Below are 59,810 nucleotides of genomic sequence, written 5' to 3' on the forward strand. Positions count from 1 at the left end.
CACAGTACGATATGTAGTGAAATGCTTGGACAACTGCTCGTGACCTAAAGAAAACAAAAAAGGAAAGGCTATGAATAAGATAGGAAATAAATATGAAAAATTAAAAAGGGTAAATTTAACTAGGAAGGAATAAAATATAAATTAAGGTTAAAAATGAAATAACTGTACAACACAAATTAGAATGAAGGGTAAATTTAACTGGGAAGAATAAGATAAAATATATAAATTAAAGTTGAAAATAAAATAACTGTACAACAAAATACACAATACACAATATAGAACTATATAAGAATGTATGAAGAAATATAAATATAAATATAAATAATTACAAATAATTAACAGTGTTATTTCATGCTCAGTACGGTGGCCCCTAGAGACAAAGCACGTACAAAATACATGTATGGTTGGTTAACAGCATTATGGCAATGATAGGATTGCCAGCTGAAGATGAACTGATATTGAATCTATCATTGTTTTATTTCAAATTCATTTGCAGCAATGGAAAAGTGTCATTTTGGGGAGTTAAAACATTTTTTAAAATGAGGGAAGGACAGAAGTAGAAGACTTTAGGCATGTTTACAAACCTGTGTGGTGCATATTTTCTAAGCATGTGCTGTATGAAGGCCTGTTGCCTATTATATTGGACTTTTGTGGATGCAATATTATCATTATTTATGTAGCGAGATAAAAAGTGAAACACAGAATAGATGCAGAGCTATATCAATGTGGCTACAAAGCTCTGCTGAGACCATTCAGATCTATCACTGCAGTTAAACACACAAATGTTGAAGCAGCAAGGTTTAAATACAGATCTGGAGCGCCCTCCAGAGGGCAAATCTTTAAATGTACCTCTACCAGTATATACAATAAGACACTGTTTTTCCAGAAAAAGGGAAAAAATAAAAGTTATTTGTGAAATATTGAGTTCCAGCATTGTGGGGGGGAAACAACGCGGGTGCTGTATATGATGGGGAATGTAAATACTCAAGGTTTATATTTACCTGAAAACTGCCATAAATGTACAGCTCTTATTACTTATTTATCACAGTATCTCACACACAGTGAAGTAGCCCAACTATATTTTGCGCTATTACCTCATTTAAATTATAATAATGTGTATTTACAGCAATAACCAGTTAAATTATAGCAACGGTCCCTGCATCATTCTGGGAAATTACCAACAATCAAACAATCCCCTATGAGCAAGCACTTTGAGACAGTGGGAAGGAAAAACTTCCTTTTATCAGGAAAGAAATTCCAGGCTCATGGGTCATGGTTAGCCGTCTGCGCCGTCTGTGAACAGCTGGGGGCTGAGGGGAAAATGAAAAGAAGAAAGAGAAAAGAAAAAAGGAAAAAAGAGCACAAGGCGACAGGACAAAAGACAGAGTAAGGAAGCGAGTATAAAAAATTTAATGACATGCTGCAGTGATATATAAACACAGACAAAAGCAGCATGCAGAGAAGTGCTCAGCGCATCACATAAAGTCCTGCATGAGTTTGAACCTTTATAACTAAGGGATGCTACAGGGATGTTTCATTCTTAATTATAAGCTTTATGAAAAATGAACGTTTTCCTAATCTTAAATGTAGAGAGGGCGTCGGTCTCTCTTATCCAAACTGAGAGCTGGTTCCATAGAAGAAGGCCCTGAAGGCTGAAACCTCTGCCTCCATTGCCCGGTACTCTATTAGGCGATGATATTACTAGGTCTTTAAGATATGATGGGCCGGATTATACAAGAGGCAAAAAATGTTAAATTCAATTCTGGGTTTAACAGGGAGCCAATGAAGAGATGCCAGTGTTGAAGAAAAATGATCTCTCCTTCTTCCCCATGTTAGTACTTGTTATAGTATTTTTTGACTAATAGGATGATTTCCAGGGAACTTTCAGAAAAAAAAACGTAAAATATTAACACAAAGACTGTCAGTTAAATCGCTATGTTACACACCATGTAATAACACTATTTAACACAATATTTGTCCATGTCTATTAAGGGTTATATCCTGACTGCCTTAAAGGCAGAAAAATTACTTATTTTTTTTACTTTACTTTACTTTACTTTAGTGATAAGAACAATAGTATCTACAAATTTAACTAAAATTAATTATTTTTATGAACGGATCAAAGCAAAAAGCAGCTTGATGGAAATTGTGTTTTTTGTTTGTTTTTTTTAAATGGAACTGCTCATGATCCAAACGATTGCACACACAGGACCTGTCAAACATGGCAGTGGTACTTTTATGGTTCATGTGCACTCGAGTTTACCAGTGGTTTCATTGCTGATAATGAACTGAGGAGGTACACAAGAGGGTGTCTGTGTCTTACACTTAGTCATACATCAACATTCCAGCATTCAGTGGGGTACCAATATGTGAACATTTTTTAGTAGGGTATGTTATTATCAGTGAAGCTTGAATAAAATATAAGATGATACATCCAATAATCCAGAATCCTGAGGCAAAAACAAGGAGAAAGCAGTGATTACAGCACCATGTTATCTGAAAACAGTAGCCCAGTGGTGGCTCGCAGCAAGAAGGTTCTGGGTTTGAACCAAATCGGCTGGATTTGGCCTGTTCTCCACGTGCCTGTATGGGTTTCTTCCAGGTAGTCAAGCTTCATACAATCCGAACACTTGCACATTTGGTGATTCTAAATTGTGTGTAGGTGTATATTTTGATTGTTGCTCACACAGTTTTATCCTTGTTATGGCAACCTTTCCATAATGCACCCTGGTTCTCACTTTACTCAGTATAAAAGCTGTGGGCATGCACTGTCTTGGATTACAACCTGTTGTTCCAGTTTTCCCTTAGTTTCAGGTATTCAAGGAGTGCAGGTGTGTTCTGTTTTATCAGCTAAATAGAAGGCGCATTGTGAAGTGGTGTTACCTAACACCTCCAAAAATTTTGTCGCTTTTTCTTTTTACATGTTTGACACATCTATTTTTTTTAATTATTATTTATCATGTATGTTTGGAGTAAGTATGTCCTCACTCTAATATTTAACATAGTAGAATTTATAAATGAAGTCAGAATACAAGAAAAGAAACCAAATGTAAAATTTAAGAATTGTTACCACCAAAACTTTTATGTTTTTCCTCTTTTTCCTTCATCTTGAGCTTACTGAGCACAGTAAATAATACAACACGCTGAAACAGCTACACAAAGGTACTATAAATGTACAACAAACAGTTCAAACTACATTTTCAGTTTAACAATGAAACATTAAAAAAATCTGTTATCTTCTACAGAGAAAAAGGTCTTTTACTGAGACATATCTGATTGATGATCGGTTCCAGTGATCGATCAGTGTTGCTTGAGAGGCTGTTTTTCAGCCTTAAGCAGTGTTTCCAGCTTTTTTTCCCCCACAGGTACCCTAAATAAAAAGACAGGGCAGCTTGAAATGATAAGTCCAGGGCAGAGTTTCAGAAGATCATTATGTTTACTCAGAGAGTCTCCCTCATCTGGTTTTGGTAGCTGGACACTGACCAGATGATGTTTAGAGTTGTTTGCCTAATGGACTTAGAATATAACTGTATGTGACATGTATTCTTCGCTGCTGTAGTTGTACTTTTAACCTTTTTTTTTTGTTCAGTTTAAATAATATATGATCCCTGTATTTGTTCATCTCTATCATCTGGACTTTTTGTCTTGCGCAGTGTGTGCAAGTCTGTGAAAGTTTGAAATGCTTCATAGTTTGATGCTTTCTTTGATGTTGCAGAAGGCAAGTCCTTTGCTGGCGTGCACAGAAGCTTCAGTCTCTGGGTGGCAAAAGAGAAGCGTAGTTTTTGATTATTCTGCTGAATGATCATATCATTATATTTGTAACATTACGTAACTGCCATCAAGGGCAAGGTTTAAGGCTCAAAATCAATAAAAGGTACACTGCAGTTTCACTGGGGTTTGTATTTCACTGTGACCACAAATGACCTTACTTCCACAAGGTATACACTTTAATTTAAACAGTTAAGAGAGAAACAGGAACTCCTGACCTCAAATTCCTCATGTTACCCTAAATACAATTTACAGTGAGCTGCCTAAGATGCATCCAGTGGAAGGATCAGAAGCTGTTTTTAGACTTTTAAGATTTTGTGACCATTCAAACTCACCTTTTTTTTTTGGATTTACCTGTCTCAGTGTTCCTGGAGTAATGCACACAGCATACAACATCCACAAAGGAACCATGAGTGTTGAGGAGAGTGTAAACAATCCTCCAATAGCGTATCCCCACCAGGGATATTCATAGGTGTTGTTGAATTTGAGTGGGGTATATTTGATCAGGGAGAAGAGAAATGTGCACTGAAAACATAAGACAGGAGCAGGTATAAACTAAAAGCCTGATTTGTATTCAAGAAGAGAAAATTCATATTCATGGGGGATTAATTTTGACATTATATGATGTAAAACAAACACTTGTAAATAAGATTTAAAATTATATTCATTCAAATTTACAGCCTTTGCTTTTGTAGTGCCATTTGTTTCCAAACACTCCTGTCAGTCATGTCAAAACTTTAGGTACAGGTAACTGTGATTATATCCAATGTCTATGTATGCTTTTCTCTCTGGTCTATTTGATATAAATTGGTTTTAACTAGACATAATTTTATAACTACTTAAAACATACATGTATTTTTGATCCATCCGCAGCGGAATTTAATTTTTTTTCAAAGCTTTTTATTAAATCAACTGAAGTCACATTAGACATGTACACAAAATAATATTTCACCAATTGTGTGAAGCTAAAAATTGACTTCTTCTGTCACATTTATGCTGTCACAGTGGAAAATACTCCTCTGAAATAAGGTCAACATTTCAAATTTGAGGTCAGTGTACAGCATGTGCAAGTAATGTCAATGAGCCCAAACAGTAGGCTTTTAATGGATCTGAGAGTTGATATCCTTAATATGTTCATTTACAGTACAGCAGCCCTACTCACATCTTGTTTAAACTCTATAAGTTAACTTAAATAGAGGGTGGCCTGAAAGAGAGAGGCTCCAAAATGGTTTGTTTCAGAAAAAGTAGTAAGGGGCTGTATTAGGAAGCAGTAAATCCTAAAACAAAAGTTTATTTTGAACTGTGAATCATGCAAAGCTACTCCAGAGTAGCCCAAAACTAAACTATGGCACTAAAACTAAACTATGGAGCATAAAAGATCCACTTTATAAATGCATTAAATGTCTTTGAGTTGCTATGCAGTGTCAAAGTGGAATTGTTTTCCATCTGGTTAAGACATAGACTAGTCTTAGAATAGAAGATTCTGACAGGTTTCACGTACACTCACTTAACAGCATTTCACAACATTTCTAATACACTGTAAAACCCAACAGTGCATCTTACTAAAAGAAGTAAGTTGTTCTTACTCAGTTCTGAAAAATAGTTAAAGTAACTTTCATGAAGTGTGTTAGGTAGACCCAAAAGTATACATATGTTATAATAACTTTATTGTAATAAGTACACATGATGTTTTTGTAATGTTTTAAGTACTGTTGCTTTAAACTGTTTAAGTAGTGTTAATTCATTTGTATTAGTCATCATCCACGGCCCCGCCCCCAGCGTTTGCCTGGACTTGTCGGCCATGAGACACAAGTCTCGTCAAGAGAAATTTTGCAAGAGTGGAAAGTACAAGATAAACGTTATTTTTATGTTTTTTTTGTTAATGCTTACTTCTAGCGTACATTTATCATACTGCTTTGTTTTAGTTGTACTTTGTTGTAATTTATCAGACTACTTTGTTGTAGTAGCTCGTAACTTAGCTTGCCAGCACACAATTCCCGCCTAGCGCTGTATGGAGTCTGCCTTCACAATTTAAAAAATTAACGGTTGGTGGCTTGTTTCAATCAAATAGTTGGTAAGTAGTCTAATTTTTGCAAACTGCATGCCACAAAACCTTTGGTAAAATCAGTGTTTAGGCTTTTCTGACTCTGAACTTTATCAAGTTCAAATGTAGCCTACTTTTGACACAGTGAAAATGGTAGAAGATTTATTTAGTGTTCATTTTAAGAGTTTACTGGACAAGTTCACCTTCACAAATTTAAAATATGATGCTTAGTGGCATTTTAGTCGTGAAATAATTTACCTTTTCAAAGCTGCACTGCACCAAACCTAAACGTTTCTGACTCTGTACTTTCCAAGGGTTAGCCTATTGTGTACTTCACTTATGTAAAATTGCTTTATTATTTCATAACATTTAGAGTAGTTGACCAACCTGAATTGAAAATGAACTGTAGTTACTGTTTTCAAAGCTTGTGTTATCCAGGTTGACTGTTTTTAAGTGAAGTAAAAGTCTAAAAGTAAAAACTGTTCTGCTAGCTTTCTGTCCTCATGGCTTTGTGTTATTACAGTCTGACGATTGAAGGAGCAGTAGCATGCCGAGAGATCATCCAGCACTGCACTAAAGACAGCCAGTAAAGGTGATTTTAAAACGATTTGGCATCAAAATGTGGAATTGCAAGTTGTGTAGTTTTTCTACTGCCATAAAAGTCATGTTGTTGAAGCATTATCGGCTCAACCATGGTCAGTACTCCACAATTTCACCCTTACCCTGTCTCTACAACACATGCATGTGTACATTTAGTACATTTAATTCATTAAAGATACACATGTCAAGAATGCACACTCCCACACAAAGAAAAGACGGTTCTTATCTAGATTTGAATAAATATGGATTTTGTTGCCCTGTGTGTAATTTTAAGCAGCCATTTATTGAAAGCCAAATGTTTATCCATCTGAGGGGGCATTTAAAACGAAAAGAAACTGTTCCATGTCCTTTCAAGAACTGCAATTTTAAAACCAATGTATACTCAACCTTCAATGCCCACAAATGCAGAGACCACCAAAATTCAACAAGTTACAATGAAGGCATTGTGCAAAGTGTTATAAATGTAGAACAAAAAGATGACATGCAGCTTGATTCAATAGAGTCATCAGATGACAATCAAGTGGCATCCACCAGTGAAATCAGTGGAATTGAGGGTTTAGAAGAGCAGTTGCAATACAATCTGGCTGGATTTTTCTTGAAAATGCAGACCATTCTCCATGTGTCTCAGAGAGCAACACAGGAGATTATTGAGCATATTGATCAGTTGTTTTTGTTATCAGTACCTCTGGTTAGAAAATCAGTTGTAGATATACTGAAAAAGCACAACTGTACATATACGGACAAACTGGTGGATGAGATTTGTCAGGCAGTTTCTGATAGTAATGTTTTACATAAATGTGTCACATCTGAAGGACCACTATCTACAGCAAAGAGGAGGAAATCATATTACGAAGCAAATTTTCCATATGTCAAACCTGTGGAGTATTTAATTGAATCGTCAAAGCACACTTATATGTATGTGCCTATTCTCACATCTTTGCAATTGTTGTTGAAAAAAAATGATGTGCTTGAAGAAATTAAACAAGCACCCACACAGATTCCTGGACATTTCATGTCATTTTGTGATGGATCCTACTACCAGGAAAATGTTCTACTGTCACAAGAGGGACAGAAATTGTCAATAATACTTTACGTGGATGATTTTGAAATCGCAAACCCACTTGGTACCTCAAAGAAAATACATAAAGTTTTTGCAGTTTATTGGACACTGGCAAACTTTCCAGTTAAATCTCGTTCTGCTCTACACTGCACTCAGCTTGCTCTGCTGTGCAATTCCAATGATGTACGCCAGTTTGAGTATAAGGAAATGTTGTCACCACTCTTAAATGATCTGAAAACTCTTGAAGAAGTAGGTGTCTACATTGAGACTCTTGGTGAATGTCTTAAAGGCACTGTCTACTCTGTTGTGGCAGACAACCTTGCTGCCCATGGACTTGCTGGTTTCAATGAGTTTCAGGTCTACATATTTCTGTAGGTTTTGTCATGCCACCCAAACAGAAATGCAAACTGAAAATGCTGTTACAGGGAATTATGTAATGAGAACAAAAGATGCTCATGATAATCTTGTGCAAGAGCTTCAGAATGATGACATTGAGGAAAACTATGGTGTTAAAAACCCCTGTGTTCTTTCTGACCATCTCTCTTTCTTCCATCCTGTCACAGGCTTCCCACCTGACCTCCTACACGACCTGTTTGAAGGTGTCGTTCCAGTGGAGTTGGCACATTGTTTAAAAGGTTTGATTTCTAAGAGATATTTTACCTTAGAAGACTTAAACAGAGCAATTCTGCGCTTTCCCTACCAACATTCTGACAAAGTTGATCGCCCTCATCCAATACCCTCAAATTTTGCCAGGCGAGGGACCATTGGTGGGAACGGGCATGAAAATCATGCCCTTCTTAGACTGTTGCCTCTTCTCATTGGCTCCAAAGTTCCAGAAAGAGACACTTTTTGGGAAGTGCTAATGGATTTAAAGGACGTAGTTCAGCTTGCCATGTCTCATACTTTTAGTGACGAGACCATTCAGTACATGGCCTGTAAAATATTAGATCACAGACAACTCTTTCAGGAAGTGTTTCCTAATGTTCGATTCAGGCCAAAGCATCATTACATCGAGCATTACCCACACTTAATAAAGTGCTTTGGTCCCTTAGTTCATCTTTGGACAATGAGATTTGAGGGAAAGCATAAGGTTTTCAAAAAAATAGTTCATGACACTCACAACTACAAAAATGTACTAAAAACTTTGGCAGAGAGACATCAAAGCATGATGGCATTTTATTTGTCCTCATCAACGTTTTTCAAACCACCTGTGCAAACATCCAAAATGGAGTCTTTGTACATTTCATCATTACCTGCAGATACACAATTATTTATTTCAGGTATTGCTGACAGTGACACAATATATGCAACAAAAAAGGTTACAATTAATGGCACAAACTTTGCAATTGGCATGTTTGTATGCACAGGTGCTTATGCTGCATTGCCAGAGTTCAAAGAGATTCTTAATGTACTGCTCATCAGAAACAACATTTATTTTCTCTTGAAAGACTATGACACTTATTACGTTGAGCACTTGCGTTCATATGAAGTAGCAGAGAATCAACAGAGGGGTCTCCGTCACAGTGTAAAATCTCTGTGCCAACTGTCTGACCACATGCCGCATGTTGCTTACAAGATAGCAAATGAACTCATTCTAACAACAAACCATTTCATTCCAGTGTCTGACTAAAGAAACAGAACTGAGACATCAGCTAATTCCACCAATTTCTGAACCAATGCAAAGGTAATTCATCTATTCAGTTTTTTTGTATTCACATAAATGTTTTTATATTTTTGCACAATTAATATTTTGCAAATAACTGTAAACACAAACATGTATTAAAATGCCACTATAATATGTGAAACCTGTCTGTTACAGAAATAACAAATTCAGATGGAGGCAACAGGAATATTGAAGCTAAGGGTCATCCTTGATAAGGATAACGCTGAAAAACTTATTTTGCCATCTCGTCCAAACAGTGTGCAAGCCCTCATAGATGCGATCAAATCTAGGCTAAATTTTACTTTTGACTTTCGGCTTCAGTTTCATGACCCAGATTTTGATAATGCCTTGTGTAATTTGGTTAAAATAGAAGACCTGCCAGCTATAGCATCTGTTAAAGTTGTCAGGTTAGTTGAGCTTGACCAGATTTCAACGAGCACTGATGACACAATCCTTCAGACTGATAGCACTGATACCATAGATTCACCAGAGCGTATTAGTAGATGGCCAGAAGTTTTTATTGTTCCGCCATTTTCTTATGAAGTGGAACATGTATTAAGAGAGGGTAATGCAGCATTTGATAAAAATGGGAAAGTAATTACGCTGACACGAGATCAAAAACACAACATACTTGAGACAATGGGGGAAGAAATCTACAAACTAAAAGCATACCCTAGTACAACACAAATTGGCAAGGCTGCAGAAGCTTTAGTTAGAAAACATCCCTGTCTGAAAGAGAGGAATTCTGACACTGGGTGGGAAGGGTGGAAGAATAGCCTGAGATATAAAATGGGAAACCAAAGAAAGAAGTTGGCTAAAGCTGGCATCATGGATGTTGCTGTGAATGCTGGAAAGCGCAGCAGAACAAACCCAGATGGAGCTTCACCAAGGGCCAATATTAAAAGACCTAGGAGAGGTGAGGTCAACTTCCTTCCTTCTTATCCTTCTGGAGAAACAAGGGAGTCTCTGGAAACCAGAAGACTTGAGATGGTAGAGGAGTTCAAGAAGACCTCAGCAGAAAGAGACATCCCTCTCATTCATCAGCATATGATGCCCACTTTTGCCCTCCGGCGTGAAGAGATTGTCACCACTTCTCCTCCTGTATCAGAGCTCAAGGACAGATGGCCAGCACTCTTTCATGAGACACAGGTAAGTACAACTACATATATAACATTTGCTGTTCATATAGTATGCTGTGTTTTGCTTATAATATTTTTGGAATTCTCCTCAGCTCTACTTTGAATTTCATCGGATCACCAATCAGAATCTGCCACATGTGTTTTATGCTGCACTGGATGATTATGCTCCTCAGCTGATTGGACTTTACAAAAAGAGGAAAACTGGACGGGTCGGTGAAAGGATGGAGCAGCTTTTGTTGGCATATGGAAAACAGGTATTTAAAAATACTAATTATTATTCTGCTTGCTTGGCAGTTGCCATTGCTATGTTTATATATATATATATATATATATATATATATTTTTTTTTTTTTTTTTTTTTTTTTTTTTAGGACAAAAACGACATCTATGCAACTAGAACAGCAGCTCTGGCCGGCCTACCAATGTACCTCAAGGAGGATTCTTCAGAGATTTTCAAAACATGCAAGGTACTTGGGTATTACAATAATTTGCACATTTGAATTTAAAAAAGGTTGAAAGGAGTTTATAAGTCATCTGGACTTGGGTTGAAAGTTGAAGACATGAAGTTGAATGACTTATAAACTTCTTTCATCCTTGATTTGACTGGATGAATGAAAAATGAACCTTCACTGTCAATTTAAAACATGTTATGATATATAGAATTTGAAAAACTGAAGAAAGGTGCCTGACCATTTGTATTTATACTTTTAACAGAGGTATTACAGATGAATAATTGTGCACTGTGTATTATAGGAGGAAATTGAGTTCTATGAAGCCACAATTGCTCTGGTTGCTGATGTCGATGAAGAGGAGGTGCCTGGAGGAGTTCCTTTCTCACCACGCCAAGTGTTCATAGTACTTGAAGATCAGGTTGTTATGACTCATCACTCATGGACTGATGCCCTGGTGTGTTTGTTTGGGCTAATCTATGCTCTGCATCTGAGCTATCCTGAGAAGTGTACTGGCTTTTTTGAGTTCATTCAAGTAGTGTTGCTGAAGCTAGACGATGAGAGAAAGCAACTAAAACCAAAATTGCAGACACTAAAAAATGAGCTTGTGTAGATGATGTTTGTTTTTCACTGTCAGTATAGTCGTGCTTTTTCAGTTATCTGTGAATGGCTTCAATAGTTTTATTTGTTCAGGGTAATTAGCTTTCTAAAAAGCAATGTGGAGAAAGCTAAGAATAAGGAGACAATCCATATTTGACGTTTTGTTTGTGATTGAAAAAAATCTTTACATAGTGTGTAATCTTAAGCTTATTTCTAAAAACACCTTTTAGTTACATGGAAATCTTTTGGAAGATAACTGATAATTAGTCAATATGTACAGTATACTTTCAAGCTTTATTTTTTAATTGTGTGATGAGTGCCAGTTCACTTGACTCGAGGTCTGGGCAAAACTGTTGAGAAGCCACAAATACCTTTGAGAATATTTTTTGTTAGTTCAGCTGTTTTCTATAGTTGCATTGCTGTAGTGCATCTGATTTCATTATTATACTAAATGTTACTTAAAATTGTGATTGTTATGGCTCTAATTGCCTCTAGACTATTGTTTTTTATATGATGTACACCTAAATGTGTGTTTTGTATATTTAATTGATTTTCAAAATGCTACAAAAAACATTCAAAATTCCCTAAAAGCGCAAGTTTTAAAATGCCTAATTATTTGTTTGTTTGATAATGGCTTTAGCAGTCATAGGTTATGACTCAAAGTATGGTTGTATTCATTCTGTATTTTCTCTGCAGTTAAAGTTAATAAAAACTGAATGGAAAGAACAATAGCTTGGTTTTGTGTTAATAGTACTTGAACCATTTGGTGCAATCGGTTTCCCCAAATGGATTAAGTTGTTTACATACAACTATTTAAGTTAATTTAACTTAATTTGAATATGAGCATGTAACACTTTAAATAAGTTTGAATAAATACAGCATCTTAGTACAACAAATTTAATGGTTTAAGTTAAAACATACTAAAAACAATGAGTAAATAAACATAATGCATTTGAGTTACATTATCATATTTGCTTTGGGTTCTTGGGACTCTAATAAAGTACTTAAATAATCCAAAACTGTTTAAGTTATAAAACTTGAATCAATTGGTGCAATCGGTTTCCCCAAATCATTTGAGTTAACTTAACTGGTCAGGTTTTACAGTGTACTTACAGTACAGATCGCTGGTGTGAAGTACTGCCAACAGTATTTCATAAAAGGCCATGGTCGATATCCAATCATGTCCTTTGTATTGTCGTACTGACGATCTCCACCTACAGAAAAAAAAACATTGTTAACTATTTGGTTGTTTTCTCACACACACAAACATAATACCATATATATAATGCCAAAAAATGATTTTGGTGATCTGGACAGAGTGTTTTCAGCGATAATGCTATGTCCAGATAAACAGAATCAACTTTTAGAGATTTCATTACCGGGATGGAGCATGGATCAAGACATATGTATAATGGAGGTTCTGTATTGTGCTTCACTTTCATTTTACAGAAGTTAAAATGAAAGTGAAGCCAAGATTTGAATTTAATACATGGGTTTGATACATCCAAAAGTTGCAAATTTTACCCAAGTGGCAACCTGTAGAACTGCTGTTCTTTGAGGCGAGCTCAGAAAGCGAGTCAGTCCCCATAGACCCAAATGTTAAAATATCCAGTTTTACACCAGAATTTTGATATTTCTAGCTAATTTTAACTATCATAAAACCTCTACAGGAAGTGATCTTTTTCTCTGCTATTTAAGTTCTATGATGACTTAAGAAAAAAATTCATAACTCTAGTGTATAAATAAAAATGTGGCTATTTTGTGATACGTGGCTGTCATTTTTTTTTTTTTTACTTAAAGTATTCAAATTATTTATTAATAGTAAATTAATGAAGCACCTTCCAATCAAGCTGGCTATATAGTGTTGGGGTAACCTGATAAATTTCCCAGTTTTACCCTTTCTGCAAACTCCGATCGCATCTGTTTGAAAAGCTAACATGGTGACAGCCAAATTGGCAGATTTGAGGTTTTTAGATGATAGTACACATGCCAATGAATGACTTTACAGTGTTTGGTCCATTTTTTAAATACACTGAATGATTTGACCAAGTTAAAACTGCTACTTACCATAGACCCATCCTATGCAGACAGACTGAAGAATAGCAAAAAGTAGGAGGGTCATCCCACTGCAGGCATAGTAGTCAAACAGCTGGAAAATATAAAGGCCGCCCTACAAATATATAGAAACAAAATATATGACTGCATCTATAACTATAGATTCACCATACTAAATCCATATTCTGAGAACATAGTCCATATAAAAGCAGAGCAAAACATGAGCAGGTGTATCATTCTTGTGAATTCAGCCCTTAACTTAAAAATTCTTCTGTTCAATGAGATTAAAATAGTGCGTGCTAAGTTTAGTTAATCTACTGTATTTCCCTCTGTATTTCTCACTTGTGAATTCCTTATGTTTTTATAGTTGAAAATATTACAAGGTTCATTTTTAAATTGATTTATTTTTTAAATTCCATTTTTAAATGATCAAGAAAATCTGAAAACGCTCACCTCTGTCACCATCAGAAGGCCTACAAGGAAGCTTCCGACATTAATTCCAAGAAGAAGGAGTTTACGGTGACAGTTGTTTTGAAAAAAGGAAGGATACATGTCCGAGATTGTTGTGACCAGTGCCTCTTGATACACAAACTGCGGTGATGGGAGAGATTATTTCGTATTACCACAAAGGAAACAACTCTAAGATGTACATGACAAATAGATTGGTATTACCTCACTATCTAATCCCAGAAAGATGACCATGATGAAGAAGAAAATCGCCCAGAGCTGAGGAACCGGCATTAAAGCCACAGCACGAGGATAAGCAATAAATGCCAATCCAGGTCCTGCAAAAATGGAAGCAAAATATAGTCGTTTTCTCAGACAGCTCTTAACAGTATCACTCTGGGTTTCCATCCATACCTGATTCAGCTACCATCGATATATCCAAGCCTTGTTCTTTTGCCATGAAACCAAGCACAGAGAAAATGGCAAAACCAGCTACAAAACTGGTTAAACTGTTTAACAGGCACAGGTAAACACAGTCTCTGTAGGTGAAATTTTTCAAAGGTGAGAAAACAAGCAAATTACAGTAATTACAAAAGTAAAGGAAGAATTCCTACAAACCTGTAGCAGTTGTTGTTGTACTTGTTGTAGCTTCCCAATGAGGTCAGAACCCCCGTGCAAACTCCATAGGAGTAGAAAATTTGGCTGCCCGCATCCATCCATACCTGAGGGATTTAAAGTCATTTTGATTGGTAAATATGTAAGTGTACAAAAAAGTGCATTTACATCATACTAACTGCTTCTAGTAGTAAAAGTTCAATAATATGCCAAGTTATCAAAAAACTGATTTACTAAAAGTATTTGCAAAACAACACAGATGTTCCTGATCCTTGAATTTACTGGAATCTGTTGCTCATTTAAATTATTTCTTGAAAATTAAGAACAATTACATATATTCTCTACTGACTGAGAATAGGATTGGCACACGCATTCTTTTCAGGTCATATGGTAATCTTCAAACTCATTACCACTGAAATAAAAAATAAATAAAAACTATGATGCTGTGTAAAGGCTGGATAAAAACTAAACCATGCCATTGGTGAGTACAGGGCTGTGCACAGTAAGTGCAAAAACATCATATTCTGTGGTGAAACATGTTTACCAACATTTCGACCCCCCCCCCCCCCCCTTTTTTTTCTTTAACTACATGCTATTGTTAAATGCAAAAGATGTGCAATGCAATTAAATGCAATGTGACATGCATTATAGGAAAAAAGCGAATACTTCTTCAGTACTAGAGAATTTAGCACCTCAGGATCAGTGAGACGGGATGGGTCTGGGTAGAGGTAGAACATAATTCCATCTTTGGCTCCAGGTAATGTGAGGCCACGAACCAGCAACACCACCAGCATCACAAATGGAAATGTGGCAGTGAAATACACCACCTTCAATACAAGCAACTGTCAGTATTTGTTTAAAAAAAAAAACGACTTAGATGCTTCATAGAAGAGTTTGAATGAAATGAAAAATTAGTATATAAAGTTTGTTCTGCACCTTTCCTGTGGTCTTCACTCCATTCCAGATACAGAAATAGCACAAAACCCAGGCAAGAAGAAGACAAAGGGCCAGGTCCCAACGGATATTCCCAATGTTATCTATTCCATCAGACAGGCCCAAGATTCTCCTCCTGTTACAAAGTTTATACAGAAGTTTATATATAAGCTTTCATATATGAAAACCTTATTAGCCTTATGGTATGGTCCATATTACCATACTTACTCCCAGAATTCAACAACTGAAGACACACTCTTTCCATTTGGGTCCACAGGAAATGTTTGATTGTGACTATGTTCAAAACAGCCATCTTGCATGAAAAATTAAGCAGGCTTGTGAAATGCGAATAACACATGCATGATGCAATTATGTGAAATGAATACAAAATAAAATCTTAGTACTTGTGTTCCAACTGTTGTGACAGCTTGCCCATGGAAGCTCAGCCCTGAACGATGAAAACAGGTAGAGAAACGCCCAAGCCAGTATGATGATGTAATACATACCAGTGTACAAAACAACCACTTGGCTTCCGTAACCTAAACCTATTAAGAAATAGTGCGATGAACAATATCAGTTTTTATTTGATTCTAAGCTCCCTTCAAGCTTAGACTTTAAAAGTTCATCTGTATTTAAAAAAAAAAATCATCTGTACAAATATATAAAAATACAATAAAGTTGCACTATGGCTTTTTATTTAGGTCACATACACAACAACAACTTTGATGTCCTTACATTTGTTGTAATGTAATTTTTACGTTTGTATTAGGTTTGTACTTTCTACTCCATTATATTTCAATCCATCTATCAAACAATGTTCTTAACTGCTTATCCAAGGTTTTCCCAGCTGGCATAAAGCTAGAAGCTGGGTACGCCCTGGTCACCAGTCTGCCTGCCTTTCAGAGATTCATAAACATATGAAATATACTATCCCTAGGGTTTACATTTAGTGATGCTGAGGCTAACATGACATGTCACAAAGTTTATCTCAGACCCATTTTCTTGACAATGCACTCAAATGGTCTTTACAGTCATCGGGTCTCTATCCAATAAAGTACATTTGAGATGTCTGATGTTATCAAGTCAAAATGGATCACTGAGGAATGTTTCCAGCACCTTGGTGAATCTATGCCATGAATAATTAAAGCCGGTCTGAAGGTGAAAGGGTGATAAATCCTGTTCTAACAAGATCTAATTAAAATAATAAAGAAAAAAATCACAAAAAAAAAAACTACCTTCAAACAGTGGACAGATTTTTCTCCAACATGTTATTCCACCCTGACTGGTGTACTGACCCAAAGATGTCTCCAAGAAGAAGAGTGGGATGCCACAAGTGAACAAAAATAAAACATAAGGAATGAAGAAAACCCCTTAAAAACAAATAAATATCAGTAATTATTGATAACATCTAAGAAATGTGTATACACCATATTGCTCAATGTGTGCAATTAGTATTGTTTTTGTTTTTTCCATGCTGAATTCAATCTTTATCTTTGGCAATAAAGGCTACATGACATTTGTTTTCAAGATGGACATAACAACAACAATTTACCTCCTCCGTTTTTGTAGCAAAGGTATGGAAACCTCCAGACATTCCCCAGCCCAATAATGTGCCCAGCTACTGCCAGGATGAATTCCAGCTTGTTGGCCCACTGCTCTCTCTCTGGAGCTTTGGGCTGGGTATGTCCCAGTCTGTTCCCAGGGTTCATCACGTTCATTTTCACAGTGGATTTCTGTTTTTGGTCCATTTCAGCCCTTTAACAATTAAGTTTGTGTATCTCAATATCTTCTAAAATAAACAAAATACATAGAATGTCAACATCCAGTATACTCACTGAAACTCAGTGCTGTTTAAAGAAGGCCAAAAGAAAAAACTCACCTTACACCTTAGGATACAAAATAAGAGTCATGTGAATGGAAAATGCCGCTGATTTTGTCACTAATTTTCTGTCCAGTTCTTGTTATCTCTCAGCTTTTTCTCCCTTTTCTCCATCCTTAAGAATGGCTTCTTGACACGCACCCTTCCACTGAGACCATTTCTGATGAGGCTTCAGTGATCAGTAAATGGATGAATAGAAAGGCCAGATGCACCTCTTAGGTCCTATGTCAGGTCTTTGCTAGAATTTTCCTATTTCTTAAGGGCATGACTCTCAGATATTACAGTTTTTCTCAAATGTTAAAACACAAAAGCCAATCCTGTAACCCAAATGACCAGTAGTCTAAACACATTTACTAAATGTAGCCACCATATTCCAGTACCATAAACACATGTCACATGAAGACACAATTCACAAAACACAACCCTCTGTACTCATAAATCTAAACACATTTTTCCTTGCTAAAACACATGTTGCAAAACAACTCTGCTCATATCCTCAAATGAAAGCCCATGTGATGCAAAATGCTTGCCACAGTCACCAATCTTTGAACACAGGGAACACACCTGGCGTCATTCACTACACACAATGACTCAAAATTGAAGACACTTGTTGCTAATGCTGTACCCACATGTAAAAGCAAGTTCAGAGTGCACAGTATGCTGAAGGTTCCAAACAAACACAATGGATGAAGGCAGAGTCAGGGGAAGAGGAATCTGATGCAGAGGAGGGAGAAGAGCTGGCCCTGGAAGAAGAGGAGCAGGCCAATGAGGAAGAGGAGTTCAAATGAGAGGAGGAAGAGGAGCGACCAACGAGGAAGAGGAGAAGGCCAACATGGGAGAGGAGAAGGTCCAGGAGGGAGAGCAAGACAACCTCGCACCATCATTACGGACGAGATGCGAGCAACAGCTCAGCGACATGATGCCGCACAGTGATTGTGGTGTGTGTGTGGTGTGAATAACGTAAATACACTTCACACCCTGTTCATGTTTTCAAGATTACTGTTGTGTGCAATAGATTCTGTTTTTGCATTGAGTTGTGTTACAGTAGTGTACGTACATGCAGGATTTTCTATAGATTTATACTACTCATATGAAACTCACAAATCTAAATGCCTAATCCTCTGCAGGGATCTACGACGATCCGTTACTGTATAGTTTCTAAAATATGCATTGGCAGTTATGAAACAAAGAACCTTCTCACAAATTGAGCATTGTGTTTTCAATTGTTTTGCTGTAGTGTGTAATGCTGTGTATAGTGTTTACAGTTTTGACAGCTTCGAGCTGCTCTCTTGGTGTGGGAGTTTGAGTTTTGCAGTGGGAAGGTGTGGTTGTGTTTATGTAGCTTTAGAGAAGGGTGTTGTGTTTGGACATTGGGGGACCTGGTGGTAACGTTTGTGAAATGTGTTTTAGCATTTGAGAAAAACTGTAATTGTCAGCCAAAGATATTTTTTTTAGGTCTGCCATTTCTTGTTTTGTCCTGAACCTGTTTCCCCCCATTTTTTAAGGACACAATAAACAGATTTGCCAAGTTTTTAACTAAAAGCTCTGTTGGTGTGAAAATACTGTGTTATCTTTGATATGTTTCACAGATTAGACTAAAGAAATTGTGTGTGTGTGTGTGTGTGTGTGTGTGTGTGTGTGTGTGTGTGTGTGTGTGTGTGTGTGTGTGTGTGTGTGTGTGTGTGTGTGTGTGTGTGTGTTTTTCTGTGACTTAGTAACAAATTGCCTTAAGAAATTTTGCATTTTGTTTTAAAATCATTTCTTTGCTGTCTGGTATGTGTAGAAAAATCACTGGTACATCCAGTTAGATGCCTTTTTATGCTTCAATAGGTTCATGTTAAGTGGTTTAAAAACATTGCTGTGAAAATGACCTGGACTGAAAATGAGTGAAAAAGCAGCCATTGTCCAAAGAAAAACTTTGAAAGACCCTCAGAAAACCTGGTGAACTGTTGTTTAGGACTATTTTTAAAATGAATCTTGAACTAAAAAATTAGTGAAAATAAATGTAGTTGTTTCAGCTGGACATCGTGGCTTTATCCTGGTCATCTTAGTGTTGGCATAACCTTAGGAATCATGTTAACATATATACAAAGATACCGGAGTTACCAAGCAATGATCTTATTCCAAAAGTATAATATTTAACAACTTACAGCATCTTGATTATAGCAGGTAACGTGAAAACACATATAATTTCCAATTTACTATTTAGAACAGCCCCAGTTTAGAGAATGCATGCATTGTATGTCTGCTCACTTTATTCTTCCTATTCTTATAATCTGTACTGAGCAACAACACAAGTACCTGACTATTTTTTACAAAGATATAACTTACTTTTTTATTCTTCCTTCCAGTTCAGTATCTTTTCTTCTAACTAATGGTATTGCAATAAACAAATTGCAATGTATAGACGTAAAACATAGAAACAAGCTTAGTGGCATCATTTAACCAATTGTAAGAGTTTTACCAACACTTTAAACAAAAGGAAAATGTAAACCAACATACCTTGAGCAGCTCAGGCTGTTTCCCCTTTAAAAGCCGTCTTCTGAAATAAAACACCTGCTTCTTTCTAGAAAGTATCTTTGGTAAAATGAGTTTCTGTGAGGAGTGGCCATAGAGACTAACGCAGTCTTTTCTTTGGAACCAGTAGAGAACACTCACACACACAGACACACACACAGACACACAGGCGTAGTTTAGAGTTGGTTTATGTTTTGTGTGTTGGTCAAGATAAAGTCACTTTTTTGGGGGGAGGGGGTTATCTTTTTATAACAAGGTAACATGCAGAACATCTGTTTCCCTCTTGTTGTTTTGTGAAATAAATTTGAAACATTCGTTTTTTATAATGATTAGTTAATCATAAATCAACAATGAATCTTTTTTTTTTTTTTGCACAGGTGCTAAAGGTGTTGCTACATTATGGAATGTATTGTTAGTGATTTCACAGAAAACCAACCTTCAGCTCAGTTCGAAGGCTGCACGTGGCAGGTTTTTTTCCCCTCCTTTCTCTCACGTGACCTTTCGTAACAAGAGGACTAAAAAGAAGATATCATGTCTCAGAAAATAAACATCAGAGGAGTTGTTTTCTCATCATAAATGTTGGTCTCAAATATAGTTATCTATGTAACTATGTGCGTACCTAAGATTCAGGTGAATAGCTGAATATTTGTTCATTGTTAGGTGTGAAAAATGTTGCTTGCATATCAGTCAGAATAGTTTGCATTTAAAGTCTCATATACGAAATGCAAAGCATTGCAGGAATTTTCAAATTAGATGACAGTTTGGTTCTTCCTGAAATGGATCCACGGTTTTGTGTGGCTTTTCAGTTCCTGGGTTTACTGTATTAACTAACTAACTTCAGATTAAGTTACAAAATTGCAAGGTCTAATGCTACATTCTTTCTAGTGAAAACAGTGCTTGGCGTCTGTAGTATGACCAAAAGTATTGCAGCCATGTGCAATGAATTTGTGATCTTCCCTTTGAAGCGGTTGGTTAAAAGACCAGGACAGTGTCAATAATTATCTTCAAAGTGAGTATATTGGAACCAAATAGTGCCAAATATTGGAACACTTACAATCAGCTGCCAAAAGCAAAAAATGTAATGCAGTCTGGACAATCAGATAATTCCTAGTTGCAAGGAAGATGTCATCTTTTTGCTCTAATGTGGCTGAGCCATAAGTCTGCTTGTGTCCTGCACTTGAGTCTAACCACCACAAGCGATCTGTGACCATGGCAAAGGGGCAATTTTAATCCTCCATGCTCTCCCTGCTCACTGAGAGATGCTTTATCTAAACAGGACACATGTGAAAATCCCATACAAAATTAATCTTAAGTTCAGTTGAGGGTATTCACACTGGAAATGTTAAAAGAAGAGATGGGGCATGAACTAAAGTCAGACAGTTTATAATGAAACAATCTCCCCAAGTTTCCCAAAGAAGGGAAGGAGCTTTGGTTAAAGAATAACAACAAAATACTTCTGCCGTAAAGACAGTCATCACTCACACAACGTGAGGACAGTTGAAGGTCACAGAGAGGTCGCAGTCTATGGTCTTCCATCATTGTAGTGTGGTGAAGCACGTGTCAGAAAACTTCAGTACGTATTTTTAAACAGATCACAGATGTATAAATCTTTTTGTACTCAGTGTACAAGTTTTTTGTGCTATAGTAAAATATAATTTTTAACACAGCATTAATGCTAACTTATACCAAGAAAAGCTTAAAATTAGTGGGTATGCAAAGGATTTAGCTTAAGGCCTATTTTTAGTTTTTTCTAAGCTGTCTTTTTAATTTAATCATTTAATTCTAATGAGAAATGACCTGTCCAACAACAAGCTTGGGTCTATATATGATATAGCTATTAAATTTGAGGAATAAAGGATTCATTATCCTTAGTACTATAAAAAACAAAAATAAAAAAAAATTTATTTTCTTTTAAAGAGAATCGTGCACTATTATTTTCTTTTAGCTACTCTATCAAGATTTTTTCCAGAAACCTACTGCCTCCTGCATGCTGTATTTTGGTCAAAAGGTGTGTTTGTGTTAAATACAAATAACATGTAGTGAACATGATAAACATGAAGTGAAATTAAATACCTATGTGCAAGAGCTTGATCAAAGTGAGACTGGTCCTGTTAAATCAGGAGACAGCTGTGTTTCTTTGAACTCAAGTAGCCCTCACTTTGAAACACGTCGCCAATGATGATTCATTAACAACCCCAACAATGATTTGTCCAAAATAAATCTAGGGTGGTTATTAAAGGCTCTTCTGCCAGGGGCACACAGAAAAACGTTAGTTCTGTCTGAAGAGACAAGGTGTGTTTCAAACTGAAAAAGCGGGACTTCCACAAGTGACCTCAGAAGACAACAAACTGTGAGTATAAGATCCAGAAACTTCCTAGAAACTCTTGCCGCTCTGATGTTTCTAAAACTGAATAACTTTAACCTGCTTTAACCATCTTGAACCAACTTTAACCCGTGATGTGGTCAACACAAAACTATGCAAATCATTTTAACTAGTGAATGTAATTTTTTAAAACATTTTGAATAAAAGTATAACTGCTTAACAAATGTAAAGCTGTTAAATGATTGTTGTTCTGCTTCAGTTAGAACTCACATTCAGGAAAACTCACATTCTTGAGTTCGGATTAATTTTGCTCGATCTGGACTTAAATAGTAATGAAAAGCTGAGAATTTGATTTGAGTGATTTGATTTATTGGGAGTTAGATGTTCATATATGGTACTATTTCTTAATGTACAACAACAGGTTTGATGTTTTTTTATTCTGTTGATCGCAGGTAAACAAAATTTTTGTATTGTGTTTCAGAACAGTCACTGTTGGGGTTTTTACTTCAGATAGCTTTCACTCAAACCTCTCCAAATGTGTTCTAAAGGCACTAAATTAACAGTTTAAATGTGGCCAGTTTTTCAGGACTGTGTATTAGAGATGGCACGATACCACTTTTTTATGTCCAATACCGATACCGATATCATAAATTTGGATATCTGCCGATACCGATATGAAAATACACTATATAATATAGTGTATTTTTTAATCAATAAAACTGTTTTTTAATATATTGCTGCATTTTGTATAAGTTAATGCTCAAGTTTAAATAAACAACAACACTAAAGCTATTCTGTTATACCTGAATGTAAAAAATACACTGCACCCAAAATATTTCATAGTTCAGCAATACTGATCTAATCAACTTAAACCTACTCCATCCTCCCTATTCTGGTATTTTAAAGAGTACGTAGCAGAAATATTAAGCAAGCTAACTAATAGGGTTGCAAACTCCCAGCAAAAAAAATAAATAGGGAACCACCCCCCACCCTCCACCTCATGATTCTTAATCGACATAATCAACTTTAATTTGATGCAATGTGGGGAAAAAATGCACAAAATAAATTATTTTTCAAGAATAATTAAATAGATTCAACATCTTTCTTCAACAGAATTGCAGACTTCACAGATCGTACCTTCCCAAAGGAAAAAGTACTATAGCTTACTAGGGTATATTAGACTTAACAGTTACTATATACAGAGTAATGGACTTCTATATATTTTACATAAGATTAAAACTTTGGGTTAAGATTCAGATAATTATTTATTAAAAAGCTAGACATTTTAAATGAGAATAAGAAAGAAAAGTATGTCTTTGTGCCCCCCTTTTCACTGTTAATGCCCTATCGGGCCCCCTGGCTAAATTTTGCTAGATCCGCCCCTGCACAGTTACCAGCCGTCAGCTACGTAGAAAAGGATCCTGGTGTAGAAAGTAATATTAAATAAATTCTAACAACAGCTTATCAATAGATATCTGATTCAGTAATTTACGTCAGTATCGGACCGATACCGATACGTGATATCGGATCGGACCATCTCTACTATGCATATAAGTGCTCACCTAACACATAAGCTAAACAATCAGTGACTAATTCACTGCAGATAAATATGAACACTCCTTTCATTATCAAAGAAAGGTCAGTAAAACAAAAGACATCGTGTGTTTCGGGACTGTTGCTGTGCCCTGACTTCACAGCAGTCTGAACAGCTGACAGCTGTGGAGCTAAAGGGCCGGTTAGTGGAAAGTGTCCTGAGAAAAAACAAGAAACAAGGGCAGCGGGAGAAAATGACTAGAGGAGTGTATACTACACAATAGCAGATACTGACTTCATGTTTCCTAATCATTAAACGCGGATTAAACGGGATGTGATAGCTCTGGTTTCTGTTTTACTGAATTTTTTCACATGTACTTGAGGTCACTGCTAAAAGAAAAAATGTTTAAAAAGCTGTTCTTAATTATTTTCTTTAGACTTCCAAAATAACATTGCACCGTATCCAAGGTCACTTCAGTAGTGGGCATTGAATGGTACTTAAATGGTTTGATGAGTGACTCAACACCTTGTATTTCATGAATTTACAAATGCAGAATTTATTCTACAATTCATTATTTAAGCACAGAATTCTTTATTTCGATGCGCGTGGCTCTTGTGGTCCTCCATAGTATTTTCCTTTATTTATCAACAGTTTATAGTTTAGTGAAACGGGTTCATCATTCCAAGCACTTCCTCGACTCACACCCCGGTATAAGAATAATTATTATAACTAAAAGAAAACTGAACCAAATAAAAACTATATCTAAAGATTTTCAAAAAGCAAAATCAATTCTTGAAACTTGGCTGAATTTTGAACAAAACTCCCATCTCAATAAGAAAACCTGGCATGTCTCTAAAATGAGCTGGGAGCTGATACTGATAGTGATTAAATCTGGGGTGGGGAGTAAACTTTCACAGAGACACAAATGAGAAACTGTGACTGTTGTGAAGGGCCGCACCAATAATCTAACGGTGAGCAAAAGTGAGTTCAGCTTTCTAGTGGGGCCCTTCACAACAGTTAGTTTTTTCACGTGGCCTCTTAGGAAACCTAATGATTAAACCCTGTATGATTACAATTCCGTTTCTTATGAGTGAAGTTTGACTTTTTTCTGCCGCTCAATCAAAACTAAATTGTCTTTCTTTATACTCCCTGCATTATGCTGGGCTGCGATTTTTGGCCCATTTTGAGCCGATTTTTGAGTCGTGCGATCGTTTTGGCGATCGGCCCGATTTTGGCCTTCATCGTGCGTCGTGCATCGTGTAGTATACGTGGGGTAACGAGACGCGATTAACACCTCACGACGAGCTCCCGATCATCAATCGCTTGGTCGCGAGGGTGTCACCGCAGTTTGTCACACTGCACACGCGCAAACACAAATGTCAACGAAAAAGACGGCGCAGCACGACAGTGCAGCGTGTGATCTGGACACAAGCGATGGAGGCACAACTTGTAGAACTTTGGAAAGCTCATCCGAGCCTTTTCGATGTGGCCTCACAAAATTATCACGACACAACAACCGTGAAAATAGTTGGATCTACACTGCTGCTCAATCACAGCTGCCTGATCAATGTTTTTCATTAGCAATTTAGCAAAGTTGACGGAGAGGGAGAGCGAGTGACAGAATTTCTATTATAACCTTCATTTTATGTACGCACAGTGTGAGCACTCAGGTCGCATCAGAGCATCGGGCCGTATAGTGTGAGACCCTGCATCGTCACCTATGAACTTCTAACCCCTGCGATGCAATCGTACAGTTTGAGCAGGAGCTGAATCGCGCGACTGAAAAAATCGCAGTGTCTGCCCAGCTTAGGGAAGGTTTAAATCTTGCGATTTGCTTCACCTGTTGTTCATGCTATCGACCTCATGGTGTCGCTGAGGCACCGAGAAACAAACTCGCTTTCACGACCAGAGCGCTGGTGCATTCACTGACGACGACGTATGATCCAAACAGAGGCACCTATGCAGCTTAGCATGGCTAACATGCAAACCAACCAGCCGCCTCCAGTTGCCTTTACTGAGAGGCCATGTGGTCTAGGGAACAGCCTCCGCCTCGTCATTCAGAAACAACCCGCCCCTCCTTTCTCTGTCCCTGTGGTTCCTTTTGGTTGTCTGTCATTATCACCGCTCACACTGTCACTTCTCCACTCATGGACTCACTTGCGGTCACTTCTGGGAATTGCACTTGTCTTGTTGAGACTGGAAGATCTGGACCATTAGTATTTGACTCAGAAAGCTCCTGATGAGTTAACCCGGAATGGAAACAAAGAATTACTGCAGACGTGAGACATTTTTTTCCCTAGGTATTCCTTTACGTTATGTGAAGTTTTTCTTTATGCTTCTTCTTTGTTTTGAGTGTGAGTGGACTCTTCTGCTGTTGTACTTTCCCCTACAGTAAACAAATTAGTGTTTATAGCTGCAGTTAAGCCTTAGAGCTTGTTGCTGTATAATGTAGGGCAAAGGTTACCGGTTACGCTGCAGCGAGGTTTAGTTATTTCCCCTTTAGCGTAACATCTCAGCTGCTCTGTGATCATGGCTACAAAAAGCTACCAAATACACCCACCACTATTGCGCAAATATTGGAACAGCTTGCATAATAATAAGCGCTGAAAGGGTTACTTGGACAAAACTGTAAAAGATAATGAAATTGTTTTTTCTTCTAGATAATGTTTGCAGCAGGTAGTGATATAGGGTATGATAAGTTTTTCTTTTTTCTAAAATCAAAACTGCTGTTGTCAGTGTACAATGTGTATAGTGACAGTATGTATATATATGTGTATATATGCAGTTGGTATCTGTCTTGAAGTTCAGATCCTCTGGGAGGTCTGTGAAGTACCCTAGCTGTTCCTAGGACTATGTTCTTTTTGTGTGTCTGGAATCTGTTGCAGCCACCTTTCCAGCTGCTAACCCTCCTGTTACCACTGGGACCATTTTGGATGTTACCAAAGTGGTTCCATGTACTTTAGTTGTTTCTTCAGCCTCCGGTACTGACTTATTTTTCTCCTTCTTTCTGATGTTGCTGTCATCTGGGATTGCTGCATCTATCACACCTGCGGTGTTCTGTTTCTTGTCAACAATCATTCTGCATATGGTTGGTTTGTCAACAGCTGCTTGTCTGTCAGAAACTCAAAGACCCACTGGGTCTGAGCCCTGTTATTTATTTAGAAACTGGGGACTTCTAATCCATATGTGGCACAGATGTTCCTGTAGACTTTCTCAGCCACTTGGTTGTTTTTTCTCACTGTATCCTTGCATCTTAAATTCTGCTACTGTGCACTGGACGGTCTCTGGGGCATTTTTGCTCAGTCTCCAACTTGGATCTTGTTAGTTGTGGCAGACTCCTTTCTGTTCTGTGCTGTCCTTTTAAGGCAGCCTTTTCTAGCAAATATTAAGATTCTTTGTTATCTGCCACTTCTTCTATCTGTGGATGCTACATGCCATGCAGCAGCTTGGTCTTCCATGATACTTCCTTCTCCTCCACTGCTTGAAGCAGCTCATCTTTGAGGGCCTGAGATACATCTTCCTAATGTATTCACAGACTCCTATGTTTCATACTGAATGGTTCTGACACACCTCAAATCCGTGGTTGACATTCATGGATCTTCACCAAAGTCTCTGTTGGCCTGTGGGATACCCAGGTACTTGTAGCTGTCCTGTATCCCCACTATAATGCCCATTCCTCTTCAGTCAACACTACTCTCCCTTTCTTTGCAACCACTCAGCCATGCTTTTCTAATCCGTGTGCCCTCGATGTAGGTGGTGCATATATGCATATCTCATTCTGTCACATTTGTTAACTCTTGAAACACAGATAAAGCTTACTTGGATGCATGGAAGGACTGATTAGATTTTAATGGTCAAAGGTCAATATAATTATGACCTCACACCTGTCCCATTCTTCTAAATGTGATATCTCGGGAACTCCTGGAGTCAGTTTTATTATGTCCGGCACAAATGTTCACTTGGACTTACTAATGAACTGATTACAATTTTGTAACATTACAATTTTACAATTTTGTAACATTTATTTTTAAATGGCCAAATGTCGGCTTCCATTTAGTCATTTAGTTTTGTTTCATTGTACTCTCAATGTGAGGTACAAAGTGAAATCAGTGCAACTAAAGAAGACCATCATTAGGCTGGGAAATTAAAATAAACCTGTCAGAGGGAAAATTTCATTTATGGAACAACCTGGAACATTCTTTCCATTGTTAGGAAAAAACAGCTTTGCAACATGTAGCTAAGTCAATAACACTGAGGAGATAAATCTATCATACTCAAGGTCTACAATCAAGTGATGCTTTCAGTGAATGTAAATTCAGAGTTTAAAATAAGGTACTGATAACACTTGAGCAAGATGACCAGATTAGACTTTGGACGTATGAAATGAAGTTTAACTTTAAGTGTACATAAAAGGCCAGGCCATGTTATCGGTTTAAAAATGATGCAGCTCATGTTCTGGCATGCCTTTCAGTTGATGAAGACAGAACTAAAGACAGGAAGACCCACAAGCAACTGAAAGCAGCTGCAGTAAACACCTTGGCAGAAACACAACATTCAGTGAAGTTCATTGGTTCTAATCTTAATCCAAGCACTGGCTCCAAAGGATTTTCATCCAAGTATTTAAAACAGTCCCTATATTTATAATTTTGTTAGTTTGCCCAGTTAATTTTGAGTCTGTTGAACTGGGGGGCTCTGTCTAAAAATAATTGTAATTCCTAAACAGTTCATGGGAAATTCTTTACAAAATTTGTTCAATTAAATCAGAATAGACTGAATCCAATCTGATTGGATTTAACATCCCCTGTCGTGATGATGGAGGCAAAAAATTGTGTGTTATTCTGTGAGAATGACTTTGGCAGGTGCTTGATGTAAACTGCAACTTAACTGAGCAATATCATTCTTAATTTATCCTTAGATAAAATTACACCTTAAAATTCTACCAGTGCACTCTATATTTAAGCTCGTGAATCGACCATCTTGGATACAACTTTTGTTTTTTCCAATAGGAAGAGGGCCATGTGACACACCAAACTTAATGGTAATGTCACAAGAAAAACAATGGCCTAAATGGCCACCATGGTCACCACCCATCTTGAGGAGTTTGCCCCCTCACATATACTAATGTGCCACAAACAGGACTTTAATATCACCAACTATTCCCATTTTATTACGGTGTATCCATATAAATGGCCCACCCTGTATAGTAGTGAATCAGGTGAATATTATATTATGCCTGACTACACTGTAGCCTTTCTATAAACTATAAACTTTCTATTATCTTTGATTTTTTTTTTTTTTACAGTAAATAAAGTTCTTTCAAAAACATGCATTTTACTATTCTCAAAGACATAAAGATATGTTTATTTGCACCTTATAGTTGATGAAAGCATTTGTACACATGCTGTGGATAAACTGGCCCTGAATCTTCTTAAGCAATAGTGTCAGCCCCCTGAGTAACTTCCACCCAGGTTGTTTTTAAAGTCCAGGTCTATAAAAATATAATCACAGCACACACGATGACTTCACTTTGGTAACGTTGCTGAACTATGACTCAGCTGAGCTAACAGTCAGAAGGCGGTGCCAACAAAGACCACATAAAGTTAGAACATTAGTTTTCAGCAGTTTGCAGTGACGTCACTAACTGAACAGAGAATTAAGGGAACAAAACTAACTGATAAATTAGTCCCACTGAATGTTTAATCCCATCACTAAGTAAAACTATTATCATAAGACTTGTTAGGGAGTTAAAGTTGGCGTGAGTAGTATTATCTTCCTTTTATCTCGGTCTCTTCTCACGCAAAGGAGACAGAAATGTTGCAGAGAAGGCAAAAGAAGACAGAAAAAGGTTATGCGAACCATTAATTTATACCGTGTTATAATTTTATAGTCAATGCTATATAATCTTTTATTAGAGTTAATTGAACAAGACCTATGATTAGCTGCAATCTGCCACAACCTATTGGAGTGAGAGAAAAGAGATGAGAAATATAAGGAGCATTAATGCAGTAGCAGCATATTTGAACATTTATATGAAGTAAAAGAAAAGAGTTTGATAGTTCTCAGTATGTCATGGGAAGTCTGGGCTGGGTTATCCATGGCATAAATAAGACATCGTTCAGGGTCATTCAGTCTGGTCCAAACTAGAAATTTATCAAAAAGGAAAAGTCCTGTGCTTTTACTTATCAGACATTTTGCAAAATTCTAATATGATAGCTGAGCAATTTTTCCCCCATTGATATATGCCTTAGTTCAGAGCCCAACACCAAAATATGGATCCGTTTAGGATCACATGGCTTCTCTGAGTAAAAAGAAACCAAAGTGTTCAGAAAATGCTTCGAGTTGAACTCATCGACTAATCTGGACAAGAAAGAACAAACTAAAGCTGTGAAACCAGCCACACAGTCCTCACAATGCTAAAATCTGCACAGCATCAGAAAGGCACATGTGTTCTGTTTCAGCCTTACAGCCTTCGAGTTAAAAAGCCTGTTACTACAATTCTGTAAATTCAGATTACGTCAGAGCTAGGTGTCTAGCTACTGCATCCACACCCATACCGAACAACCAACACTTACACTGCAAGAAGTTCAACTTGATTTCAGGTCATCTAGAATTTTCCATATTGTGACATATCTAAGAGAACTGACTGCAAAATATTCAACTATTTTTATCAGAATATACATGACTGTGAGCACAATATGAAAAAAAAAAGATTTTATTTACATTTCATAATAATTATGGACATATCCATTTATCACACATTTTTTTACTCAAAAATAACAATGTTGGCATTAGCCAGGAAGATTAGGTTTTAGTATCCATAGTGATTAGACAAGCTTTCCTGTACACAAGCTTTAAAGACTATAAAGCTTTTCTTTTGCTATTCTAGTGTTTACCTGCCACATAAAAGCAACACATACTGTAATTGCCATACTCCAGCATCTAGTGTTAGTTTTTTTTCTCTTGGTTGGCTCATTAAATGATCCATAAAATACTTTAGAAAAGCTGTTTTTTAGCATCTCAGCATTTGAACCTTCTTACTACTGTCGTAGCACACATATTTTCCAGTCTGTCTGCTTCACTCCCACATCAAATCCTAGCCAGCCACACAAAAGCAACATTGATGAAAAGATTTATTCTCATACCAAGCTGCACCGACCCTTTTCTGACCTAATGCAGCAAGACTGCTGGCATTGTGCTGATAATGAACGCTAATGTCCTGTAATTAACTCACATCACTATTCCTGAAGTGATTGGTGATTTTGTTATTGTGTGGCTTACTTGGCACTGATGTGTGCAGATAACCAGATGGTCTCTGGAATATCAAATTTTGCGCCTTCCAAATCATCTGTTTTGGTCAAAAATGTGATCAAATGTACCTAAATGGGCTTTCTTCCCTTCTTGTTAAAGGATAATGGAAAAGCCCCATGATCCAGATGACAACTTCAAGCTGGATAAGGGCACAGCCGAACCTGAACCCAGCACCCATACGAGAGGACAGTGGTCTAGCAAAATTGAGTTCCTCTTGGCTGTTGCTGGGCAGATCATAGGGCTGGGAAATGTGTGGCGGTTTCCTTACCTATGCTACAAAAATGGAGGAGGTGAGTATCAAAATAGTGAACAAACAGACACTATATTGTGCTGTGGCTGTCTACCTATTTAGCTCCTCTTTTCCAGTTTTACCGTCTCCAAATAATGAACTTGGGATCACTGGTTTGCAGAAAGCTGTTTTGAAGTCTGGAGCTTCCTTAAAGACCCCATAAGTTATAAGCTATCTCTAACAATGGGTGATAGACTTTATCAGCAAGATGCATTGTACTGAACTGTATGTATTTATACTTAATGGTTAAAAGGGTTAAATTAAACACATTCTCAGAATCTCTTTCAGTACAACTTTCAGTTGAATTCAGCTTTTTTCAATTCAGTTTTATTTATGTTGCAACAAATCACAAAACATTCACCTCAGGGAACTTTTAAGGTGAAGACCTTACAATGTTAGAGAGAAAACTCCACAGGGGACCACCCTGTGAAGTAAGCATTGGGTGGCAGTGGGAAGGAACTCCATTTTAACAGAAGAAAGCGGCAGAACCAAACTCGGGGAGGGGCATCCATTGGCCTCAGGCGGTTTGGGGTGATGGTAAAGAGAAAAGAAAAAAAGGGCTTAACGAGGCAGAACAAAACACAAACTATAGAAGAGAGAAGATAAACTTGCTCACTCGCCCAGCATCCTGATTCTATAGCAGCATAACTAAGTGATAGTTCAGCAGCCATCCCCATAATTATACATATTTTTTAATGTTAATGTTAATTAGCTGATTACATGAACTTAACTACAGAGCCCAGAACCACTGTTTATATTAGGCTGTTAATGTTTCCTTTGGGCCTTTTAAAAATAAATTTGGAGGAACTGCATTTCTGTGTCAGCTTCCCTTTTGTTTATTTCTGTATAACTAAGCCAAATTTTATATTTTAGTTCAAAATATATCAATTTAAAAGAACTCAAAGGAACATAATCGACACAGTTACTTTAATCTGTTTTTCATTTTTAATTCTATCTTAGCTGCATTTGTTTAAAAATCCTGTCAGTTTGACATTTGTGTAGAGTGGCAGAGAAAGATCGTTTTAAAGGAATTTACATCATAGTTAGGAAAAGATAATCAAGTGAATCCATCCAGTTTCTTAACTTTTTATCCAATTCAGGGTTGTAGGGAGTCTGGAGTCTATCCCAGCTGTCACTGAGAGAGAGGCAGAATGCATCCCGCACATGCTGCCAGATTATCACAGGGCTAACACAAAGAGACAACCATTCATGCTCACATTCACACTAGTCACCAATTAACCTAACAAGCATGTCTTTGGACTGTTGGTGGAAGCCAGATTACCCAGAGGGCAAAGTTTTCCCTCTGGCACCCAGGCACAAACAGAACATGCAAACTCCACACAGCGAGACAAAGCCTGGAGTATTTTTAGATTTCCAAAAATAATTACATTTGGAAGAAAAATATTTCAGAAAGTAACAAAACACAAATTAAGTTTTAAAAGAAAGGTCTTTTTTAAAATGAACTAAAACAATGTCTATCTTATTTAGAGATTAGATGCAAAGTAAGCCAGTGTTGATCTCCCCCGGGATTGACCTGTGTCAGTGTGATAACCCTGGATTAATAAAACAGTTGAATCGATCAATACAAACAACTTATGTGGTGCAACTTTGGATTTTGTCCAGGGGTGTTCTTCATCCCGTATATACTCTTCCTCTTCGCCTGCGGCATACCCTTGTTTCTGCTGGAGACGTCTCTTGGCCAGTACACGAAGCAGGGAGGGATTACCTGCTGGAAGAAAATTTGCCCCCTTTTTGAAGGTAAAAATCTCTCTCTTAAAATTTTTTTGGAAGTTTTCATTTATCAGACTACCAATAAAGAAGTTAAGATCATACTGTATGCTAACAAGCTATGACAAGGTCTTTAATTAATTAATGAAGCTGAATCTAATTATAAATAGAAAACCTGTGGAAAATATTAGTATGTTTTTAAATGCATATTTTAATCACAAACTGCACATTTTACTCACATTTTCCTGCTGTTGTAGCATTTGATGAGAAATTATGAATTTTTATTATAATTCCTCATTTTCTTACAAAACTATTTTCCCCCTAGAACATTATACTGTAAACGATCAGATGCTGTATTCCAGGAAACCTGAGTTTTGAGTCTGACACTTATGCAACAGTTGTGTAACAAACTTAAACTTTAAAGTTTAACAAAGCTCCTTTTCTGATTATTGGAAAGACAAAAGCTTTTTTAAGAAACTCGCAGATCTGCATCAGGGGTTTCATCTTTCACATTACTTACACTGGTTGAACATTACCTCTTCTTTGATTGCCAGCCAGGGGACTTGTATACTATTAGCTCCTTTCTTACTTGTTGTCTGTGTTTCCCCTCTACAATTGTTCACTGCACTACATTTACTTTGGCACAAAACCTCGTTTATGTAATTTAAATATATGCCATCATTTAAATATGTATTTATTTTTCAAAGTGCGTTGGGTTGTTAACAAGTATTTATATTAACATACTGGACACAGTGCGTTTCTTTAATTATTCTATATGTATGTGAATTTGCCTCCTTTTAAGTGTTTAATTTGTTCCCTTTTTGTTGTTTTTCAGGCCTTGGTTATTGCAGTGAAGTGGTTGTTTTATACGCCAGCATTTATTACATTATCATATTAGCCTGGGCATTCCTATATCTCTTCTCCTCTTTCAATTCTGAGCTTCCCTGGGCAAGCTGCAAAAACAGCTGGAACACTGGTAAGTCCCACTATGTGATTAGAAATGCAAAAACAAAGAAGTAGCTAAACATCATGAGAGCAATTATGACTCACTGCATTTTAACAAGCTTTGGGGGACTCATCATGATACTAGCTGGTTTCCATTTTTTACAGGTTAGGTTGCTTTTAATGTCATAAAATTGGCTGTTTGAGGGTTTTATTCGATTCTGGCACAATGTTGGCACTGAGGGTTTTTTTTGTGTCTATAGAGCAAAGGCTGGAAACATTTTATCTTATGAAGGACTAGCACTCAGTATTCTTCACTCATGCTGATATTTATTAATAATAGCAGTTGAAAAATTTAAGTGTATTTTAGCACTGACAATTTTACATTGCTTTATACAGTATATGGATAAAAAAATTGCAGGCCACACTTCAGTTTTCAGTCCCATTGCCACAGGTGTATAAAATCAAGCACCTAATTATGCAGTCTGTCTTTGCAAATAATTTTTGAAAGAATGGCACATTCTAAAGAGCTCACTGAGTGTCATAACATAACACCAGTGTACCAAGTGCCGCTTCTTCTCATGTAGGTATTCCACAGACAACTATAAGTGGAATTATTGGAAAGTGGAAATGTTTGGGAAACAGAGCAGCTCATCCACGTAAAGTTACAGAGCAGGGCCATCAGGTATGGAGGCTTTTAGGTTTAAAAGTCACCAACACTCTGCTGACTCAGTAACTGCAGAGATCCAAACCTCCTCAGGAAAAAACATTTTATTCGGAAGTATCTTTTTACCATGTAGCTAGCTGCTACATGCACTATATGGACAAAAGTATTGGGCTACACCTAGCCATGCCGCCTGCCCTTACAACATTTGTGAAAGAATGGGTGGTTCCAAAGAGCTCACTGAATGTGGCATCCTATGAATGGTACTGTCATGGGATGCCACATATAAATATTCTTAATAAATAAAAAAAAATAGGTGTATGCTTACTTAAAATCTAGTTATGAGAACCACAGAAAAGCCTTACTTGGTGTACACCAGCAAACTGATAACAATTTTATGGCAACACCAACAAAGTCTTTACTCACCACAGCACTTTCCAGTTGGCCATAGTCAAGTCAACTACTGGTCATTGCCATTAATTTAGTGGGAATGCTTGCAGCACCACTTGGTAACTGAGTAAAACTCTCAACCTTCTCTTTCAACCCAGTAAAATGAAAGAGGCACCACCTTGTGGCTTTATTCAGCACTTCACGCAAGTGAGTTTCCCTCTCAGGGGGACAGAATACTAAAGCCAGTGAACAACAATCACACACGCACACAAATAAACAACTGTCAGCAATCTAATGCAGTCACACAAACTTAGATTTTTATTATTTATTGTTTTTTTTATGTAATTGGTGGAGACACTGAAATAATCCCTCCACCCCCTCCTTCAGCAAACATAAAGTAGAAAACACCTTCTGTAGTCACACGTTTTATTTAATATAGCAAACTACAAATGAAGAACCAATTTGTTATGTGAATAGAAAAGCTTATGTAGTAAAAATCAGTAGAACACTAGCACAGCTTATATGTAAGAATAAAAAAGAAAAAAAAATACCAAAATGTAACTGAAGATCTTTGTTAACACAGACCAAGGCTTTGACAAGATGTGTTATATGACCTTTCTTTGTTTGTGCTTTAATTCACTTGTTGACATTTCTCAGAAACCTGTGTGGAATTTGACAGAAAGGCTGATTATTTCAACATGACTGTACATGAAAATGCAACTTCACCAGTGAGAGAGTTTTGGGAGTGAGTAACTTTTCCAAAATCCAAAAACTTTTAAGGCATTATTTGGACAAGTGAATCGGCATTTGTGAGTTATGACCATCACTAACTGTCAACTGCAGGCGAAGAGTTTTGAATATAACTGGAAGCATCAATGAGTTGGGCAATATTCGATGGGAGTTGGCTTTGTGCCTTTTGTTGTCCTGGATCATCTGTTACTTTTGTGTGTGGAAAGGTGTCAAGTCTACTGGGAAGGTAAGACATGGGCTTAATACTTTTATTTCCTTCTGGTACACAGTGTAACAAATAACAGAATCTGCTAGTGCCTAAAAACACAGTAATATGTTACACACCAAACATGCCTCTATCTTTATAGTTTAATTACCTATTAGAGACAGGATGTGATTGTACACAGTTTAAGGCTAACCATAAATATGAGCCAACATTATTACAGTCCTTTATGATTCAAAGATATCAAGCTAAGCCCAAACTTTTGTTCCCACTGCACTTAAATTAAAGGTACAACCAGCAGCAGGCCAGGTTAAAATAGATGGAGATGAAGTATCTTTCTGAAATATCATGAAGAACATGCCACAAACATGTTTCTTAGTAATCATCTTTGCTTCCCTGGCTTTATCCTTTGTCCCCTTTCCTTCCCATTCATTGATTGTCACTGTTTATGTATTTATTGAGGGTGGACATGAGCTACATACGCACACCAGGGCAGGGCAGATAAGAGATTGTATTTTATGCAACAATGACGGTGTTTATTTTGAATAAATACAAAAGCAGAATACAAAGTTTCAGACCTGTGATATCAGTAAAAACTTCCTCTTTCAACTTGTTGCACTCTTTGTACCACTAAAGCAGAAAGATTTACACGGCTATATGCTGGATTTTATGCTAAAATAGTTATATAAGGTATGTAATCATTGAAACATACTTACTAATTAAATTTGATTACCCCATTTAAAAATAAATGGGAGTGTTGCACTTAGACCTGATTTGATAGTAGTATCTATGCCAGATAGCAGTGAGTTTCATGATATGAAGTTGAACTGTAATCAGTTTTCTGATCTTCTTTTGATCCTCTTCATCTGCAGATGTACTCTGTATTTGTTGATTAACTGTTAGCATGCCAACTAAATAAACGGTGAACATGACGTTACTTGCTGAGAGCTGCAAATCCTGCAAGATTTAGTATTTTGAACAAGGTAATGTGCAGACAGCATTTAGCTGCAAACAGTGTTGTGCCAGCATTAAAAAGGCAAAAGAAGCTGTCAGAAAGATTTTCTTTAATCTAAAGCTGCAATTTGCTTTCTTGAAAATTTAAACTGTGCGTTAGACTTAAGGAGTAGTGAACTGCAGTTTTCCCTGGGTGGCAAGAATAAAGAAAAAATCAGCAGCATGTGTTTAGTTTGAGATACACTGTGTGAAACTAAAGCTTCAATGTGAGGTTAAGCAGTGTTCGGTGTATGTTCTGAAGCACAGAGTGAGTGTGATTACATAATATCGGCAGTGAATGTTCATAACTTGGCCACATCATTCCTCCTCTGCAGGTAGTTTATTTTACTGCCACATTTCCATATGTGATGCTGGTGGTGTTGCTTGTTCGTGGACTCACGTTGCCTGGGGCCATAGATGGGATCAAGTTTTACCTGTACCCAGATCCATCCCGTCTCGCTGATCCCCAGGTACAAACACCATTCATGACTTCCCACTCTAAATAAAATGTGGTTTTACTCTTTAACTCCTGCATAACCATGTTGCATCATCAAACTTCTTACAAACAGTGATGGGTTACTTATGTGTGTTAGACTGTGTTAAAACTTTCAGTGCATTTGCAGATGATTGCTTTGCTGATGTCACATAGGGTAAAACATTAGCAAATGTTCTGTACAGATGCACTATGTGCAGTCCAACACACACACACACACACACACAATAAAAAAAAAATTCTCATGTAATTGAATGTAGGGGTGGGGAAATGACCTTTTTTTCTTTTGCAGGTGTGGATGGATGCTGGCACACAAATATTTTATTCCTATGCTATTTGCATTGGGTGTCTAATTGCACTTGGCAGCTATAATAAGTACAACAATGACTGCTACAAGTAAGTAAAATGTTTTTTGTTTTTTAATGTAAGAATATCACAAAATATCACAGTTTTAATGAAAGAAGAAGAATGTAACATAAAACATATAAAATCATTATGACAAAACTGGAAAAAGCAGGTTTCTTTAATGCTTTTCACTAACACTAATAACTTTCTTCTTCTATTTACCATTATCCAAAAATATCTCCCTTGAGTCATGTGTCATGCCATGAGCTACTGATATGGAAAAAAACAGGTTGTGTGTCACAGTTAGGCAAGAAACATGCAAACCGTGGTTCAGGGGATTGGGAAGCTCATCTTGTAACCAGAAGGTTGCCAGTTCGATCCCCTGCTCTGTCTGTCTTGGTCGTTGTGTCCTTGGGCAAGACACTTCACCTATCGCCTGCTGGTGTTGGCCAGAGGGGCCTATCAAGGCTTGCAGGATGAGCCGTGTGGAATTTAATGAGGACCCAAGATGCAGGCAGCTGAGATACAGGGGAGTTTTTATTGAGAAGGTGGAGATACAAACAGAAACGGCAGAGGAGCGGAGGAAACTAAACAAAACCTAAACTGGAAAAAACTAACAAAACAAACCTGAAGCGCTAACTGGAGCGCTGGAGGAAACACAGGGAATTAACACAGACGAACCGGCAACATGTAGGAGAAGACACAGGGCTTAAATACACACAGCAGTAATCAAGGGATGGGAGACAGGAGGGGAACACACCTGGACAGATGACGAGACAGGGGAAACGTAATTTGAACACACTCACATGAGACAAGGACCTTCAGAATAAAACAGGAAACTAACAGACACAGAGGACCAGACAAGACACTGAACTTAACAGACAGACTCACGAGCAGACACAGTGACACCATGGATAGACAGAGGGAACACAGACATGCATGAAACAAAACCCTAACACATAACAAACCTAAACAAAAGACATAACAGAATAAACAAGAACATAGAATAATATAAAGAAACACAAAACACTGAGTTGTCAGACTCAGGACCATGACAGGGCCGATGGCGCGATATGGCAGCCTCGCTTCTGTCAGTCTGCCCCAGGGCAGCTGTGGCTACAGCTGTAGCTGCCTCCACCAGTGTGTGAATGTGAGAGTGAATGAATAGTGGAATTGTAAAGCGCTTTGAGGGTCTCGAAAATCGCTATATAAATGCAATCCATTATCATTATTATTATTATTATTATAAACCCTTACTGACTTTAATACAAAATAATTTGATGTAATTTGTTCTCTTTTTATTTTAGGGATTGTGTGTATTTGTGCCTTCTGAACAGTGGGACCAGCTTTGTTGCTGGCTTTGCCATATTCTCTGCACTTGGATTCATGGCATATGAGCAGAACACAGATATATCCAAAGTGGCAGAGTCAGGTGAGTTTATAAAAGAAAGTGTGAAAAGATACAAGGAGCTTTACAATGAACAATTTAGACCTGACAGCATTTATGGATGTAATATTATTTACATGTTCGTATGGGAGAATGTTACAAGCTTGTCTTTGTATGTGCAGTGGATGGCGTTTCTCATCTGTTTTTAGAAGAGGATAAATGCCAGCTACACTTTACACCTTACAATCAATATATGCGTGTATACTCTCACCGACCTCTGTTAGGTATAACTGGTTAGTAGCAGGTTGGGCTTCCGTTTCCACTGTATTCTCTTATTCTCTGCAGGTCCTGGCTTGGCATTCATTGCCTATCCTCGAGCCGTCGCCATGATGCCTTTTCCTCAGATCTGGGCAGTATTTTTTTTCGTTATGATCATCTTGCTGGGGCTGGACAGTGAGGTAAGCTCTGTTTTGTTTTGTTTTGTTTTGGGGTTTTTTGGTGGGGGGGGGGGGGGGTGAAGGGGGAGGGACAACTGAAATAAATTGAAATGGAAATTTACATTTTTTTAAAAACAATTTTAAACTTACTTACGTTCCACTAAATATGATTGTTATCTGGCTCAGGCCTGGCGCAGGATCTCTATTGAGATGCAGATTAAAACAGTTTAATCTTGAGCAAAAATTATGCATTTTTAATGGTAAGTATATAACTTAGAGGTTTGTGTTTCAGTTTGTGGGTTTGGAAGCTCTCACAACAGCCATTTCCGACATGAATCCAGCCTTCTTCCATGTCGGCCACCGACGTAAACTCTTGCTGCTTGCTGTCAGTGTTGTCAGTTTCCTCATCGGCCTTGTGATGGTTACAGAGGTAAGAACAAATTTAAAAGTCACATGTTTGTCACAATAACTGCATTTATTTTATATGCTAAAGCTCGAAAGCTAATGAAACTGCTCCACACACAGGGTGGACTATACATCTTCCAGGTGTTTGACTACTATGCCTGCAGTGGAATGACTTTACTTCTCATTGCCGTACTGCAGTCTGTAGGTGTTGGATGGGTATATGGTAAGTTCATGAATTACAAAAATATCAAAGTGTCTTCATAATGAAACAAATTTTTCCTCAACTCTGTGTTTCCATCTTTTCACAGGTGCAGACCGATTTTATGACAACTTAGAGGACATGATTGGATACAAGCCTTTACCCCTAATAAAGTACTGTTTGAAATATGTCACTCCAGTAATTTGCACGGTGAGTTGCAGCAAAAGTTAGTAATGCTCTGCAGGTCTTCCCGCCCATTCTTGCACAGCACATGTCAGTAATGTCAGACAGACATTATTAATCGAGACAAACTCTCTTATCTAGTAGGTGATCATCAGTTTTGCTGACCTAAATGGTAGCTGTTAGTGCAATATGTTATTAACTCTGACTGACTTCATTACTTAAGTTAGGATTAATTCTGTGAGCTGGTAAAAAAAAAAACTCTCCATCTGAAAGTAAAAAATGTCAGTATTTGTTCCAGCATTTATAATTCATCAAAGTAAAATCACATTATTTGGTTATTTTTAGTAATGAACCAAGACAAAAATCCTTGATGGGGAAGTATCATTTTAGCATTTACTAGCCAACAGTTTTGGGTGTGCAGCTAGCCATGCAGTCTCCCATTATTTGTGAATGAATGGGAAGAGCTTACTGAATTTGAGCATGGTAATGTCATAGGGTCCCACCTTTGCAACATGTCATGAAATTCATGAAATTTCTTCCTTCCTAGATATTCCATGACTAAGTGTTACTTTTGGAAAATTGTTAGGTTAAGCACCACAGCAACTGATGGCGTCAGACCACATGAAGTTACAGAGCAAGGTTGCTGACTGCATAGTGTGTAAAAGTCTCCAACACTCTGCTGACTCTCTGCTGACTCAATGACTCAATGACCATAGAGCGCTGAGCCACCACTGGCGTTAACATAAGCAGAAAAACTGTGGACTAGGAGCCTCATGAGATGGGTTTCCATTCCCCACGTAGTATGTAATTTATTCCATATTTACCTCTTCCATTGTAATTTTCAGGGAACGTTTATTTTCTCCTTGGTCAAATACACTCCACTGAAGTTCAACAACACACTAGAGTATCCATGGTGGGGTTATGCTCTAGGCTGGTGGTTTACACTCTCCTCTACGCTCATGGTTCCCTTCTGGATGCTGTACAATCTGAGCACCACTCCTGGTACACTGCGACAGGTGAGCTATTTGTGTATGAATATAAATTTCCAAAAAACTGTTTCCTTTCATCTTTTATTAAAACCAATATTCTTCTTTGTTAGAGGTTCTCCATCTTATGTACTCCAGCCGAAGACCTCCCTCTGACCAAATCAGAGAAAAAGGCTCTTGAACTGCTTAACTTGCCATCATCCTTCGATAACACAGTGTTCTAGAATAAACATGAAAAGTGAAGCAAACTCAGATGCATTTAACAATTAACACAGTTATAAGGAAAATCTAACATTAAATCCAGTGGCTCAATCCTCTGTAGCGCTGCATCATTCCAGTCTGTTTGGAATTTAACCCCTTAAAACACTGATATTTATTTTGTGTCCCCATCTAACGGGCTAGATAAACCAGTGAGATGAATTCAACCAAAAACTACAACCTGAATGAATTCACACAAACAAGAGGTGATTGTAAAAAAAACTGCGTAAAGACAGTCTGAGCACAAATGTGTAGTTTCCCTGAGTTTGGGATGGCATCTTCATCATCTGATTTACAGTCCAAAACCAGAAGAGGAAACCACAGAAACGTCAGAAATAAGAATATGGAACCAGAGAGGATGTGGAGTTTTGCTTAAAGAAAATGGTTTAGGCCATGATTTCATTTTCTATATTATTGCTTCTGACGATTGTCTTGTTCATGTTTGTTCTGATAACCCATCTCTACAGCAAGGACTAGTTCTGAAATTTCTCTTGTGGCCATTTGCACTGAGCATATTATTTGACATTTTAAATTGCTCCTCATCCAAAGTTCATTAGTAAGAAGCATATTTTTTTCAGGTTTACCTTCATCTGAGTATATTGAGCTATCTGCTTTCACTGTGTCTGATTACAAAGCTCTTTTTTAAACCCCACCTATTCGTACATCTGTTGTTAATCACAATTTATATCAGAGCTATTAGTGGAATACTTAACATGATATTCATGTGATGAATCGCTGGGAAATTTGTCATGTGGTGAAAAAATTTACGTGCCTTTAGCATACGGTAGACTGTTTCTGATGCCATAGTTGGAGAAGGGAGAGAAGTTGATGCCTGATTAATTCTGTCACATTAAAATGTTGCATTTACAATCATGGAGAAAAATAATGGTGTATTTATTATGAAAATCCTTCTTCTTTTAAATAAAAGACAGCACAGGGTATTTACACCTGCACAAATGTGCCTCATGTTTAAATCAAAGTCTTTTTGGGACTATTGCCTGTTATGGTTTTAAGCAACACCATTTTGCAAACACTCATCCTTTTGTAATGAGCACTTATTAAGAAGAGAGTGAAAATGAAAGGTTTTTGTACACCAAGTGTTTTTGTCTCTTACATTGTATTATTACATTTTGTGGTCAAGGCCTCAGGCTGTAGAACTTTTTTGAGTAAAATAATACTGACAGTTACTTGACAAACTCTTACAGATCTAACACCTTAGTTACTTTAAGGCCAGTATGAATTATACAGATGGTGTAAACTGTAACTAAAAAACAATGACAGAAGGGAGTTTGTCAAGCAATAAGCATCCAATCAATTGAAACCCTGAACACTGTGTTTATCTGAGCCATCTGGCTGTCCCAATACAGAAGTGTTTGTGACCTCTACAAAGTAAATATTGTATATGGGTTTTTCATGTAGGCAGTAAATGCAGCATTACGATAACTGCGCTATGTATTATAAACCTGTTAGAACCAAGGAAAACTCAATATGGTAATATTGATTATAAAATACATTTTTCTGCTGTACTTTTTTTTTCTTTTCAGAAACCTTCCTTATCGAGTGTCCAAATTTATATTTTTAATATTTTGTATCATATGTCATTGAGAGTTGTGGCAACATTTTTATGTATAACATGTGGAGTGTGATCTAAAGGTTCTGGGAACTGGCCTTTAAAAATCAAAGCAGTGGCGACCCTGAATGGTGATCCTAAGGATTGGTCAGAGGCCAGCTTGAAATCTTTTATGTTGTTGGTTTTTTCTTTGTTGTTTTTATTGTTTTTTCTTTGTTTCTTTAAAAAGGTTTTCTGAACTTTTGAATCACACCTCTGCACTGTACAAATTTTGTAATAACACATTTTTTCATGTGAAAAATCATATTGACATTTACACTGTAATTTATTTTTATAACCCACTGTTGCCACTAGATACAACAGGAACAAAAAGGTTTGCTTTTTTTTTTTTTTTTTTTTTTTGAAGTGTTGGTATGATGAACTGAATCATAGCTTTGGTTTGTAAATGTTAATTGAATGATTTTATTAAACAATGTGCCATTCTTTAAATATGATCTATAATGAGATAATCATATGTTAATATGATCAATATTATTTATGTATTTCTTCATGTCTTCCTATTACTATTTGGTTAAACTGACATGAGAATCATTCCTTAGGATTTACTGCAGCAATGACCAGTGAGGTGACTGTGGTAAAATCATCATTTACAGACAAACTTAATAAAATCTTAATAAATTCACAACTGTTTTGCCTTTTGATTGTCACTACACAGATCCAGAGGAGAGTCTGAAAAAGTAAAAATGGCAGTTTTTCTGTGCCCTTGAATGACATGAGAACATTTTAATTTTCTGCTAATGCTTTTAAGAAAATAAAGGTTACCTTTAATTCTTCACCTGAATTGTTCAGTCTTGATATGTAATGATAGATTTATTTTATACAACTCTTTTCTTTTCTCTTTAAACATTCCCTTTTTCATTTTGAACATGTAAAGGACATCCACTTTTTCATCCACGCTGTCTAAAATCTGACGTCATACTTGACCTTGGAACCAGGAACAGTGTCACTACATCGTCCATTTAATAGCTTTATAATATCAGTGTATCACATGAACCCTCCTTCATTGTTAACCCAAGATGCATGAATTAACCTAAGAAAAACCTTTAAAAACAAAAACTGTTTACTAAATAGACCTTTTTTAATAAGAGGAGAAAAATGCAATGAGTAATCAAATCGAACACCCAGTTTTTTTCAGCTGATACCACAGAGACAGTAAAACACTACTGCAAACATCTTTGTTTTTCATCTTATCCTTGTAATGTTCATGCATGCACCAGTAAAGCTGTGGTCATGGTAATTCTGAAGTTTTTTCCTTCAAGTGGTGCCTAATTTCAAATGCAATGATTCACACAGGTCGATAAATGTCACTACAGTCTGTGTGCTAACTAAAGGTAGAGTTTATGTAGTTTCCAGAGAGGCAAAACAAAGCTTACATTGTGATAAGTTCACTCAAAGGCGATAGAAAAAGATGTAAGTGAAGATGTCGAGAAATTATTTTGAAAGGCAAGGATACGAATGCCTCATCCGTAAAGATTGCGTGTAATGTAATTTATGTTTTTTACCTGAACAGTTGATGTGTTTCTAAAGTAGGTTGTTTCCCAATGACATAATGTCTGAGAGCAAGGTAAATTGTGGTACTTTTGTGTTTTTCAAAGGCTATGTGGGACAGTGAACATGGGGTACTTTGTAGTATTGTGGTACAGTTCCAGGTGATGGATGCTGGAGTAAGGACAGACTGTGATATCCATGGTCACTACCAGGTTAAGACTTGGATAACAGCAGAGATATAAAAGAGAGACACAGCCCTGAATAATTATTAATTGTAAATTATGGGAAAATTTTGAATCACTAAGGATAGTGTTAGAAATGTATCACTGTATTTGTATCTGAATTGGCTAGATATTTTGTATGCACAGTTTTTATGATACAGTACCACTGGAATGAAATTTCCTTTAGACAACTGCCCCAGAAAGTACCCGTATACAGTAGATTATAGCACAGCTGCTGAGCTACAGGACTTGCTTCTACAGTAGAAGAGCTTTAGGAGGAGTCATCAGTTTGAATTTAACACTCTTTAGTAACGCTAAAGCCAAATTTATCCTTTATACTGGTCTTACCAGTACCACCTAGTTAGCAGTTCTAATGGCTCACATATTATCTGCCTATATACTGTAGACTGCAGTTGGCTGAAAGAGTGGTAACCTTCAGAACTAACACAGGTTAGCTGGCCACAGCCACACAGAAAAACAAATCTACAGAAGCTTCTAACACAAAGGATTACTGTCCCACTTTAGTGCCTGGACACCATTATTGAATATAAAACAGCTTTTTCCTTTTTTTTTATCTGTACAGAGCTCAGACTGTGTGAAAACTGGACCCGAATTCAACAGGTAGGTGATGAAACGTGTTAAAAGCCAGGTGTGTAATTAATGTTGCTGAGACTTTTTTTCAAGCCATGTAATAAACTGGTGACCCTCATTCAGAGGGCCCCCCTGTGACACACAATGATATAAGCTTAAGAAAATGGATGGCTAGATAGATCTTTTTCAAAGACTTGTTCTAAATTTCAAATATAAAAATACATACATCATGTTGAATCTATGCCATGAAGAACTAAGGCCGTTCTGGAGGCAAAAGTGGGTGTAACCCCATATTTGGAGGTGTGCCTAATGGACTGGCCGGTAACTGTGTATTTGATTAATCTGATTAATAGTGTCTCAACGAAAAATGTCTCCCTATTTATCAATGTGCTCTTTAAAAATATAATTAGATTATAAAATAGTGGCCTAGAAGATGATCTGTCTATTTGAATACAACAGATTAATTAATTTATTTATTTGTTTGGTTTTAGAGTGTAAAAAAAAATATATATATATATGAAGAACACATGAACAAAGGTACCATATGTATTTTGCGGGGGTTTTGTGTGAAAATATATCTTATGTCTACATGGCAACGATCTTCCAAATACATATGAACATATTTTATGTCATATCTCTAATCTCACATTAGCCAAGCCACTGTTTTTTCACTTGTAGGCCAAAATTTCTCCAGCACTTCTAAGTTCTACAGATCTTTCAGATGTAGCTGAAAGTGTGGTTAAATAGTACGTACATTACGATGTACAATTTATAAAAGCTAGAAAAAAGTACTACTATTCAACACTGCACAAACTGTTTAAATGTTTAGAGCCAGCAGTAGTTAAAAACATTTAGCAACAATCTGCTTACAAACCACACAACAATAATATAGACTAGCACACACACACACATACACACACACACACACACACATACAGGTAATTGTTTTACACAACATATTTAAGATAGCTAAGGTTTTCATTCTGAACCAGCCAATGTTTATAAAACATTTCAATATTATTGTCCAGACTCTGTCCAGATATTTTATGAAAAGAAAAGTGTTGGTTTTACAGTTACCAAAGTGGACAGTTGTCTGATACACATTCACACTGTCGAGATAAAGAAAAACCTGTTTCCAGACTGCACCAACATAGCTGATCACATTCTAAAAAATACGTTTCTATATGGTGAAAAAGACTGCAAAATGAATGCTTCATGTATTTACCTTCTAAATTATGATTTTATGTGCTCTAAAAGTTATGCCTTTAGCCTGATAAGAGTAAACAGGTCAGAAAATATGATGAATGCACCAGAAGAAGAAAGACTGACTCCTTATTCACTAAATTCAACTCAAGCTCAGTAGGAGAAATATTCAATTTTATATACAGTTTGATTATTTCGCCTTTAATGTTTTTACAGCTGCCATCAGTTAAACAGACTTAAATTGTGAAGTTCTCCCTGTCATCTTTTTTTTTACTTGATCAATTACAATACCAAAGTGTCTTTTTACAAAATAAAGTGTGCGTTATTGACTCATGTCTTTAAGAATACCTCAAAACAGGAATAAATTATTTTAGTGCATGACCACTTTCAGACACATCTTAGGAAAATAAATAATTCTTGCCCGAAACACAAAAGCTAAATTTGAATTTTATATGTAAAAATAGGCACTCCATGCCAAAGTCTTGCAGGTGTTGATAAACACCAAAACTAATTTGGCTTCACAGAAAGCAGAAGTTACACGCAATAACCAAATACAGTAAATTTTACATTTCAGAAAAGCAACTAGGATTTTCTTCGGCTTATTTTATTTATGACAGTATTAAGTTTTGGCCAAAGCAAAAATACAGAATTTATTGTTTTTGTTTGTTTTTTTAACTCACCATACTAACAGGACTTGTTACACCAAAGGTACATATTGCACATATAAAATTAGCAAAGTTCAAGTCTGAATCAAAAACACCTTGTGATGCATGCAGCTGCTCCAAACAGGCTTAAAAACAAATACAGATCATGAACGTGGTTTTACAATCAGAAACACTGTGGAGGCACTTCAACACAGTAGCCTAAGGACAAAGTAATTGTGTTTCTTGCATTTTGAGGAAAATAAAAATATATTCTTTCAGGATAAAAGGTGAGGGCTAAAAGTGTTTGCCAGTCTTAACTCAATGTTTCTGTCTCCACTGGAAGGTACGCTCCAGCAGTTCAATAGTCCTTGTGACAGGGGAAAGGCTGTTTGGCTTGCAAATGTCCCTGCTTACAGTCTGCTTTATATGCAGGAATGGTCACGCTGGATTTTGGGATAAAAAAAAGGGTTTGGTTTGGAGGCTTTTTTTCATCTTCATTCTTGCCTCTGCTCCCTGGACTTGGAAAGTAAAAAGAGGCTTTCTCTTATCCCTTTCAAATGTCCCCATTACGACGGGCATTCCTGACTCCTCCGGCGTTGTTTAATGCTCACTTCACCATTGACGCTGGTCCTCGCACTGTCATCCCGCCTTCTCTTTGTCTTCCCAGTCTGTTCAGAAGATACAGGGCTTCAGTTGAATTGCAAATGACTGAAAAATATACATTAAGATAATTTCCTATAAAGGAAAACTGATAGAAATATTGTGAAAAGAAAAATCAAATCATGGACTCTACACAGCCAGTGAGTTTGGCCGTGTCGTCCAATGGCATAAACTGACATCATCATTTAGATACATGCAGTTAATATTGTTATGTAATCTTGCTTTTTTGCACATGGCATTTTACCTTACTTTAACAGAGATCAATGGGTGAAAGAATCAACCTAACCACTAGAGGTCAGTATAACATTGAAGAAGTACATGAACAATCCAGCCAGACAATTTTACAAATAAATAAACATAAACATTTTTTAAAACATCCTTCTAATGTAAAACTTTTAAATCTATGGCTCGTGTAGTAAACACCAAATCATTCTGACATTATTCTAGCACATAGTGGTGGATGTCTTCAGAGTGCACGAGTATCTCACATCATGAAATACGAAATGGCTGAAAACTAGTTGTAAATGCAAACGTTTTGACAGGTGTGACAGAATGTGGTTGTCCTTAAAAGATGAAAAATGTAAAATTGTCTTCCCCACTTTCTAACAGTTCTGAAGTTTAGTTGCTATCGGTGCCAGGAAAGCATCAGAAAAAAAGTGTTTTAAATGGGGCTATATGAATATTTGTTAGATTAATTACATTATTATTATTAATTATTATTACTTATTTTTTTAAGTATTTTTAAGTACATTTACTTGAAAGGATCATAAACATGTCAGAAAAGAAAAGGAAAAAGAAAGGAAAGGAAAAGAGAAAAACACAAAAACAAGTCATGCTGACTTTCTAAATTTGTCTACAGACCTTGGCGTCCCGTTCTGCAAATTTCTGGAACATGTTAGCATAGGTCTTTTTGTCTTTTTCATGATGTTCCTTAATCTTGCTTTGACAAATGGAAATCTGAGCACGAGCTGCTCGGTTTGCTGAATTGACTTGCAGTACTTGCTGAAAGTCTGCCAAGGCCAGGCTGAACTCATTGCGGCGGAGCCGGGCTTCCCCACGACGATACAAAGCCTTCTCATTGTTTTCATCAAGCTCAATGACCTTTAACGGACACAAAATAAATGAACAGTACAGTAATAGTATAGTAGTAGTTAAACATTCATCAGCTACACGTACAGGAGATGGGCAGACATCAGCTCACCTTGTTGCAGTTGTCCACTGCTTGTGTGAACTCTTTTAATCGCAGGAAACACAAGGCCAAGTTAAGGTGGGAAGTCAGAATATAATCTTGTATCTTCTTCTGTTGCATGTCTCCGGTACCATACTCTATCTCTAGCCAAGAAATGATGCGCTGGTACTGGATGACTGCCTGGTAATACCGCCCTGCCTGATGAAGGAACAGAATATATCTTTATAAATCTAAGATCTAAAAATAAATAAATAAATCATTTACTGGCTTGAGTGAGCACCAGAAGCTGTACCTTAAAATACTGATTCCCTTTACTTTTTACTTCAGCAGACAGATCTAGCTTTTCTTTCAAGTCCATTTCCCAGGAATCTTTAGCCTTGTGAAAACACAGAAAGAGCATAATGACTTTTTTTAATTGGAGTTAGTGAACTGAAAATATGTCTATAAAATCTATGAGATCAAGTTTGCCTCCAACTAAACTTAAACACATTTATTCCATTTACTTAAACACATTTGTCAAACAACATTTATTCCAGTCTCATCTCATCTTATTATGTAGAAACTAGTGCTCACCCTTTGGAAGTCTTTAAGAGTAATCTCATATACGATGTCTTTGTCTGGTCCTATTTTGTATTCTGGTTTGCCTTCGCTTCCAAAACCATACCTGTAAGCATATAAATGACCACCTGATTATACTAACCAATAATTACTATTTTGAAGCATGCCATTTCTGCATACCAACATCTGTGTCAACAGTTGACCCGAACCACTTGACATTCAAGCTCCAATTTGTGACATGATTTGAAACTGCTGCTGAAAATTCCCCACATGCTATAACCATCAAACATTTCTAATAAACACACAAACCCTTTGAAATGACATCAAAGGAATTTTATTTAACTTTTTTTAGATCTGAATTTCTGAATGATATCATTGGACAACTGCTTTCAGTGAAGTTGAATATGGATACAGGGCATATATTTTGAGTGTTTCGAATAAATATAAATCAATTGCAGAACATACAGAACATACACACTTATATGTATGATATGCACTGACATATATGCTCGAAAAAATGGTGTGTAGTACTTAATGGAAAGGTTTAAATAAACCAAAAAAATGCAAATGTTGTATGTAATTGTAACCTTAATAGTGTAAAAGAAAGATTTTATTATATCAGTGAAAAGTCTGTTTACATCTGCAAAAATAGAGAGCTCTGAACCAGATATTGAGAAAATATTTCCTTTAAGGTTTCTTCCTTTGTTAGCTGATAAGTGACTTCATTATATTTAATGTTTATCACTAATATTGTTTTTTTTTTAATTATTGAGAAATATTGAAAAATACAATAAAATTACATGAAAAAAAGCTTTAATAGCTTTGATATTTATGAAATAAAAATGAGATATAAAATAATTAAATTAAAGTTATCATCATAAAGGAACCTACAGTCCTACAGTTAAGACACCTTAAATAAAAATTTCATGAGATAATAATAAACAAAGCGCACATAACTAATTACTGATTGTATTTCATTAACAAAGTGACATGACATTTTTACATTTGTTAGGAACTTACTTTGGTTTTAAGTAAAGTAAACAGCACTCTCCTTTCTGCATCTTGTCCATGGCTCGGTCCACTCCCAGAGGAATGCTTTTATCTTCAGCCTGACCAACAATAAAGCTGACGTCCCTGCAGTCAAACAGTCGGTCACCACACCTTCCCTCCAGGTGCACTGTGAGACACAGGGCACAATTTAATCTATGATGTTGTCAATTACTATACAGATTGTTTATCAACCTGGCACAATGCCAATTATTGATGAACAAACAAATCATGTCATTACCGTTCACAATTGATCCATCGTTGGGATTAGTGTAACCTTCCCCTTTGACCTTTATTCTTCTCACAATTCCACCATCGCCTGTAAGTACCTCGCCTTCAAACTTAATTAGCTCCAACTGTGTGAACATAGAAATGCCATCACTATACAAATGGTGGGACAACGCAAAATACAAAATTACAGCTCTGCAGAACTTTCAGTAGGTGTGGGAGGTGAATTAATACATAACTAAAAACAAGTAGGAGTTATCACTGAAAATAAAAAAATTAATGACTTATGGTAATGAAATAATAAGAAATGAAGCAAGTACACTGTGTAACCAGACACATACTGTTTCTATGCCTTCTATGTCATAACTAGCCAGCTAGCTAAGAAAACCAAGTCTCACGTATGAAAACATCAGTTTTATCTGTTTTATTTCACTGTAGATCAGTTTAAAGTTGGGAAAGAATATTAAATTTAACTTTTTCTGTATATATATGTTTAAAAAATTATAAATGCTCAAGTATTTTAAGGATAACTAACTACATCTGCAAACCCAAGTCTCTCTTGGTGTTTGGCTGGAATGCAAACTTCAAAGTTCTGTCAGGTTTGGGGTTAAGTATGATGTCCCAGTAGTCTCAAAACCTGTGCACATGAAAACCAGACATGTGCACACAATTTGAGTACGTGAAACAATATGAACAACCAGAAAACCACCGAATGTGGAGCATTCTACGCAGTGCATATCCAGCTCTCTCATATGTGCTAAATACTGAAGTAGTTCATACTTTTTCAGTGTATGTGTATTTTTTTCAATGAGAGAAAAACTTGGTAATGTTTTTTTATAATCCTTTATACTCTCTTTTAAGGGTATAAATAAAAAAACATATATTGATAAATTTATTAGCTGATTATGTCTGCTTAAGCAACATTTGATGAGCCTACAAAGTGAAAGCTGAACTGAGTTGAATCACCAACTGGGAGAGTAAAACAATCCTTTTTCATGAATATATTGCATTTAATGGGGCCAACATGAAAAGCAGATCAGAAAACTAAATTATACTTAACACTGATTATTCAGGAAAGAGAAGATCTGAACTGTAGTGTCACTGAGCCCCAAACACACTCGTAAAGGTGGTATATGAAACTATGCTGGCTGTATGACTGAGGGGGATTAAAATAGACAAGTTAATTTTGTGACCAGCGAGTTCCATCTGCAGAGACATGCTCCTAAATTAAGGCCCTCAGTGCAATGCTGGATTAATGCGTCACACAAATGACAGCGCTAATGTGACATGCCTACCTCAAATACTACTGAAGAGCTGGGAGGAATTTTGTCAGGATTTCCAGCAGCTCCATAAGCATACTCGGGTTTGCACAGCAGTGTGCACACCTCTCCTCTCTGCATGGACAACACAGCAATGTCCCAAGCCCTGAGGACTTGTCCTGTGAGTAGATCAAAAATATTTAAACAATTAAACAAGACTTTGTTGGCTCGTTCGATAAGTTCAAAGGTTATATTACATCATTCAGATATATAAATTTAAAGCAACAATTTTTCCTGCACACATTTCAAACCGATCATTTTGCTGAGGATTACATGAAAATGTTGATATTTGTAAATATAAAATATCCAGCTTAGCTTAAAGACTGAAAGAGTTCAACAAATCAGCCAGCATCTCTAAAGCTTACTTATTAAAATTATATGTCTTTTTTTTTAATGCGTAAAAAAATCAAAGTTCTGACAGGCTGATTTTGTTTTCGCGTGAAATGGAGAGCCTTGCATCTTTCCATATATACTGCTTAGGTAAACTAATCTGATTAAATTAAGCAAATGTGGGAGTTAATACAAGGATCTGACATGCATCGTCAGAAGATATTTTATTTCAGTCCAACTTGAAATTAATCACAGGAAAGTGTTTAAACAGACATTGCTAACACATTTACATGTAAATACGTATTGCCCGCCTACCTTAATCATTAGTGGCAATTAAGAGCCCTGGAATACAGTTCATACCTTCCTTACTCACTAGCTAGTTCTTGCTTTTAAGTATATTATCTCCCCCTGCTGGTACTGCGACTTCTGTATGCACGTCCATGTCACGCTTTGAAAAAGTAAAGTGTGAAATGGATACGGTGGACCGACATATGAATTATACATTTTGCTGTGATATTGGGTTGCAAGTTTTCAGTAGTGTGTTGCTGCAAAACTACTATGCCTCTCAAACTGGCATAGTAGTTGAATTTTTTATGTAAATTAAAGGACTGGACTGAAAATAAGTGAAGGAAATATACATCATGAACATCTTTGAAAGACCTTCCAAAATTCTGGAGAACTATTGGTTGAAACTACTTAAAGGTACAGAATTACAAAGACTGGCTCCTTGGTAGCAAAATATAATACAATACTGCATTTACCTTTAATTTATCAACAGTTAGAGACAGTCATGCCAGTCACCTACCTTTGCCCACATGGAAACAAAAGGGCTCTTTGCGCTCTCGACTACAGTCAAATTTCTTCCCAGTGACCAGTTTCCCAGTGTAGTGAACCATTACTTTGTCCCCAATCATGGGCCTGTCTCCATCTACCCCTGCACGCTTTATAACCTGCAGAAAGAAAGACAAGTGTCTCCTTTAACAATAAAAGCTTCTACCATTTAACAAAGAAAATAAAAAAGATAACTCCTAGATCTAAAAGGGAACAGATAAAAAAAACATGATGTTCCATATGGTGGAAAAATGAGTCCTACTTGTGAATGAATGTCAACAGTCACATGATGACAGTATTGTAAATACCTTGATAACTCCTTGGTCTTTATTGGTTGTTACATCAATGCCCTTTGCAGCAAATAGGGCTGTGGCTGACTGGTGATCCATTGGCAAATCCTGATCAGTTGTCATTTCTGTGCGCGGAAAACCGATAGTATAACACTGCCAACGATACAAACACACAAGCGTAGATGTTAGCTATCTGACTGACTGCTTGGTCATTAAATTTCCTTGCATCTCATGTTTAAACAGGAAAATTATGCATAATATAGATCAAATTTGCGGAGCAGGGCTAGAAAAATCAGGATATAGGATAAAAATATCAATGTGATCACCATAATCCACCCACCGAATATTACTGTTACTTCACCTTATATAACTTGAAGCTATTTTAGGGACACATGCTCTAAATCAGTATCTTGTACAAGAAATACATTTACAGTTATTGTTAGCAGCATCCACATCATCATTGATCCCAGCTTTAAGAGAAACACATTTGCAGGCTATGGCACCTTTTCTGATCCCCCCCCAACAGATAAAGTAATTACATAACTGTGAATCTAAGTGAAAGCAAACAGCAAGTTGCTCACTTCACTCATTTTATTTTGTAGCACGCTCTGTACTTACAGAGTACACGGAGTACTCGCAAAGTGTGTATCTCCAAGACCATTACTTAATGACCTTTGTGTGTGCTTGGAAAAATATATAAACACATCTGGATTTTTATTGGACACCAAAATGAATTCTTCAGAACCACATTCGCATAGTTTTACTGTTTATTTTTAAAAAAGCCTTTTTAACATAGCAGAGCCTTCCATCTAAAAGCCTCACATGCACAGGGGAAACACACACCGCAACGCTAAACCTGCAGCATCCTAAACAGCCACATGATCTTCCCAGTGTTTATGATGACACAGTTAAAAGTGTTGAATTCAGTCAAGGATCTGAGGTGATACACTAATAAAATATCACAACATGAGGCCCCACACTGTCTGGCTTTCTCTGGTAATGTGATACAGCTCAAACATTGTCTCTTGTGAATCAAGAGCGGCATCGATGTCAGATTAAAAATTTCACACAACTAGGTGTCATGTGAATTTCTGTTATGCTGCTGACAGTACAAGCACTGATACCTAACCGAAAATATTAGAGTTCAAAGATTATTGGAAATGTTTTAAACCAGAGACGATACAAAGCTTCGGTTTCTTCATACCAAAGTACTTTAGATTTGGACAAAAATAGTTTTAACAAAATGTGGAAACACAAGCAGCCAAATACGTAAACTGGCTAAATTCAAAAGTATAAAGATGGCAAATTACAAATAATAAACTTGCTGTTAAAAAAAAACCTTTCTATATCAAAAACACTTAATATTCAGCCTGATGAAAGGCTTGCTGGCAATAATTTCAATAGCAGCTTTGCCAGACCCATAAAAACTGTAATGACATGTTGGACATGTTGCTTCTCTCATCAAAGCAGCAATCACTGTCTGCATGCTGCTTCCCCCATACACAAAACTACCATCTCCTCTGGCACAATAATGTTGACATTGTTTGAAAAAAGGCCACATAGTTATGTTAAGCATGTTGGCAAACACTGTTTGGTGATTGTTATCATATGCAGCTGTTGACACATTAACACTTTCTCACATATCATTGTGCTAGGGATGTTACTAAGGCTAGCACGTTTTGGGGGCTTTACCACACTCAGAAACACACTGTCCAGAGAGGCAAACTAAGCAAACACCCTTTGGTCTCCTAACAAAAAGAGAAGCTTCTAATTAGGCTCTCCTATTGGCACATTTTGCAGTGATAACTATAAAACTCTCTTAAAGGAGACCTATTAAGCTTTTCCTTAGTTTCTCTCATACAAATGGCTATTAAAGATTCAAAAAAATGAGATGAGCATATGTGCAAGTAATGCCTGTAAAACACCAAAAGCTCAGGCTTAGTATGACATCTCTTATATGGTTGAACATTGGAGATGCGCCAATGGCCCCACCATAAGGACATAAATAAGGAATTGTGAATCATTCAAAGCTACTTAGGTAGGGTCAAAGAATGAGAAGTGTAGAGTATAGTATAGAACCGTCGCCTCACTGGGGCTCCGTAGTTAGATTACAGAAGCCCCACATGCAAAGAACAACAGCTGTATTTTTTAATGTGAGAGAATCTCTAACAGAGTATTGTTGAATAATTTATGTATTTATTGCAATCCTTTGTCATTTAAACACTAAGACATGTTTTTTTGTCTATGGTGTTATTTATTGTTTAATGGGTGGTCAAGTAAACCAATTAATGCAGTGGCAAACTGATTTTTATGAGGGTATGTGGGGGGAGAAGGGTCGTTACGGTGGTCTTCTTTGCCGAGGCTGCACCACAGTGCTGCATCTCCTTTGTAAAACGCTTCCTTTAAAATGTTTTTATATGTAGAAGTATACCATTTCGAGCTAAAATGGCCTCTTGGTATCAAGCCAGTTTGGACTCATAGAGTTATACTTCATCTGAACATAATTAAGGTCTTTCCTTTATTTATTTATTTTTAAATAAGCCTTCTACAGTGCAGCGAATCTTTGAGCAGCACAATAACGTATTGCGCAATATACTTGAAATTTATATTTTTCCCACTGACAAGCAAATGTAAACATATTTGTTTTAGAATGAGCAAATAAAGAAAATATTTGACTTCAACTGCTTTGGTTTTTGATGATTAGATTGCTGACTGTATGCTGGGAAGCCGTGAGAAAGGGGATTTTATGTGAAGGCAACCTTTGTATCGCCTGTTTTTTAAGCAGAGATGTTGAAGATACAAGATTATCTCAGTGATGTCACAAGCAGAAATCTTCTCACATCGCACCACGTTTCTAGCTCAAGTTTAGGTAGGGCTGTCAGGACAGACTGTTTCAAATAGTCAAAATAAAAAGTGCAAGTGTCCATTCAGAGTAACGTGAGGGATGCAGTGACAAGGACACAGCTGCTGATCAGACGACAGTTCTAAAATTTCCACAGACTTTATTTGAGGCAATAACCATTCTTCGGGTGGCATGTTGTTTTACTGGAGAGGAGCAGCAGCTCGCCTACCCTGCATCAGTTTTCTCGATTTTTCCATCAGTCGCCCTGTCTTACGTTATGTTCTGCTGTGGCGACAAAGAGCCTGCAAAAACTAACATTAAGCAACAGCACTTGGTCTGAGTCTCAGCAATAAGCAACATGTCCAGTGTACTGAATACCGATAAAGAAATTGACCTCATACTAAATGAGATCTTAGGAAACGTAAACTATGGCGCAACCTGAGTGCCTCAAACCACAAGATGAAACCATAAAGATCTGTTTTACTGACATTTGCACTGTTTGTTCTGGTTCTTCAGCCTTGTGTCTCCCCTCAAAGTGTTTGTGCACTGACCAAAAACTGTCCATCCCTCATTAGCAGCATCTTGTCTTGTGTCTTTGATATCTGATGGATTTGGTTTTAGATGTATCTCGTGCATGTGTGTGTGCATTTGTGTGTCTGTACACAATGTTCCTTCTATTCACAGTTCCCCCGCTGGCAAAGCCTGTCGGTGTTCACCAATCTGAGACCCCCTCACGTACAGCCCAGTTTCAATTTTTAAACCAAAACAAGGTGATTTAAACAAGTCAAACAGAACCTATATTTACAATTAGATTAACATATGATTTAAATAGGGTAAAACAAGTAGGTGAATGCAGACATATATTAGCATCATTTCAAGTAAAAGTTGTGTGTTCTATCAATTTGACCCTTTTAGCTTTTGCTTTTTCTTTATGATAAATATCCAACTATATCTAACAATGTAAAGAGGAACATTGCACAAGCAGTGACAGCACAGAGATGATGGCATGTAGACTACATGTACAGCTACTTTGCAGAGGAATACAGGAACAGAGCACATTAAGACAAAGACACACACACTTCAGCCTATCTGTACGTTCTGCCTCATATCCGTAGTCTGCTGATTAATATGTGAACGTGTGAGTACACAATGTGCATGGCAAACAGACATCCTGAACCAAAGCACTGTTTGACATACGGGATTTTTCCCTTTCACCCAACAACCCTTTGCAGAGTTTAAAAAGCGACAGGAGTTGACTTTTTGAAAATGCTGGCAAAAATAGATTTGACGCGAAATTTGACACTGCAAACCTTAAAAATCGATTTTTTTTGTTAAAAGGTAACAGAGAACCCCCCTTTTTTATAAAACAATATATCGTAAATTGCAGTGCTTTTAAAAAACAACAACAACCAGTTTATCTATATTCCGTATCTACCTTGAGGCAGTTTGATTCATCTCTGGGATGTCGCCTCAGCCTCTGTTTTACAAGGCCACCTCTGCTTGAGCCTCAAATCAAACTACCCGTGCGGGGACGCCCGTGTATTTGAAGTTATTCAAGGGGCCACCATCATATCCTGTAATGTTTAAGTGCTCCAAAATAAATGCTCGAGCGCCAGAGTTGCTGGTGTAATTCTCAGAAACAGTTACACAACCTGTAATTTATGTAGGTACACCTAGGCTTCCACGTAGTCTAGATATAAACTGTTATCCTCATCCTTCCCTTCCACAGGGACCCACAGCTAAGTGCCACATTTACACACACACACACTTTCACCTATTAACCCCCACCACCCCCCACAAACACGCGCGCGCGCGCACAGTGCCTTATCAGCCTTTATTTTGTGTGTGTGTGTGTGTGTGTGTGTGTGTGTGTGTGTGTGTGTGTGTGTGTGTGTTTTTAAAAAGCAGTCTTTAAATACAATGAAGGCTAAACCTTCACGATGTATCACAAGTGTCAGTTTAACTCAGCCAGGCATGAATATGCCTTAATTAGCTCCTTAATTAAGTCCGTCAGCAGCAGAATAAAGAGGAGTAAATTAAATCACTTACATGTTCTTGTGATCCGATAATAATAATTTCTTCAGCGAGTCGGTCGGTAAATTGGAAAAGCGCGTCTCTTTCACCTAATTCAAGCCCGCCCTTCTCATCTCATATCCATGGTACTAAATGTTCTGCCCATGTGGTTATTAAGCAGCGCTCTTTCAGTCTAGTTATCCCTCCTTCCCGCTCTCTTTTTTTTAATCTCCGTCTTTGCCGGTGACGATAAACCTGCCGGTGTAGTAGTAGCCACATGGAGCTCAGACTTCAAAATGACACCGGGGAGGTAGTGAGGCAGAGAAGCACACAGAGAAAGAAAAGAGAGAGAAAGAGAGGGGGGGGGGGGGTCGAAACGAGTAGAGTTGTGGGAGGACGTTTAGAGTAAAATTAAGGGCAGGTCTTGGAAAGCAGCCACAAAGTAACACAATGTTCCGGCTGTACTGTAGCTGTACCGCTGCCGCTGCTGATGAGAACACTGTGTTCCAATAGACACCCTGACCTGTAACCCGTTCCGTGCCGAGACAGCCAGGCCGGGAACAGCCTGTACCGCAGCAGGCTGTCCTCCCCGCTCAGCTGACGACACGTATCGTCAACAGTACTGTGTAACAGCCCGCCTGCAGACACAGATGAGGATGTGTAATCACCGAAGTAAAAGCACACCTCACTGCCCGATAAGACGCGCGGTGATACGGATTAGCGCACTGTTTCTGTAGACTTACAAAGAACAGAGGGGGGGGGGAGTAGCATATTTACTTATCGGAGACTTTTATGGCTTAAAGGACAGTTTACTGTCACTTATTTCAGGGTAAGGACTTCTACAAAAGCGCATGCATGTTTTTTTTCTACTATTGTTTCTTTTATTAATTCCTGGTGGTATTTTTCCATGTTGGCATTTTTACTGGGCGGAGATAATTTGTCATCTTTTCCCAAACAGTCTGTGTTTACATTATTGTGGTGTTTACGGCTTTGCAACAAAGTATGAAGATCTTTTACTAGTTGGAAAAAAATACCACTCAATCAAGTTAGATATAAAAATCAAACTCCTCATGTTACATACTAATTCTCTATTCTCACTACGTGGTGTAAGCTATTGTTTTACCAACTTTGCAAGTAAAAT

The 59,810-nt window shown here is 37.1% G+C and overlaps 4 protein-coding genes and 1 long non-coding RNA gene across 6 annotated transcripts; 3 read left to right on the forward strand and 2 right to left on the reverse strand.

The window, feature by feature from the left end:
* Positions 1-3,262: 3,262 nt before the first annotated feature.
* On the reverse strand, positions 3,263-17,121 carry LOC146709910 (sodium- and chloride-dependent GABA transporter 2-like). The gene is made up of 14 exons (XM_085457123.1): positions 16,926-17,121; positions 16,609-16,743; positions 15,778-15,918; positions 15,602-15,686; positions 15,377-15,509; positions 15,133-15,267; positions 14,444-14,547; positions 14,240-14,364; positions 14,051-14,163; positions 13,832-13,969; positions 13,391-13,493; positions 12,437-12,537; positions 4,123-4,293; positions 3,263-3,755 (listed from the first exon to the last, which is right to left on the reverse strand). Exons 1-14 carry the CDS (start codon positions 17,119-17,121, stop codon positions 3,591-3,593), a joined length of 1,845 nt encoding a protein of 614 aa, XP_085313249.1. The 3' UTR covers positions 3,263-3,590.
* Positions 5,673-9,122, forward strand: LOC146709911 (uncharacterized). Its single transcript, XR_014920500.1, has 4 exons — positions 5,673-5,842; positions 6,336-6,404; positions 8,036-8,107; positions 9,092-9,122. It is a non-coding gene; the product is annotated as an uncharacterized LOC146709911 (long non-coding RNA).
* LOC146709912 (uncharacterized) lies at positions 9,128-12,054 on the forward strand. Its single transcript, XM_085457124.1, has 5 exons — positions 9,128-9,156; positions 9,292-10,284; positions 10,367-10,528; positions 10,646-10,741; positions 11,028-12,054. Exons 2-5 carry the CDS (start codon positions 9,307-9,309, stop codon positions 11,334-11,336), a joined length of 1,545 nt encoding a protein of 514 aa, XP_085313250.1. The 5' UTR covers positions 9,128-9,156; positions 9,292-9,306; the 3' UTR covers positions 11,337-12,054.
* An 8,572-nt stretch (positions 17,122-25,693) lies between the features above and the next one.
* On the forward strand, positions 25,694-42,498 carry LOC146709913 (sodium- and chloride-dependent GABA transporter 2-like). Of its 2 annotated transcripts, none has more exons than XM_085457128.1 (15): positions 25,694-25,926; positions 31,034-31,224; positions 32,847-32,981; positions 33,787-33,927; positions 35,605-35,692; positions 35,791-35,923; positions 37,228-37,362; positions 37,678-37,781; positions 39,038-39,162; positions 39,463-39,575; positions 39,847-39,984; positions 40,080-40,182; positions 40,268-40,368; positions 41,187-41,357; positions 41,441-42,498. In XM_085457128.1, exons 2-15 carry the CDS (start codon positions 31,038-31,040, stop codon positions 41,549-41,551), a joined length of 1,785 nt encoding a protein of 594 aa, XP_085313254.1. In that variant the 5' UTR covers positions 25,694-25,926; positions 31,034-31,037; the 3' UTR covers positions 41,552-42,498. The 2 variants fall into 2 exon arrangements, with proteins under 2 accessions (XP_085313254.1, XP_085313253.1); XM_085457127.1 differs by having other exon boundaries at positions 25,694-25,905.
* A 3,814-nt stretch (positions 42,499-46,312) lies between these two features.
* Positions 46,313-59,000, reverse strand: fkbp5 (FKBP prolyl isomerase 5). Its single transcript, XM_085457129.1, has 11 exons — positions 58,706-59,000; positions 53,833-53,967; positions 53,499-53,643; positions 52,340-52,482; positions 51,058-51,172; positions 50,790-50,946; positions 49,785-49,875; positions 49,504-49,587; positions 49,224-49,409; positions 48,884-49,123; positions 46,313-48,030 (listed from the first exon to the last, which is right to left on the reverse strand). Exons 2-11 carry the CDS (start codon positions 53,935-53,937, stop codon positions 47,929-47,931), a joined length of 1,368 nt encoding a protein of 455 aa, XP_085313255.1. The 5' UTR covers positions 53,938-53,967; positions 58,706-59,000; the 3' UTR covers positions 46,313-47,928.
* Positions 59,001-59,810: the final 810 nt, after the last annotated feature.

The sequence above is a fragment of the Copadichromis virginalis genome, linkage group LG5, assembly GCF_057382275.1.
Source record: "Copadichromis virginalis isolate Kocher_CV1m ecotype Utaka linkage group LG5, C_Virginalis_male_GT1.1, whole genome shotgun sequence".
Classification (NCBI taxonomy): Eukaryota; Metazoa; Chordata; class Actinopteri; order Cichliformes; family Cichlidae; genus Copadichromis; species Copadichromis virginalis.

Bases quoted from the DNA above. Each gene is read 5' to 3' on its own strand.
- LOC146709913 (XM_085457128.1), top strand. From the start codon at position 31,038: ATGGAAAAGCCCCATGATCCAGATGACAACTTCAAGCTGGATAAGGGC. The intron at 39,576-39,846 runs GTAAGCTCTGTT...TTTGTGTTTCAG, and splicing joins TGCTGGGGCTGGACAGTGAG to TTTGTGGGTTTGGAAGCTCT. The intron at 39,985-40,079 runs GTAAGAACAAAT...CTCCACACACAG, and splicing joins GCCTTGTGATGGTTACAGAG to GGTGGACTATACATCTTCCA.
- fkbp5 (XM_085457129.1), bottom strand. From the start codon at position 53,937: ATGACAACTGATCAGGATTTGCCAATGGATCACCAGTCAGCCACAGCC. The intron at 50,947-51,057 runs GTAATGACATGA...TGTGTCTCACAG, and splicing joins CGATGGATCAATTGTGAACG to TGCACCTGGAGGGAAGGTGT. The intron at 49,876-50,789 runs GTAAGTTCCTAA...ATATGCTTACAG, and splicing joins TTACTTTACTTAAAACCAAA to GTATGGTTTTGGAAGCGAAG.
- LOC146709910 (XM_085457123.1), bottom strand. From the start codon at position 17,121: ATGGACCAAAAACAGAAATCCACTGTGAAAATGAACGTGATGAACCCT. The intron at 14,548-15,132 runs GTGCTAAATTCT...TAAATCCCTCAG, and splicing joins CCCGTCTCACTGATCCTGAG to GTATGGATGGATGCGGGCAG. The intron at 12,538-13,390 runs GTAAGTAGCAGT...TTTTTTCTGTAG, and splicing joins CTGCATAGGATGGGTCTATG to GTGGAGATCGTCAGTACGAC.
- LOC146709912 (XM_085457124.1), top strand. From the start codon at position 9,307: ATGGAGGCAACAGGAATATTGAAGCTAAGGGTCATCCTTGATAAGGAT. The intron at 10,285-10,366 runs GTAAGTACAACT...AATTCTCCTCAG, and splicing joins CACTCTTTCATGAGACACAG to CTCTACTTTGAATTTCATCG. The intron at 10,742-11,027 runs GTACTTGGGTAT...TGTGTATTATAG, and splicing joins AGATTTTCAAAACATGCAAG to GAGGAAATTGAGTTCTATGA.